Raw genomic sequence first — 67,152 nt, forward strand, 5'->3', positions numbered from 1 at the left:
ACGTTATGAAGACAATGTTGAAGCCAAATCTAAACCTTACAAAAAATAATTTTTTAATTATTTTTTGTCTAAAAAGAATTACTCAGGGCGAAGATTCATACATAGCAACGAAATTCTTAAAAGAGTTTACCTTTTAATGTGAAAAGCAGGTTTACAAACCTCTAAAAGTCTTATAAAAATAATCACATTTTAAAATTTTTCTATACCTCGATCGATACACTCCTTCACAAACGAGAAGCCAATAAAAAAATTTATAAATATTCAACACACAACCCACTACAAATTGATATTTCGTTTTCTTTTTAAAATATGTTAAGATAGTATCTTTTTTAAAATAAAAAAAGAGCGATAAATTCATGCATAAAAAGAATATCGTTAAATATACCAGTCCTTATCACGAGTAATCAGAAAACTTGCTCAACACATGAATGACAGTTTGTCATCTTATCATGGAACATTTTTTGGTGAAAAAAAAGAATTTTCGCTAGAGATCGTTTAAATATTGAGGCAACCATTTACGATTATAAGTATTGTGTGAAAAAAGGGGTAATATTATCTGAGATGTTTTAGAGGTCAAAATATTTTTAGACTACGAAACGAAACTCAAATTTAGAAAGGATTTGCCATTTTATATTGCTTATTACCGTTCTACAACTTGTTCTTAATATGCTTCTAAGTTTAAAACACAAATCGAAGAAAAACTCTTACTAATCATGTATAATCTTATAATAAAATGATTCCCGATAAAGACTTTAATAATCATAGATGAATATTTATGTAACTGAGAACAGAACAGCATAAGTCGTTTTTAAACAACCTGCTGCTGTCAATTGGAAACTCTCCTTGTGGCAGAAAATGCTTCCACATTTTGTTAAACCTTACACAGTGAAACGTCAAAAGAACTTTTTACTATGGCGCTTTCTTCGCATTTTTTTCCAAACAAATATCCTAAAATTCTCATTGTTTTAATTCGACAATCGACATTAAGCATGCACGTGCAACCTGATAGCATTCGTTGATATTGAATGACGTCTATGATGTTGAGAAATTTTTTTCATAGTCTCAAACAAAATAAAACTATTTAAAGCAGCTAAATTTTAAACATCACGTGATATAAGGAATGTAATCCAATATTTTAAAGAAACTACACATTGAAATGTAAAAAAAATATTTTTATAAAATCTATCATTTCATTCTTTACATTACAAAATTCATATCCCGCAAAATACATTTTTCTCAGTTTTTAATGTCTAGTTATTAAATAAATTTTGCATTCGATTTATAAAGCCTTAAAAGTTTTTTTCTCTACAATATTTTATAGATATTATGATGTCTGTTATATACCTCAAAGCATCAAAATTTTTAAAACTAAAAACATTTAATTTTCTGAAACAAGTATTAAATCCCTTATACCAAACAATATTGAAGATTGAAACCACCATGACTCTTTTTCTTTGGTAAGTTAAACACTTTTTCAAATAAATAAAATATCTAAAATTCATTAATTGGACTTTCTTACATATCATAAATACTAAGATGAATTTCAAGCATTTATAAAACAAGAAAACGTTAATTTGTGTGTGATGCACACGGATGGCTACGAAGCTTGTTAAATTTTATGCATCAAATTAAGAAATGTGATTTTGTCATCAACAATTTTAGATACAAACTTAATTTGCTTCTTCAGAGCATTTATAATTATAGATAACATCAACAAATGAGATTGCAGAGAACGTGGAATCGTTATTACTTTTCTGGTAGTTCGTAGTTTTAGAATTTTTTCGTTTTTTTTTTTTCTCAGAAGATTCAGATGATTTACGTTTTTTAAAAGAAATTATAAGTTTCTCGTGAAATGATTTTATGAAAAATCTAATAAATCGAAGGGTTAACGTGATTTCTTGATTTCGTCTGGAGATGTAGCAGCGAAATCAAATTTTAGACAGCCTTTTTTTCTCCAATTTCTGCCAAGCTTTGGGACAACTAGTCATGTACTGATTTATTAAAATGTATAATTTCATAAAACTTTTTAATAAAGTACTAAACATTTCTCGTTAATTCAAAAAGTGTCATTAATGAAAAAGTTCCAAGTAAAAAAAAAAAAGGCTTAAAAATTGACAATTTATTTTTGAAATAATTTAACACTTTTAAGTAAATTTTATTCACCTTTAAACATTTCAAAATTAAAATAAATAAATGTCACCATCTTATCAACAGTGTCATTGTATTAAGAGGACGTTATGAGGATACAGTTGAAACCCAATCTAACTCTTACAAAAAAAATTTCTAATTATTTTTTATTTAAAAATAATTACTCGGGGCGAAGATTCATATAAAGTAACGAAAATAAAGATTTTTAAAAGAAATTTTCCTTTAATGTAAAAAGCAGGTTTAAAAAACTTACAAATTCTTCAAAGACGTAAAAATAATAAAGTTTTATAAGCCTCGATCGATACATACGTTCACACACGGGAAGCCAACGAAACATTATGGATATCCAAAACTTACAAGCTACTCAACTACAAAGTAACAATTAGTTTTCATTTAAAAATATGTTAAGAAGTGATAAGATCGCAATTTTAAAAAGAAACGGAACAGTTAAAATCCAATCTATTTCTTAAAAAAATATTTATTTAAAACAAAAAAATAATTTAGAAGAAATATACATAATTATAAAGATATCTTAAGACGATGCATAAAAATACTCAAAGAGTTTACAACAATATATATTTGTTAAATTAGAACTCGAAATTTTATTAATTATAGAACATTCAGTGGTAGGTAGATTTTTGTTAACGATCGTTTTTATATTAAGGCAACCATTTAGCATTATTGGTATTGTGCGCAACCGAAAAAGAGCAATTATCTTAGATGCTCTAATTTTAGAAAGATTTCTTTGGTTCAAAGGATTTTTAACATGAACATAAACGTAAATTTACAAAAGCTTTGCCATTTTAAATTGCTTATGACGCGTTCTCATAACTACTAATATGCTAATTAAGTTTAAAACACACTACTCAAATATCATCATAAAATAGAAAATGTTGTCTGACAAAAGACTGATCATACAAGATTTTATATGAGACTGAGAACAGATTAGATGCGGTTGATTTCGAAAATCCTATTGCTGTCTGTGATTTCGAAGCTAAAGAAGTTTTCTTGCGGCAGAAAATGTTTTTGCTTCTTCAGTAAATCAAAAATTATTTTACAATAAATTTTTGTTATGGAGATTTTTAAACAGCATTTTTAAGTGAATACGTTTCTACAAATAAATGTTATATCTATATTGTGCGTTCGTGTGTAATTCTTGATTTCCATGCCAAATAAAAATGGAATTAAGAGTTGACGCCCATGACATAGGAAAGTTTTCTTTCTCTAAATCTCAAATATTTAATATTTGTAATTGTTAAACGTACAAACGGATATAGCTGGGATAAAATATTCTGAGATTTAAAAATAATTATTTAAATAAATACTGTGCCAATTATTTCTTTTTAAAAGCCACATTTGTTAATTAAAAATTCTAGGGCAAATGATATTTTAAATTTATCTTGTTTTTATTTTTATTGTAACTTTTTACTACAATTATTCATAAAACTTAAAATACTCTTGTTTCATTGTTCAGTAAGCTTTATGAAATACTTGAAACATCTCAATTCTATATTTCAAGAGATTAGGAATCTAAGTTAGTATTTAAAAAAGAGAACATTCAATTTCAAAAAAGATTTTTTACACGTTTTTTTGTATAAATTAATTTTCTTTTTATATTACGAAATTCTCGCCCTGCAAAAACCTTAGTGTGTGATGAACAGGAATAGCTACTGAAATTATAAAGTTTTAGACAGTAATTAAGTAACGTCGTTTTGAAACATAACTACGCATGTAAGATACTAGTTTAAATTGCTTCCAAAAACTGCTCATTTTTAGTAATTGTTAATTTAATCAAATTAGGTTGCACGGAACATAGTCATTATCTTATTTCTTACTCTTTAAAAACAAAAAAGAAAAAATTTCCTTGGAAGCTTAAATTTGCCTAATTTACCAATTTTTCTAGAAACTTATCAAAATAAATTACAGTTGAACTCGTTTATAACGAGCATAAAGGGACCGTAACATTGTACTCGTTAAATCCGAGTGCTCGTAATAAACGGGTCCTTACGGCAGGCGTGCAAACAGAAGAGGGGGGGGGGCTTTGGAGGTCAAATGATTGAGTTTACTTAAAATTTAATTACTACTTACTTACTTTATTTACATTAATTAATTTAATCAAATACTTTTCTTGCTTAATAAATTAATTCTTACTTACTAAATTTAATTAAATGCTTTTATCGGTCATGACCGATAAGGCACGAAATCGATACGCCTCCGCCTACTCTCACGCGACTTTTCCCATGCTTCAGATTAGAGCGATAAGGGCAATTAAGTTTCAGTTCGCGGTTTTTTTGATTTCGCGCGCATTTCTTATAATTTTGAAAAAAAGATAAGACTAGAAAGATGAGAAAAAAGATTGCAAGACAGAAAAATATTGCTCGCTAAAACCGGGTCTTTCTCGTTAAAAGCGACTTCTGTTCCATAGACTTAACATTGATCCAACCAAATATTCTCGTTTCCCTCGGTAAATCCGAGTTCTCGTTAAATCCGAGCTCGTTATAAGCGAGTTCGACTGTACGTTTGTTTCTTCACAAAATTTAATTAAAAAAGAACATTGAAAACCAAAGATTGGTTTTTAATCTGTACCGCAATTTCTTAGAATCATCTCCAGATTTGTTTTTCCTTTACACAAACGTTTTCCCGTTTTTTTCTGCTCTGAGACGACTAATCATGTACTGATTTTTTAAACGAATTCATAGTTCCAAAATGCAGTTTAAAATTACTGAGAACTCGATGATCTTACTTAGAGATCTTACTCTGTCTTACTTAGAGAGTTAAGTCTAAACAGAAAAACCACCTGCAATTGGCTGAGACCAGTCAGAAACAAAAATATTCTCGTAGATACAATATAAAAAAATTTTAATGTTATGCATTTTTCTTGCCTTTAAAATCAACCATAACTATTAAAGTTATACGCAAAATTAATGTTAAATAACCATACAGCGTGTGCCTTTAGACACTTTGCAGTTGAATCTAGTTATTTATACTATTATATGCTAACTAAACAGTTAAATGTCGATAAAAAGTTTTCTATACAAAAAAGCATTAATATTAAAATAATTTTGATAATGGTAAAAAACATAACTATCCAGAGCAATGATGTAAGATCACGGCTTTGATTTGCATTGTAATAAACTCGAGAACCAGTTTAACAATCAAATAAACTAATTTCTCAAAATACTTTTACAAACTTGTTTTATTTAATTTGTTCCTTTTTACATAAAAAAATCTAGTCATTTTAGATTGCAAACATGCTTCCACTCTTTATAATATATAACATATAATGCACACCCCAAAACTTTTTTTTTAATTTGTTGAAATTAGAAAGCTGCGATGGCGGATTTTCAGGCATGCATTCATACACATTCCGAGGACTATGCACGCATACATGCATACGGCTTAGAAAATTAATAACTATATTTTTGTTCTTAAAGTTTTAAAATGTGAACAAAAATCTTACTTTGATCAGTAATCTATCCTACTTAATAGTACAATTCAAGTAAATAGTTTCAGCACTTCAAAAAGAAACCAATAGGGCAAAAAAAATCAAACATAAGAATACAAATCTACAGACTTCGATTTTTTTTTTTTTTTTTTTTTAAATCAGAATTTCAGACATAAAATTTCTATTCTGATCAGCAAAATTTTTTCTGAATAAAGAAAATGTTTAATGTCTATTCTCTTGACATTTTTGCACTTTATTTTCAAGAAAATTCTCATATTTTGATTTTAAAAAATTAGCATTTATTATGAATTAGTGAAATGTCGATGCGCGTCTAACAACTATTAAAAACCAGTAACTCCTGAATTTTAACATGCCGGGACGCAAAAAAACCTGTTAAAAAAATAGTTATTTTTTCAACTAAATAAATATTTTCTTCTGTTAGCTACTACTTGATTTTTGAAAAAAACAAAAAAAACATTTGCTTAATGTGAAATCAGTCCTGTTTTAAATAAGAAATTCTCGTAATTCGCGTAACGTATATGTCACGCTAGGTTAACATAGATTATAACATAAATAAAATAAACGCTCAGGATTTATGGATTTTATGGTTAAATGAAATGTACCTAACATCGGTTATACTACGCTAAACTTACACAGAAATGTGAAAACAAGTTGATGAATTTAAATCGTGCAGTAAACTATGTATATCATAGAAATATCGAGAAAAGTTAATAAAAACAAAACAGAACTAAAATAGGAAATTTCATGGTTCAGAAACACCACCTTGGAAACACCTTATTTTTCTGACAGATTAAAAATTGTGAATACTAGTTCTTGTAGAAACTACTAAGTATAAAAAATAAATACAAAAAAATTCCACATACTAGCAAACTTGAAAAGGTCATTTACCTCTTTTTTCCAATAAAAAAATCCACAGAATTAACAGAAGCAATGGACAAGAAATTAATTACATATAGTTATCTAATATCATCGGGCTGACAAATAGAGGGTTTTTAGTTTTCCGTCCAGTGAAGTCAAGTGTGAATTAGTTATTTAAAAAAAAACATAAAGTGTGGGTTGATACGGATATCTATTTGTTCCTGGGACCTGAACTGTGTTAAAGATTTCAAAAGATATGGTGTTGACACATTAACAAGTTGGTGTGTTGAATGTATAGTTTGAGAACAAACAGCACGAAATCTGAGAGTAGTTACTGAGTTAATCATAAGCTTTATTAATTAGTCAATGCAACAAAATGAAACGGTATTAAGAACTAAGAATTGGACAAAAATGAAAGAGGGCAAGGTTACTTTTCTCTTGTATCTGAGCCCATACAAATGGAGCTCATAAAAGTTTGCTATAGAAAATAACAAACTTGATTTCAACTATCAATGACGTTCGGATAGAGTTTTAATAATGAAATAATATTTCTTTAAGACTTATGATTGAATTTCGAAATGAATGCATAATAAAATGACCAGGGAATTTCGGAGAAGAAAATTATTTACTTAAACTTTTAAGATCCAAGTTTACACAAGTTGTCATTCTTGTCGGAATTAATATTTTCAGAGCGAATTCTAAATACGAAGAAATAAAGGGAAAAAAAATAACATACGAAGGGGAAAAAAATCGGGCTCAAACTTGAGCAGAGTTAGTAAAATATCATTTTAACTTTGAGATACATCCAAAGTCTATCGACGTAAACGGATATTCTTTAAATATTGTAAGATCAGTATGATTCTTTGTTGTGATTGCTGAATACCTACAAAAATATATGAAACAAAAAAAAGCGTTTTTTTTTTTTTTTTTTTTTTTTTTTGAGAGAGAGAAGGCAATCGTCTTTCGCATCTAAAGATATTAATAATGAGGCTTTTATCATTGACCTTAGGTAATCTACTTTAGAATTCTTAGATAACTTTAAATCCTAACAATTCAAAGGGCTCCATGCTTACGGCTAGAAAAAATTTTAAAAAAAGAAAAAACTTTCCGTTTTTTAAGACCAGGGAAACGCTCTAACAAATTCAAGCAAATTAAGAGTTTGAACTTTGTGATTTAAGAATTTAAAATATTTAAGAGTTCTCAGAAGTTCCTTGCAGTATAAAATTAAAACTATAATTTTCTGAAAATACTGCTTTGCAAATACAATTTGAAAATTAAATCACATCTTAAAAATATACCTAGTTGAGTTTAAAAAAAAAAAACAATTTAAATATTAACATTTCGGTAAAAAAAAAGACTAAAAATAACTGGTTGCTCATCATGATCCTATTTTCTTATCAATAAAATACATTCTAGAAACAAATTCAGTTTCAAGCATAAATAATTAATGCAGTTGTTTATGATAAATGGAGTCCTAATTATTACAAGTTTATTGCAATTCATCATTGATTCGTCGTTTTATTAACGCAGAAAATGTTGATTAGCTATTAATTACGTTATGACAACATTTTATACTTAAAAGCATTGTCAGAAAACTGCAAAAATCAGTGACTTCTGTTTAAGGGAAAAGTTCTTCACAATAAGAAACATTACTTATTAACTATGAACTTTTCTTTTGTCATTATAAAAGATTATTTAAAATAAAATAGACTTTTTATCACAGAAGTTTGATAGTACAGAAATTCGAAACCCTTTTTCGAAGAGAGGAAATTTTAATTTTATTTTATTTTATTTAAATAAATAATGAAAAAGTTTTTAAATTGGTTAATATTTTCCAATATTATATTATTTTAATAATATAATATTGGAATTTCTAATATTATTTTAATAATAATTGTTCAATAAACAGCATAAGAAACTTCAAGTGTGCATAACCTGCTTTACAAATAACCGATTTCAGTGCAAGTTATCTAGTTTGGATACCTAAACATATCACACTAACTAGAAAGCTCTGTTAACCGTGTAATCAACTTTTGCTCAGCACGTTTGGAAATTGATACATTTTTTTTCATAGATATAGGTAATATCATCCATCACATCTCAAGTAATTACAAGACGAAAAATGTCGCCATACTTAGCCCGTGTATGACGAAATATCTCGTCCTATCCAGTGAACAGATAAAGCGAATTAAACTACATTTCGAGAGCAGTTTTACAAATAAATTTAATTTCCTAGTATTTGAGAGGGGTAGAAATTAAATTAAACAAATTTATTTTAGTTTTAAAAATTCTGTTAAATGTTCTATAAGTTGTAAACAATTAACGGTGTATATAAAATGTTTCGAACAAGATTTTTTTTTTTTTTTTGATAACAGATACTAATACGAAATTCTTTAATGCAAACAAAGCAAAAAATAAAGAACAACTAATATTTTTTTAAAATTATTATAATTCAATGAAAAAAAATCCAATTTTAGTATTAATAAATATCTTATGTGAGTTAGGTATGCACGCTTTAAAAAATAAATAACAAATGAATTATTATAAAGAGGTTTTAAAGCGCTACCTCTTTTAGAGCTTAATTAACAAATAATAACGTCATGTTTGGTAGCAGAATTAGTGCAGCACGATTTTATTTATTTTTACTTGCAGACATACAGTATCTAATAGGGCTCTGCAGATAAATCTTTTTCATGATGTTTCAAATCAATACAGCATTTCAATTGTCGTAGCCTCATGAGACAGTTTCAAAGATTTAAAATGTACGTTTCTAAAATTTCCTCAAAAACTTTTAATCACTCGTAAACACCATTTTCATTTCATGAAATCATAATAAAATAATAATTGGGATAAATTTCAATGCTGAACTTTTATGCAAAAGAGCAAAAGTGACTACACAGCTCATATGGCATTGCTCATATATGCTCATATACTATATTACTTACATTACTCATATGGCATTTTATGGCCAAACGCATATGACATTACTAATCCAAGAGCTAATAAAATCAAATAGCGTTATAACGAAAATTTTATTGAACCAGCAAGGGAGCTTTCAATCTTGAAGTTCCAATGCGTAGGGGAAAATGTACTCTCTTAAAGGGAAAAATTTAATAAATTTGTAAATGAAAAATAACACAAAAATCTCAACTCTCACTTACAGGTTGATCATATATAAAATTTTTCTACACATTTTTTTTAAAAAAATATGTAGAATTTTTGTGAATGTTCAGAACTATTTATTTTAGCGTAATTATAACCGGACTTAGGATCAAACCTTTTCTCATCAAATTCGTTTATCTATCAAAATTACATCGACGTTAAAGCAGAGAGAATCTATTAGCTTTTTATTGATCTAAATTTGGTTATTAAAATTTACACTTTTTATCCCACCTTTGAGATTTCGAGATTCCGTCCCACCCTTCTTATATTCCAATCTAAATGTTCAATATTTCAGAGTGGAGGCTTTAGCAGAGGTGCCAACTTTCCAAACTAGCTTTAAAAATCAGAGGAACACAATGTATACAGTAAGTGTTATAGCAATCTTGCTATAATTGCTATAAATGAGAACTCAAATTATAGCAATTTCATGGTGTCTATACAACTTCATTCGATATATGTATCTAATATTAATAAAATCATTCATGAGTTTACTATTAAATAAAAAGTAATTTTTATAAAGTACTAAATTAAAAATTATACAACGAGGAAACTTTATACTTCATTAATAGATGGTTCAATTAAATTAATTAATTGGAATCAATGTTAAGGCTTTTGGTTAAACAAAAACTAGCCTTTTTATCATCTTGCATTTAAGCCACTAAAAATGTTGGCTGACAGCATTTCAGATTTGAGTTTATGCTTTTCCGTAAGTTTCAGAACAGCTCGTTGAAAGGATGATATTTCTTTCCTTATTTTATTTCTTCCTTCCATTAGAACGTTGTTTTCTATTTATTGTTTCAAAAACTGTTTAAGGGGCAGTAAAAAATTAGATTAGTTGCTGACAAAATTTCCTAGCACTTGGTAGTTAAGTTGAAAAAAAACTTAAACAAATAGCGAGAATTTACAAAGGTCGTAATTTTTATTAGTTAACCGTGACAGTGAAAGCGTAATAATAACGGGTATGTCGTAATTGCTGACACCTCTGCTTTATTAGTAATACACTCTCTCGATACAAAAGTACAAGGAACTAAGTTGATCCCCTTATCTCCGCTTTGGAGCCTGTTTCGAATACTAGAAAGCATCGCGCTCCCTGTGGCACCACAGCCTCATAATATGCGCAACCACAAAAGGTTTTGATTGCTAAATGGTAAGAGTGTACTTTATATTTAAATAAATTTCTAACCTCAAAACTTTTATTTTCTTGTTTAACACTTAAAGAAAAATACGATTTTGAGCTGTGGCAGAATCGTTCCACAAGTTGCGCGATGTCATTGCAGAAGCTTATTGTGAAAATTTGCTACATTTTTATTCAGTTGAGAAATTCATTTCAGTAGTATTAATTTAAAAAACCACACTTTTAAAATTCTCCAGAAGAAAAATTTCCACAGGCTTAGCTATTTTCTTACATATATAAGTTGAATATAACCAAAAAGGATCAGTAAAATACTTATACAAATCATGAAAAGTGATAACACTATATAAGTTTTCTTTTTCTTTCAGTGTTTAACACGGCCCGGAAGTGTATAAAGTTTACTTCCCTCCAGTTGTAATTATAACAATTTACAATATTAATTAAGGTTAAATAATTAATTTCAATCGATATATTTTCAAATATGGCTGCACTAATTGTGATAGAAATAATGAAACTTCCGCCATCATGTACGTGGATCAATAAGTTTGCCATGCCGCTCTAATGGCGGTCCATCAAGGGTTGAAATGTAATCACTCTTTTTCTTTTAGCTTGTTTCACAATAAGCATAAATTCTTAGGGTTTCTAACACGTGGTTCGTAACCCCTTAACTCTTCCCAACTGCCAAACCAATTTCAACATCATAAACTCTAATTTAATTTGTTAAAATCCCATCAAGTAGGAAATGGATATTTAAAATTTTTAATAACATCATTAAAGGTGTAGTTAAAGATTGAGGAAACAGAAGTTACAAAATAAATGCAAAACTAAAATTGTAAGAATCAGTCGCAGATTCATTTACACATTTCATTACACCATATACATTTCGCAAAATGGTACAAAAATATGTTCATTTTATGATTGTGTATGATTGTATATATAAAGCGATGCGTATTGAAATAGGCCCACCACAGTTCATTACTGATTCAGTAGCAATTTCCCCAATAAGATTTTGTATATTAAATGTTGTGACATTGATTGGAAAGTTGGTTTAAAAAATACCGGAGCTGAAAACTTCTGTTAATTCGAAGGAGTCGAAAATTGCACAACATTAAAACGCTTTGCGACATGCCGAAAAGTATTAAAAATTAAAATTATGGGGGATATCAATATGAAGGAAGGTACAATAGATGGAAGGACTTAATTTCTCATGACTGCAAAATAATGAGCACTGTCACTGCATAGATTTCGATTCTTTGGATATTATAATAGCTTAAGTAAAACTGTTAAAGTCGAAACTTTAAAAACATGTTTTTAAGTCAGTGACAAATATTTCCCAGTTTCTATTTGTTTTTTTTTTGTCTCCAGCAATATTTGGTTTAGTATTTAATGGTTTTTAATTTACGATTTAAATTCAATCTTTCAGAATCGATCAAAAACAAGTTCTTAGATTAGAAATTCGGTACATAGAGTTTACTTATTAATATTTTTTTTTCTAATTGAATGTATTAATAAAAATGAAGTACCTCTGGAATTATTGCTTTTAATTAATTTTCCTGTCGCCGCGAATTGTTACCATAGAACATAATTCTGAACCCCATTTCTCCGAAAACAACCGTCTTGTATATGTTTCCAATCATTTTTTCATAGAACATTATTATAGGTAACTGCCGCATTTTTATTCTTTTTTTTTGTTGGTAAAAACTTTAAACTTCAAAAGAATACGATGTACCACAGTTGAAAAGCCTTGGAAAAATTTGTAATGGAAATGTCGAAATAAAATGTTGACGAAACATTTTATAAATAATTTTATTTTTGAGTGGCTGCAATACGCATCGCTTTATTTCGCTCGGAATTTAGTTTGGAGCTGAAGAGGTCACGGACTTTCTTTTTCTCCCTATAATCCCTGAAAAAAATCCATTCCCCCTTAAATGACGAGATGGAGCAACTTGATCGACTCAATTACTTTCAAAAAAAAATATTTAGACACTAAATACGATATAAATTACCCTAAGCGCGCACGCGTCAATGCCATTTTAAATTAAAGTTCATGGTTAGAGTAAATAAAACTCAAGAATAGATAAGGTTAAAGGATTGTGAGAGGTAATAAGAAAGAGGTGAATAAAATAGAATACTTGAAAATGCATAAACGATTAAAAAGTCATTTAACATTTAATTAAAAAAAAACTGAACTGTGCTTTATTAAAATGTAAAACCTCTTTACTGAGGGGTCTACTTTTTACTTCAAAAACTGTCAGACAAATACAAATTCACTACCTCTCATTCGTTTTCAATACATCTGTAGCGTATCTACCACTACAAAATTACAACTACAATTCACTAGTATATAAGACATGTTAACTCGACTCTATGCCGGGGTACCTTTGCATAGATGACGGTTGACATGGTCGATAACAACTCACGCCCCACACATCCCTTATTTTTCTTTCTAAGGAATACACACTAACTATTGAATGAATATAATATTTTATTCAAAAAAGAAACTATTGCAAAATACAATATGCTGCTCAATGCCAACTGGCCGGCAGGGTGGCCAAGAAGCTGACCTCAAGTAAGAAAGTTTCGGTTCTTTCCTTCCCTTCTTCGTATTATCTGTCCTTTCTATTGTGAAAGCAACGTTGGCCCACCTAATATGGCACCCCTGAGAGAGTGACCAACCCATCTGATACCCGAATGACGAAAGTCAATAATTCGGGTGGGTATTAGAAAAAAATTTGTTCAGTTGAATTTTCTCTCGAATCTTTTTCCAAAGTAGCCACACTTCTGTCATTGATCACTACCGTCTTCTACTATCGTTTCGTAAATGCAATTATATTCCGATTGTATTGAATCGATACCCACACAATTTCAGCTTTGAAGGTTCAGATCTTTGATGCAACTATGAAGACGTCTGAATTTGAGGGGATGCCAAACCATATTTCGAGGTCCTCGCTCGTCTTCTTTTTTTAAGAGTTCTTTGAATCATCATTTTTCTTCACATTTCTAACTTTCTTCACATATTTGTAATTGTTAAACTTGTAGAATATAATCTTTCAGTTGTAATAGATTAAATATCAAATAAATACGGATCTGCTCTCTACAATCCCATCTACTTCCAGAAGATCACTTCCCGTTCATAACAGAACCCTTCTTGATTAGCAAATAAAATGGGTTCATCTACAGCACACAAGTCAATCAGAACCAGATATTGTTAAGTTTCTCAATTCGTCAGTTCTTCTTTCTTCGTCGTTAATTCTTCTTTCGTTCTTCTTTCAACAAATTAATCCTTGTGTGTCTCTTTTATTTATCTGCCCCAGAAGTAATTTTCTTGCTGACCCCGTAAGACAGTGGCGAATTTCGATTGTAGCTATCACTAGTTTTCTTTCGCTTCCATAACTTCAGCAAAAATTTGAAGGATGATGTTTTGGATTTTTGAATATCTCCCTTTTATTAACATTTTCCTTTTTTCATGTTTTCGAAAGTAGTAGATGCTCCGACAAACTCTTGATAGTTCTTTTAAAAGAATGTCGGAATTTTTTTTCTCAAAGTTAATCCGTTCAATCCATTTACAGGCTAGTCTGCAAAGTTTAATCATAGAAATTTTTGTAAATTAAAGAGCTTGGAGCAAGACACACTTCCAGATACACTTTAGAAGTTTCAAGAATTTTCACTAGGAGACAACACAACAGCGTCCTATGGCCTGTATATTTATTACTAAAAGCGCTCTCCTGATCAATTTAAAAATGCATCTTATTAATTAACTCCTTTTAACTGAGCTATTTTAAACTGGTAATTGCTTTAAATTAATTCAACTCTACGGGAGCAAAAATTCTTGTTTTAAATACAAACAAATTTTATCCCTTGGAATCTCTCTAGAGCAGTCTTCTTAGTTAAGTTCGTCGACAACAGCTCATTGAGCAGCTCTAGTACGACGTAAATAAAGTGCTACTATTTTCCAGCTTTGCTTCGAACTTAAAACATACGCACATTCTTCAAACATCACGCCGAACAACTTACAGATAATTATCAAATACATTTCGCTCAACAATTTCTGCTTTGTGCAAACGTTCAAAATTGGTTTGTCTACTTTTACGATCAGGGTTCAATGCGCAAAATAAAAAAGATATCATTGGGAATAACTTTTGTTTTATTGATCAGATTTTCGAAAACTAAGTTCCAACCATAATGGTTCAAAGGGGTTGTCTTAAGTTAACCCTAGCAATTAAGTTACAGATATAAACACAAAAACGTATTTTCTGACTCTGGAGTAAATGCTGTTTTTTTAAATAACCGTCATTGAACAACCTTCCTAATTTTGGGTTTATGATTATTAATCTTCAACTTCGTATCCATGTAATTTTTTTGGACCAATCCAGAAGACGAGGAAACTTCTGGATCAGTACCCCCACAGGAATGATTTGTTATGGGAAAATGGAGGACTTTGTGACTGCAGATTTTACATGCATCAGTCACCATTTACTCCGCGGGGAGTCTTCGGCCAGCGGAGATCAAACCCACAAATCCTCTTGGACATGAGCCCAGTGACCTACCAACCAGGTTATCCCTGTCAAAGTAGATGCTACTTGGAAAATATCACAATAGTTAGGTTAGAAAGCGGTCCTAAGTTTGAGTAACTTCATTCAAAGTTAAGTTATGCCAAGCAATCCAAAATAGTGCATGCCATTAAATTGATGTCGTACTTTTTTTAATTTAATCAAGGGTCCAATTAAAGTAACATTTGTAATTAATTTCGATTAATTTAATTCAGCGAATCATTTATAAATAAAACAAAGTAATTTAATATTTCAATAAGCACCATTTTAATACTAAATATTTCTCTCAGTTACATTTCAGAGAAAGTGTGTCAGAATCTTATAGTTAACATTTGAGGTTAACAAGTTAAACATTCCCTTTTCAACCAATATGATTGGTGTTCAGTTTGTGAAAATCCAGTAATTAGAGCATAAGTTATTCCGGGTGATATCTTTCATTTTGTATCTTTCATTTCGCACTGTACAACATAAAAGCGGAAGCGGACTTTACTAACAGCTACAAGATGTGATAAAATATTGATAACGCATTTTGCTTGTTCAGAATAAATGGAGATGTATTGAAAACGAGAGGATAGTGCATATAATGAGGGGGCAAAAATAAATCACTTTTTGAACTTTCAAGGATAACTTTTTCATATCAAATTCAAAATTCTGCGATAATAAGAGAGTGTACCCCAAAGAAGGTTAAAACATATATTTAGAGTATGCAGTAAAATTTTAATAAAAATAATAGGACAAAAGTTCACGTGGAACAGTACAAATGTAAAGAACCACCAGTGACAGCTATACACTGATCTCAGTGCAAAGGATGATGTAAATATCTTCCAGGTTTCTCCCGGGCAAAGTTCCAAGCTAACTTGTATTTCCTTGATACAGAATAAGCTTTGAGCTTCAAGATAATATTTTAAGAGACATGAAAGCTACATAAAGAGAGATCGAGGCTGTAAAAGGAATGCTGCAGAACCTTTCATCGAAATTTTACAGTCATCTCGAGTTTTCTTGGTGACTTCCACTTTTTGAAGTAGTTCAAAAGACATTTAAAAATCACAAAAAGAAACTGACTAGAAGAATATACTCGTAGCCACCGTTGGGCAAACCTCTAATTATATACATTTTAATTGCTTCAAATTTAAAATACTTTTTCTCATTTGCTATCGTAGTTGACGCGAGCAGGTACCGATATCGAAATATTGGAATGGGTTAAGTGATATAATCTAACCCAATCTACGCGGTTTTCCTATCTTGGGGTCCATGATTTCTTCGCTGGTGGTCTTCCCTTATGGCATCTCTTTTGGGGGTGCATATTAATGAAATTAGAACTCTTTGGCAAGTGATATCTAAAAAATATTAAGAGCAGCAGAGGCACACGAGCTCTGACGACTAGTACGCAACAGTTTATATCCATAACACTGTCAATAACAAGAGTATGGATCTATATAAATATGTTTTAAGCCAATATCACCTTCGGAAAAATACATCTGCAAAAATTTTGAAATGGTTGACCAAGACGCGGTTGAACAGTTGAAAAAGTAGGCTGTAACCACAAACAATATCTCTCAGTTGATTTTTGTTGAAGTTTATAACTGCACCATTATTTGAAAGTAAAAAAATACAATATGGACGAAACATTAAAAGCACACCCACAAAAAAATTTAACAAGAGCTCCCATTAACACTTCATTTTTAGTATTTTTTGTGAGAACAGACGGAATTTAAAAATATTATTAAATATCTCTACATTTTTGTTCATTACTTTAAATTTTGAATACATATTATTTGACAGAATTTTATCGTGATATGAAATGTTATCCCCCGAAAAATCAAAGAGAGTGATGTCTTTTTACCCAGTAATGTAATAATAATAAAATAACATTAAAACAACGAATACTTACCCACATTGTTTTCCATTTATAATACGAATTATATTACAGCAACGAGAGTTTACAAAAAATATGCGCTAACAAATCGTAGATGAAACTATTTCCAACAAAACTTGACGCTATAGAACTTATTAGTTTTATGCTTCGTTGCTTTGGTTTTCTAACACTCAAAATAAAGTGAATGTTTAGAAATATGATCTTAATAGTTTAGTCAAGAAACCGGACAAAACTTTGAGTCCAAAACCTATGAAAGGTCGGGAAATTTAGCTTTGGCTATAGAATCCAGAATTTAAAAATAAAGTTTATTAGCAGCAGGGGATACACTGACAAAAAAGAAAAAAAGGACTATAAATTAATTTGTATATTATTAATGCAACTTAGAATTAGGTAAAATATGAGGCTGTTTAATTTGCAGGTCTAGAGCGGATTCTAGTTCTGATTTTTTTTCCATGTTGTACGCATTAATTGAAATAGAATAAAATAAACTGATTTTTTTTTTTTTTTTGGAAAGAGAACAGCTAGATTTGAGAAAGTAATATCAGAACATAATTATCTATTTGAAATGGAAAAGTTTCATGAGAAATGTTATTGTTGGATTGTTGGAAAATTATTATTGTTGGAAAATATCTGTATGCAATTTGGTATTTTGCTACATTTTTACTTGAAATTTTACAGTAAGTAATTTCACAAAAAAAACCCGAAGTATTTACGAGGGGAAAAAATAGCCTAACTCCCGGAACTCCTATAATTTCATCCCAAAAAACCCTATGGTTCCATGCGTGAAACCAGAAGGCCCGAGCAATTTTATCTAAACTAAGCGGATAGCTTCATTTCTATTGAGTAATTTTAAAAAAAATTTCAACTGTGATCAAAATATGTATTTTATGTTTAAACTTCCTGTTCGAAAAAAAAGAATTGTAAATACAATTTGTAGAAATTATATGAATCTTTACTACTTATCAGAATGTGAAACTGAGTTCTTCATTTCAAGTCAGATTAACTTTTTTTACCAACTAATTTTCAATCTTAATGAAATTTGATATTAAAAACCCAAAAGATTAAGTTATTGTAAGATTTTTTTTTAAGAATTTTATTTAAAAATCATCCAAGGTAAAAATGGTTAATTAAACGCTTGTAAAAAAAAATTTAAAGAGCGTTGGAAAAAATTTCTTACAAAGGGGGGGGGGGAGAGCCAAACAATTCTAAAAGCCCATGCTCGTTTTTTTTTCTCCTTCGCTAAAGTAGTTTTATTACTAATGAGTAGTCCTACTCATATTAGTTTTTGACATTAAAAAATTTCATAGTCAGATGTGGTATTAAAGAGTTTTTACATATTATCGAAATTTATTAACCTCTTAATTCAATAACTGAACTTTAATATGAAATTATTGAGGGACAAAAATTGGTTCAGTGGGGGAAAGGGGAATCGCAATAAGCAAACTTTGCTTGAGGTAGGTGAAACACAATAATCAAGAATGACATTAAGGGACTCATACTTTAGAGCTGTCTTCTGACTAAACTATTTTGACCATATTGCCTAGATATAGTTCTGAAACGGTACCAATCATCTCAAGATTGAGGCACCAAGAGTCGATCCTAAGAAGAATGAATTACATGATCCGCTCGTTAAATAAATGAACTCGTTAAATCCGAGATGCACGAAACTATCAAAAATAGAAGCTTTAATCGAGCCAAAGAATGATAGATTTCAAGGAAGTAGAAAATCAAAGATCATAATTTTACTCTCTTTTTTTTTAATTTAAATATGAAAGCAATGTATTCAAAATTTTACTATTATTATCACCATCACATGGATAAGTCACTGATGGCCAAAGCAGCGTTGAATACGAAACCATGTTATAAAAGTCAAAACCACGTCTTTCTCATCGTCATTTGCTATTATATCTTTAATTATCAACCCCTTCAGGGGGCGTGATCACATGCCGCTGACCATAGCCGGGGTCTGTTTAGAAGAAATTTGGATCCGTTAACGGACCCTTCACAAAATATCTTTACATAAAACGGACCCTTCACAAAATCATGATCAAATTATTCACTCAAAAGAGAGAAATGTCATCAAATTTATGAAATATTTAATGTTAAAAAAATGCACATAAAGATTGCGAAATAAATATTTTTGTCATACGATAGCCACATAGCGACCTCTCCTGGATTGTTCACATTCGTTTGATACCACGTGATGAAGGCGGAGCAAACTCCTGGTGAACAAACTATTCTGTTGGAAAGTACTGGCCGAGGGATCTCTCTTCCACCGGTTCCAAAGGGGTTAAGAATGGGTAAACAATAAATTCCTCCCTCAAAAGGGGCGAAAAACGGAATTTTTACGTTATATTGATGTTTGCTGTATGTACGATTTATTTTCTTAAGAAAGAAGAGAAACTTTTTAAAGAAAATTAATATAACCTTGAAAATGAAGCCGATTAACCAGTAATAATATATTAATCAGATTCGGCGGAATTGACATATAAATCACAATATAATTGTGATAAATAATGGACAACAAATTATGTAAAAATGTACTTATCTTTATCCAGCTCAATCTACAGAGTCCAATTGTGCAGCTCCAGTGCGATTTAAATAGACCAATCCAAACAGAGGCGTGCAGAGAGTCATCCCATTCTTTTCTACGAGACAAATACGACACAAATCAATTAACATAAATAAAAAGACAAAAACTATTCTTTAAGGTTTAAATGGGTTTTTCATTTGGTTTATTTAAAATTAGGGATTAAACAATACTTTACGACCTGAACATAAATAACTAAACCTTAAAAAAGTATTAATGAAAGATTTTCGTAGCTATCTATATATATATTTCTCTTACACGGCGATAAAAAAAAGCCTCATTACAACTCTCCGAATGGCAACGCTAGAAAACCAACCAATAATTGCCGCTAAAAATGTCACATGCCAAATCTGGATTGAGTGGCTCAACATATAGCGCTTCTAAAAACGGAAACTGAAATAACCAGAGTGTAAAATATTATGTGCTTATGCGCATCGTATTTTTTGCTAAATAATTTATTTATTATATATAAGTTTATAGATGGTAACGAGAAGAGTTTTGTGGTTGCTATGGTGACTAATTAGAAGGTAAATTGTTTTTTTGAGTGAGTGTGAGATTTGTTTTTTGGAACTGCGATGCTGTAATTTTATTGTTTAGTTAATAAATCTTCCTTTTATATTAAACGTGATAGTAGTTTCCTTAATTATTTGATTCGAAGTCCTTGGAGTTTTATTTGAGGTCAGTTTATTTTGTATTTTTGACAAGAGAGAGCATTCTCACCAAACGAGATTTCTTCCGAAATTCAATGTTTTGTATATGCAGGGTTTTTCCATTGCAATTTCTCTTATTTAAATTTTTAATACACTTAATTATAGCCAAAATTTTAACCTTTTTAAAGAGATATCAGTTTTAGAAATTTTATCTTAAGATTTTATACTATAGCACATTTCTAATAGGTTTAACGAATTGCATGTCATTTATTTGAATTCAAATTTATTTTAATGACTTAGTATTTACTAAAAAGATGTAATTTTTTTTTTTTAAAAAAGTTGTTATATGGATTTGAATGATTGTTTTGAATTCTTAGAATTTTGTGCATTTGCAAAGTACTCAAGTTAGTAGCGAGCGAAGCGAGCTTGGTTTGCGAAGCAAACCATATAAAATTGCGTAGCAATTTTCGGGGGTTGGCGAGCGTTAGCGAGCAGGGGGGCACAGCCCACTAGTTAACTAATATTTTCATTGAGCAAATTCAAAGAGCCAGATCACTTTTTGTCCGATCCCTTTGATTTCAATAAGACTAGGGCAGGGTGAGTAGACAAATCTTTCAACAAAAAATAAGCACCTTTTAAGTACTTTTTAAGCACTCAAAAATATTTTTAAACACTATATACAATAACAAAAATCAAAATAATTTTCAAAGAATTTATATGATCATGATAAAGTAAGTAGTTTTTGACAAAGAACTCTTTTTCTTGATTACATTAGCCACCCTAAAAAAATTGAGATATTTTTCGGTTCGATTTCAGACAGGGGGTTATAAAGCCTGAAATTGAGAATATCGTGCAGCAGAGTTGTACATGGGAGTGCAAGAATCTCACCAAAGTACATGTGGACACTCATGCTTTCGTCAAGCATGTAAAATGATTGGTGTTTTCATACGCTACGGACGACGGTACGCCGAAATACATTATGTTTGAATGAACTGTAAAAACGTTGAATAGAACAATGTAAAAACTACGCTTTTGCATAATATATGGCGAAAATCAACATGGTAAAGAAAAAATCCTCATTTTGAAAAGGGAAAATCTTTTTAAAAACACTCCCAATGAGGTGTTCACATACCAGCGATGGCTGGTCGATTTGAATCCCGGCTCGCAACGAACTAAGAGATGACGTAAAATATCGTCAGTGGCAGACGGATCATAGTTTAGAGTCTCCTCGCCATCAGTATAATAGTGGGAGATTTTCGCGGTTTTCCTGTTCATGTAACGTAAATGCAGGTTAGTTCCATCAAAAATATTCCTCCGCGAAGGCAAATTTCTCCTAATTCTTGATAAAGGAGTTCCCTCGTTTTCTGGATTCGATTCAAAATTACAACTCTGCGGAGTTGAACATTGGTAGTCATAAACACAAAGACAATTACATAATATAAAAATCGCAGAATTTTCTATCGAACAAGCAATTTACAAGACAAATATTTATTGACAAACAATTTACAGGATTTTACAAGGTGCGATTGTGATTTTTCGAGAAAAAGGTTTTATGGGAGTTTATTGTGCACTTATATAACATGAAAAAAAAAATTCTTCGATATTTAAAAACTAAATTTAGGTGAAGAAAAGTTACTAACAAAAATTTGATATGACTGGTTGATCTATCTAAATCTTTGCTATTACATAGAGACATTTCTTAATAGTAGACTTAATAATTATTTTTGCCTTTGAATTATTTAAATGGTCAATAGTATTTATTAATATAGCTTATGTAAAACGTAGGATATTTTATTATATTTCAGTAAAAAATCTTTTAATACTATGATGATTTATTAAATGACAAACGTTTTATTTATCAGAGTTTAATTTTTAATCAAACTGACTATATAACATAATTTAAGTGCCATGATATCTAACTTAATAAAATATTTTCGATACTCGGTGAGAAATTTTATGTAATCCAATGTTGAACAGAATTGCAGATTTGATGTTATTTATCATGATTTTGAGCTTTGTGATTTGAACCCCATAACTTGAATCCCCGTACACCCATAATTTGAATTTCAAATCACGAAAAGATAAATTCCTAGATCAAGCAACAAACAAGGGACAAGTTTACTTGATTAAAAAGTTCACTCGCTTCAAAAATAAATAAGAACTGGAAATAACAGTTGACGTGTTTCTTGAAAATGCGCGCCTATAAAGCACTTGAAACAAGTCGACTTTTAATTTGTATCTTTTTTTGTATATTATTAATTAATGCCCCGACCAACAGAATTTCTAAACATTTTCTCTCATTATCTTGAACTATTTTAGGGGCAGTTGTTCTGCTACGGAATTTTATTTTAAGATTTTTTTTTTATACACAATACCGTTTTGAATTATTAAAACTATCATACGTTTGAATTTAATTTGAAAATACCCTACATCTTTAATCCTTTCTTTTAATTTTTCTCCTGCATATCTCTTATTGTTTTTTTTAAACAAACCAATAAGAAATGGTAGCTCATAAGCAATTTTATATTTTCTTTCAAGTTAATTTTGAATTCTCGAATTTACGATTCAATTTAGAGTTTTTTTTTTCAGCAACATGGACCGTTACTGCCATAAATATACACACAAAAACCTTAAAACTTAGACGAAACGAAATTTATTTTGATAGTTAAACTAACGCCGAATAAGACGTTGGGTTTCGGGGATGATCAAAACAATTATGGCTCGATTGTGTGGAATCAAAGTTTAGGGTAAAAGACTTGCACTCCAGGACAAAGAATAAGTTGTCCTGGCGGAATCTGCAACTGAAGGCTTTGGCCAACCTAAGGCTATCGGTTCAAAAGCACAAATAGGCATAATTTGCTTGCAGAGTAGCTTGCAAAAAAATCTAAATGAGTTTGCACAGACACATTTTGAACACTACTACAAAATCTCGTTTTTTCTAATGAAGTTAATTGACTAAAAATTACAAAATCAAGTTGCATGTTTTTGTTTAGATTGATGTATGGTAAAGGCCATTTTGATTTTCTTATGTTAATTTAATCAGTTCAGAGGTAGATGAAAAGTTGCAATAAAGCAATCTTTTTTTGAAAATATTATCGATCTCGATTTTCTTGAAACTTTGAATAGCTCTTTTAAAATGGCGATTTTCTTAAAAGAGTAGTAGAAGGTAATAATAAAGTTTTCGTTTCGTAAGCAACTCTAGATGCGTTAACGTATGCACCATTACGACCATCTATAAAATAATCTGTCACACAAAAACCTCTCAATAAATCTTATTTTAGCATTAAGAAAATTCCAAAGTTAGGAAAAGAGAAATTGTTTGAGGTGATTCTGAAAATAGCACACTTTTGGAATCTTTTTAGAATTTTCAATTTTTAGTATTTGCTCTTTAATAAAACAAGGCATATCGAGCATTTTCCTGATATAGCATTATTTTTTTGAATGGTGCTAAATTTGACAAAAAATATTTGCAACTTTTAAGCAAATTTTTTCACCATTATCTCTTTTAAAAGAGCAAATTTCATAAAGTTAGCTAAAAAGAATAACTTTGAACGTCAAAATAAAATTGCACGGATATAATTTTTTGTTCATTTAAAAAAACTAAGCAAACTGTTGTATTTCTTTCTGTGCACACACACGCATTTACCTCTCATTACTCAAATAATAAACAAAAGACAATCAATAATTTATCTTCATTTCTCGAAAAAAAGTATGCTTTGTAATTAGTCAGCTGCTGTACATCGAAAAATTTGATCAGCAGATTATTTTTAATTTCTTAACAAGATCTTAGCTAGCTGGCAATAATTCTAAGTTTCCTTTTAATTAAAACTTGACAATAATTTCAAAATGAATTTTACTTTTAAGGAAAACAAACTAAATTGCAAAAACAATTGATCTGCAAATTAATGGGAAAATGATAAACATGGTAATGATAAAATATCCAAGGAATAAGACGGTGTATTTTGTTTTTTTGGTTTATTAATGGAAATAGCAATTAAATGGAAACAAAGTCGAAATAAAAAAAAATTAAAGTTTTCAGTTACATTTTTATTAATATGGTAACTCCTTATAGTAAATAAAAATATTAAAACTATGCATGATTTATACATAAATGTATTTCTAAGATATATATGAATTCATTATTTTATATAAATACTATTAAAACCAGAGCCATTTTCCTATTTCTGAACTGTACAATGAAATTGCAACTTTAGGGTGCTCTATAAAAAAAAGCCTTACGTTGCCGAGGTAAAAAAAAATGTGTGCATTTGTTTGGTATATATACTCAAGAACTAAAAAAAATTAGCTGCGAATATTTGCGAATTTGGCTGATATATCGATTTTTATCGTTCGCGTCATTTTTATAATAAAGATTTTCTTATATCTACATGGCTGAACAATCTTGTCATTTTTTTAAAATTGCTGCTTAAATCAAACCTTATGACAATGGTGCCAGCACTACATATTTTGTAATTATATTTAGTCTCAAAATGTAAAGGAACAATTCTATCTACAATTTCGGATTTAAAAATTATTCATTTTTCGTCAAGGTCAGTGGAGTGTTTTCAATATTTTCACATTCATTGTGTTTCGACTATCATTTTTCATTCTAAACGGAGTGAATTTCAAGTTATACTAGTAAATTGAGGTAGGCATTTTTAAATTTTTTTTATTAAATATCAAAATAAAATGCTCTGTAATGAAATAGCAACTTATTCGCTGAAATATTTATTATTTTTTTTTTAAGATGGCATCAAAAATATATAAATGCCAAATTTTCGAATTTCTCATTGAAAGCAATGCTAATTGGACCCAACAACGATACGAAAATGCTGATAAGTCGGTTGCAGTGTTGTTTAATATTGAAAGTTTGAATGGCCAACAAAAATCAGAATTAAGAAAAATTTTTGCAACTATTAAAAATAAGTGGCAAAAATGCACTCGCAAGAAAGATTTATTTCTCCAGCAAAATAAAGATTGGCTTGACACGGAATTGAAATTGTATACATTCCAATGCAAAGGTAAATTATCTATAATTTGTAAAATTTTTATTACTTATATAAAATATGTGAGTAAATTATTGTTCTTATTTTTATTTTTTTTTTTTTTTTTTTTTTTTGTTGATAGAAACTGTTTCAAATTTAACATCAATTCCTGTAAAACGTGGTAGGCCGCAAAAAGATTATGCATCAAGTAATGAACGCACTAAAAGACGCTAACTTCGAAAATTGTGTGAAGAAGCAGAACCACAATTAATTTTCGATGCGAGCAAAAGACACCTTCGATCTAAAGGCAATGCAGAAACCGTAAAATGTATTGGAGAAATAAAATTAAATAACTCCAATTTGATACAAAAAACTCCCAATGTTAACGCTTACTCACCAGATGAAGCATTAGCTTTAATCGTTCAAACAGGATTAACGAGAAACGCATATCAAAATAGAGAATAGTGCGAAATAGTGCCTTGGAACGTGAAATAAATGTCTATCCACCCTATTACAAAGTACGAGAAGCTACGTCACATTGTTATCCATCGAAAGTCTCTATCTGCATAAGTGAAGTGAAAGCTGAAATTAATCTTCAAGACTCACTAGATCTGACAACACAACGCATCTTAAAAGTTCAATCAGATGTCTTTGCTTAAACTTCTGCAGACAAAATGCAAAACATAACTTTGATTTCTAAATGGGGTTGCGATGGCAGTAGTGGTCATTCCCTGAATAAGCAAATTTTTCAAGATTCGTCTAATTCAGATGCTAGTCTTTATATGAATTGCTTAGTGCCTCTACAACTTCACGGTACTTGCAACGGAGATCATAAAAAAAATTATATTGTGGCAAAATCCCAGACCTTCTGCCACAAGATATTGCAGAGCAGTAAAGCTTGAGTTCAAAAATGAAACGACTGATGCTATTCAACAAGAGAAGTTGATGATGGACATTAAAATTAAAAACCTGGTCCCTACAGTTGCGAACTTATATAATTCTCAATCTTTTGTTGTTAAGCATATTTTAGGTATGACAATGATTGACGGAAAAACGTGTAATGCGATTACTGATACAAAGTCTGCACAGACATGCAATATATGCAGAGCTACATCAAAAGAGATGAACGACTTGGCGAAACTAAAGACCAAGAAGATAAATACAGATTTTTATGAATACGATTTATCAACACTGCACGCTTATATTCGTTTTTTTAGTGGTTATATCATGTTTCTGTACGACTTGAAGTGAAGTGTTGGCAGAAAAGAAAAGATGTGAAAGAAAAAGTGGAAATCAGAGAAGAAAATATAAAGTTTCACAGAGAGATGGGTTTACCTGTAGGTATAATTATACAAGGAAAAGGTACCACGCACGACGGAAATCTGGCTCGTCGTTTTTTCAAAAACTCGAAAAAGTCTGCTGAAATTACAGGACTTAATGAAAATCTGATTTCAATGTGTAATACCATTTTGAAAGCATTATCAAGTAGGTATGCAGTTGATTCCTCTAAATTTTACAATTATTCATTGGAACTTGCAAATTTATATGTAAATGAGTATTCGTGGTATCCAATGCCAGCTAGCGTTCATAAGATATTGATTCACGGACATGATATTTTAAAATCAGCTTTATTACCTATAGGTATGATGAGTGAAGAAGCCCAAGAGGATAGGAATAAAGATTTTAGAAATTACCGTGAAAAGTTCACAAGAAAGATATCTAGAGTACACACGAATGAAGACATATTATAGTTCGTTCACCAGGAGTTGAGACTTGGCTCCACCTCCTCGGACGCAGAGTTCATTTCAGCGCGGGAGTTAAAAGAGAAACATCTCCGTTGTTGAAATTGAGACAACCCTTAATTTGCGCCAAACACAGAAAGTGAATTCTTTTTCAGTCACTTACTTTGCTTTATCATCTGCTAACATACCTTTTGTTACACTAGCTAATTATAGTTTAAATTTTAAAACTGTTGTTCTCCCAGCGAAATGTCTCATAAAGGACAAACTATTCACTCAAAAGAAAGAAATATCATAAAAAATAGTGTAAAATATCATCAAATTTATGAAATATTCATTGTTAAAAAAATGCACATAAAGTTTGAGAAATAAATATTTTTGCCAAACGATCGCCAAATAGCAACATTGTTCAGGATTGCTCACAACCTTCTCCCAAAAATAGCGAAATAGTATCGTCGCATACCACGTGATGAAGGCGGAGCCAAGTGCCAACTCCTGGTGAACGAGCTATACATATGTTTCTAATTTCGTCAGATCCAGTAATAAGTTCTCTTCGAAAATTGCCTAGTAGGAAAAGTGGTAGCATGCCTCAAGCCGTTATCGATTTATTGGAAGATCCTTCAGCAAGTTCATGTTTTATAGAAATGGAAAATTAATAGTGCCAAAGTAGTTTGTTTATATTAAATATAAATAAAAAACGTTATTTAATAAAAATAATACTTCGTGTATAAAAAAAATCATAAAAATAAACTTGAGATTATTATTTCTGTTATAAAATTTTCAAAATTTTTTATATCTAGCAAAATAGATTCATTATTTTTCTTAAATTCGATAATCGAATTTGTAATTAACAATCTTAAATATTTTGATTCAATTTATTTAGTTTAAATTTGTTTTGATAAATATTTGTGATTTTGCATCCATTACTTCATTTATTAAAATTATTAACCACAAATTTGTAATCAAAAATCACAAAAACTGCTATTAAATAATTTTTATTTATTTATTTGTAATATTTTCAATTATCATCCGCCATTTTGGATCCGCCATTTTGTTTTTTTGAAATTTTGACTTCATATTTAAAATCAATGACCAAAAAAACCTATAGGTGATCAATTTCTAGAACATTGAAGTTAATTTTCTAATTTTGGCCGCATTTTTCTGATTTTGTCCCACTGTGCGACGTTCTTAAGATGAAATGATTTGATCAAATCAACAAGTTTTGCGGAAAAGAAAACAGATCTCGTCAAAAAGAAATTTAAGGCTTCCCGAAATTGAGATACTAAGAGCTAACCATGATTAATATTTGTTTAAAATAGAAGGAAGAAAATTCTACCAGGGGACTATGCAATTGAATATAATACGAACAATTATTTCACTTAAAACTTACATTTGAACGGGTTACCACTCAATGAAAATGAAAACACCGTTGTGCTAGTTACTTAATCGCCAAATTCGACTTTACATACTAAAGGCTATGAATTTCGTTTTTAAATCATCGCCAAATTTGTTTTACTGTCAAACCTTTGTATCATCAAATTAAAAGGTTTTTTTATTCATTTGTACTTTTTGAATTTTATAAAATAATTACCAAAAGATCATTTTCTATGCGTCAGATAGAAAACAACATCGATTCAGAAGATAAGAGAAAGAAAAATAACTGCGTTTTGAATTTGTTACTTCAAATTTGAGTACAATAAAAACTATATTCTAAAATAAAGACAACAATGTTCGTCAAGTATATTATATGTTAGAGATTATAATATGTTATTATAGTTAATATCACGTGACTGCAACTACTACTATTTCCACTTAATTTTTGTAGTTTTATTTTAGTTTTCGCCGATGGCAACTTTCTGTGTTCCATGAAAAAATAAGTATATCGTATTTAGAATTCTTGTAAATAAAAGTCATTTTGTAAAGTTAAACATCTGAATTTATTTTGAACAAACAGTAAAAGAATCTTATTGTCTTATGTGACTCTATACATGGACACATAAAAAAGAGAATTTAACATGAATAAAATTAAATTTTAAAAATTACTTTTTTTTAGGTGGAAGTAGAGAGAAAGAAGAAAACGATTCTATCTTTGCCTTAATTAAGACGATAAATGTAGGGCTCAATATTCTGAAACACGGGAGGGGGCGATTTTTGGTATTAGCAGTTATTACAAATGAAATTACTTTCTTCATTTAATCAACTTTAAGAAAACTAAATACTTTTCGAATTATTATGCTTTCTTTTTTATTATTCTCTAAGTTTACGTAATAAAGTGGTTGAAATTTCGATTTGGGATAAAAATAGAGATAAATTGCAGCATACAATTTTTAAGAAAAAAAAGGAAAAAAAAACGATAGCTACTTGTGGTAGCCAAGGTCAGAGCACCATTTCAAATTTGAGAACTCTTGCCAAGCGAAAAGTGGTCGAATATATCAACAGGGTATCTGCTACATTTTAGATTTTTAAATCCGTGACTTTTCATGACTTTCCATGAATAAATCCAAAAAATTTTCATGACTTTCCATGAATAAATCCAAAATATTTTCATGACTTTCCATGAATAAATCAAAAACATTTTCATGACTTACCAAAAGTTACTATTTTCGCCACAAAACACAACAATAAATTTAAAAAAGCATTACAATAACATTATAACCAAAATTGCTATACTCTATCTGCATATTTATTGATTTTAAACTTAAAAAACCGAGTAAAGAAAGAGTTGAAGCAATAAAATAGCTAAAAAAAATACAAAAGCAAATAACGAAATACTGTCAGATATATGTAGTTATTTAAAGCTGTTTTACTTCCTCTTTAAAGTAAGTGTAATATGAAAAGCCTAAACTGGAATTTTAAATTGATAAAATAAAAAATAAATAATAAATAAAAAAATTCTGAAATCACAGCAGTTTAAAAGATAATTCGCTCTAGAAAGGATGTTCTTTCTTTAATTTCTCGAAAGAACGCCATAATTTTTAAGGAACAGGATAAAAAACACTTTATATTTTTATAGAATATGACTATGAGCTGGGATTTTGCTACAAATTTAGATTTGGAACATCGGAACTCTTGTGAAATTGGGAGGGGGTAAATTTCATTCTAAAAATTAGATTTTTCGGCAACCTAGACTTTCCACGATTTAAAAAAAAAATTTAAAATCATGACATTTCATGACAAATTTTGTTCAATACTGAAATCCATGACTTTCCATGATTTTTCATGACTTTCCAGGTGCTCAGATACCTTATATATATATTTTTTTGGTAATAAATTTTATATGGCAATAAAATTAAGGGGACATTTGCTTATGGTTTGGATTTTTTAACATTTATTATTTACACATTTGTCAATTTCGTTACAAAGTTCACGTTGAAATTCTAGTTAATAAGTATGATGTCAATATTTCGATTGACGATAAATGCTGCTTTTAGCGATTAGAAAAATGATTGAAACTATCATTCAGTAAAAAATTTCAGTTAAAGTTTGGGTGCTCTAGCATGTCAGTAAAAGGTCGAAATTTTCAAGATTCCAGCATTAAACAAACGAAAGCGATTTATTAAAAACGTAGTAAGCAATGTTCAGAGATAAATACTTGTCTATTTAGCGTTCACTTTCTTGAGGTATCCCGACTAAACTCATACAAATGATTAATATCTGGATAGAATGACTAACAAGTATTTCTGTTGAGCATAAGCATAAGATAGAATTTTTTAAATGTCATATCGGTCTTTCACATCTTTAATTTTAAGTTTAGTTTCAAAACCAACTCAATATAGTTACATATGAAAACAATTTTTTTATTAAAAAAATTATCCGCGTTTTAATCTTTACTTTAATTCTCATTAACAATTCTAATAAAATAAATAAGTAAGTAAACAATTTAAATGCTTTGAAAAATATAAATTCAAATGATAGAGATAAAATTTTTTAAAAAAAATTGAGAAATATTTTTCATACACTGAAGTGTATGAAATATTTGTAAATTTTTTTAAGAATAATAGTTCAACGGCGAAATAGAGTAGATACGAGGCAGTTCAAATAATACGTAAGCACCTAACAGTGGAAGGGGGTTTGTGATTTACTTATTTTCCCTGATAAGGGGGTAAGGATACGAGCAATGCTCACGTTTAATATTTATTACTTATTTTCAAAATTTTCTTAAAATTTAAAAAAAAAAGATTCATGGAAAAATTTCAACTTTTATTCTAAAGTTGAATGAAGGCAAAAAAATATTTTTATCAAAATATAAAGTGATAAAAGAGGCAGTTACCTACAATAACACTAAAATGATTACTCTGTACGCTTACAAAATTCAAAATAGTGAAATTTTGAGGTGCATTAAACTTAATTTTATATCGGTACATGATATTAATAAAATTAAGCGAGAGTTTCAATTAAAAAAGTTAAGGTACTAAACCAAAAATTAAATTATACTGAAATCTTATATTTTATTAAAAAAGTGGTAAAATTAAATTGATTACTCAAATTAGCCAATATTGTATTTTTATATTAAGCATTTGAAATACTTCAGTTTTTTGCTCACAGCTTTTAAGATTTGAGTTCGTTTTTTTTTCTTTAAGGAAAAAGGTTAGGTTTCAGAATAGTTCGTTGGCAAGAGTGGAAGGTGACATTTCCTGGCTATTTTGATTTTTTGATTTTTATTTATTGCTTAGAAGTAAAAAATTATCGTAGATTAGCTGCGTACAGCAAAATTTCATAGCAAAAATCTCATAATCAAAAAAACTTATTTTTATACAGATTATGGAATTTTTTAGATGAGAAATTTTATTACTGAGCCACAAGACTGTAATCTTGACTAGGAAGAGATATTTACAGATGAATCACAATAGTTATATAACTTTTGTTTTAAATATTGGGTGAAGATGTTTGATCATTTTTGCTTTCAAAAGGGGGTGGGGGAACAAAATTGCAATACATTTATAGAAAGAACACAAAAAAATAAGGCAATCTAGGACATTCTTCTGACAAAGTAAGTACAGTACGAAAAAAAGAACACCCTAAATAACTCTTGATTTAGTGATTGGATCTTTACATACCCAAGTCAAAATCTCTGATGGTTTTCCATTGATGGACCAACATAATCTTGATGGTAACCATCAATAATTCCATCATGAACCACTATATTTTTTGATGGACCAACATAATCTTGATGGTAACCATCAATAATTCCATCATGAACCACTATATTTTTTGATGGACCAACATAATCTTGATAGTAACCATCAATAATTCCATCATGAACCACTCTATTTTTTGATGGACCAACATAATCTTGATGGTAACCATCAATAATTCCATCATGAACTACTCTATTTTTTGATGGTAACCAACATGAGTAATCAATGTAGGAATTCGGATTGATTTATGATGGTCCAACATAAAAATAGCAACTTGTTTTGATGGTTTGTTCATGTTGAACAATCACGAATTTCCATGATAGCGTCTTAAAAATCAAATGATGGAACGATCATGAACAACCATCATCTCAATGTAAGAAATTCGGATGATGGTTCTGCATAAAAACCCAAAATGTTTTGATGGTATATTCCTGAAAACCAACAAGAATTCCCATTTAATCCTTATGAAAATGTATAGTTGGAACCATCATCAACCATAACGGATTGTTGGTCCATGAGAGTCTCTTGATGGTTAATCATCATAGTATTAGAGTCTCCATTATGGAATGATGGAAGCATATCAAAAAACACGTAATAGAAAATGATGGATGCTGTTGGACCATCATGAATCTCAGTGAAACCAGCATAAACCATCAAAATTTCTTGATAGGACCATCAAGATTTTTGACTTGGGTATGCTTTTGTAATATTTGAAGCTTTTGCCGTAAGAAAAATGTTTAGTTTAATAACTCAAGAAGAAATGTCGAACAAGCCAGCATATATTCATATTTTCATGCGAATCGGAAAACAAATTTAAACAATGCTAGAAAGTACGTCTAACTTAATAAACAATTGTTGTAGTTCATTTACGTCGCACTAGAGCTGCACAATGGGCTATTGGCGACGGTCTGGGAAACATCCCTGAGGATGATCCGAAAACATGCCATCACAATTTTGAACCTCTGCAGAGGGGATGGCACCCCCGCTTCGGTAGCCCGACGACCTGCACGCGAAGTCGAGCACTTTACGGTAGCACAGTTTAACGAGGACCAATATCGCACACCCTCGGTCCCTACGCAGGCTGATCCAAGTGGTCACCCACCCGCACACTGACCGCAGTCAGTGATGCTTGACTTCGGTGAACTTAATAAACAAAAGGTTTAGTTTGATTGAATAAATATGTTTATGGTTAAAGAGCCAGAAATGGCTTTACTGCTCACATCGATTTTTTTTATCACATATTCAATGTAAGCAATTCATACGGTGACAGAAACTATACCTGATTAAAAAGTAAGTAAGAGTATTGTAAAATAAAATAAAAGATTCTTAGGGGGGTCGTGAGTCACGCATTAGCCTGAGCATAAACTTCCAACAGACAAAGTGAAAAGAATTTGTATATTCTGAGTAGCATTACACTAATAACGTGTTTTAAAGTAATTTCCGAATTTCAAAAATGTTTAGTTTTATTTTCCTAATTTTCTACATTTTAAATAAACAACCTTTGTAACGTATTTTGATACCACATTTTCTGCATTTCTTACTGTCAAAGAAGACTTCTTTCTCTTTCCTTTTTTTTAAAATTTTGTATTTGAGCTAGCTAACCACTCATATATCGGTATCTGAATTAAATATTGAGTCTATTTGATTAAAGAAACAGCAATTCTAATTTAAAACAGTGCAAAAATTGAATCAGTGAACTGAGCTGAATTCAAACATCACGAGCTTAGGGTAAAAAAAAACCCGAAGTTCCAAAATGAGAAGAAAAAACTTAATTCCAAAAGTAAAAGTCAAATATTCTTAGTTTAATAAATTTCATAAACATTTTAAATTAGGACGAAGGAAAAATATTAAAACTCTAAACAAAGGCACATCGGAAAAAACTGAGAATTTACTTATATACTATATTTCGGAAGTATAATTAGTTTAAAATGCTTAATAAATTTTCTGCAATAATTTTCGTCATAAAATGCGTTTATTCTTTAAACTATTTGAAAACATTGAAAAAGCTAATTGTTTGAAATAAACAATAACTAAAAGATTCGAGACATCTGATTCCATGTTATCACGTATACTTAAACATTTTGTCCCTAAAGCATAAAATATATTAAACGAACGTAATTCATAACGAGTAGTGAAAGGAAAAAAATGATAAAAATAAAACTAATTCGATGAAAAACAAAAGTTTAAGATTACTTTAATTGCTCGAACTTATTAAAAGTATTGTTTTAAATTTTATAACCGTCGTTCAGCAGCCGATCCAATTTCGGGTTTACGACTACTAATGTTGAACTCCGCAGCCTGGTAATTTTGAACCAATTCAGAAGACAAGGAAACTCCTGGATCAGTACCCCACAGAGGAATTGATTTGTTATGGGAACATGGAGGACTTTGCAACTCGACAGATTTAAAGTGCATCAGTCACCATTTACTACACGGTGAGTCTTCGGTCGGCGGGGATCGAACCCACGAACCAAAGTAATATTATAATACTATAACCGTCGTTGAACAGCTGACCCAAATAAGTGGGTTTACGACTACTAATGATAAACTCCGTAGCCTTGTAATTTTGAACCCAATGCAGAAGACAAGGGAACTCTTGGATCGAGTATTGGGAGAATGTTACCATCGTGGAGGACTTCTTGATGGAGCTAAACCGCTTTTGCGTTACATGGAGAGGAAGACCACGAGAACCTCCCACGAGAACCGCCTCGAACGTTCTATCCCCTGAACCATCGCGGCTCAAAAACCAAAGTAAAAGAAATGATTACTCTCTATTTGACACACAAATAGAAAATTTAATTTCTAAATATTTAATGAATTAAAAAAAAAGAGTTTTATCCCTCTTCTGGTAAATTTATATAAATAAGTTCTACTTCTACATTTTTTTCACATTAATGTTAGTATTTGGCATTAAACAATTTATAGCACTCTAATTAATTTATTTTAATCTAAAATGAATATTTCTTCCTTTTTGAAAGCGAAACAATTTCTTTGAATAGGGTATAAAATGAGTTTGAAATCTATACAAAGAGTACTTACCCAAATTGCTCAGTTAACTAATCCAATAGCTGTAGATGAGGCGCCTTAATGAGTTGCATCGAGCACCTAAGCGAGTTTCCGTCTGACACACTATATACAGTTCCGTCAGGCCACACGGCGAGTTTCAGCAAAGGACTGTTAATTCCTTAAAAAGAAAACAATACTTATTTACAAAGGATATCAATCAGTGATTATTCAATGTGTGATTAAGCCAAATACAAAATACAACTTATTTGAAGGGAACAGCTTTTTTTCCAATTAAAATTATACACATAAATACGTAAGAAAATGATGGGCCGATTATGTGGAAACAGGTTTTAGTGCTATGGGGATAAAAGACTCCAGGTCAAAGAATAAATTGTCCTAGCGGAATCTTCAACTGAAGGCTTTGGCCCACCTTAGGCTGTCATACCAAATAAGATGTGCAAAAATACAAATAGACATTTTCTGCTTTCCTGTCAACTAGAAGCAGATGAAGAAAACACAAAATATCTCGCAATAAAAGAAATTAAAAGAACGTTTATGAAGACTAAGTTATATCGTAACGTTAAAATAACTTTAAATCAATTTACTAAAGTAAGATTTATAATTCATAAAAGTTTTACTACCCGTGAAAAAATTCAATCCCTAAAACATTAACACAAAAACCAAATTTTCATAAATAATTACCAGAATATATGATTAAAGATAAAACATGAAAATAAAAAGATTTTTATAAAAGGTTTTTCTGAGGAAAATTTTAGAAGTTTTATTATTTTTTTATAGTCGATTGTTAAGATAATCAAAATGTATATGGAACAAAATTGGAGTTTTAATGAATTACGTACTTCAATTTTGAAGTTCCATAATAAGGAAAAAAACTAAGTTCCAAAATGAAGAATCAAGTATTCTTAGTTCAATAAGTTTCAAAAACATCAAAAATGACGACGAATAAAAAATATTAAACTGTTAAAGCTAAATCGGAAAAATCTGAGAATTCACTTATAAACTCAAAGTATAATTAGTTTTAAAAATACCTCAATAAAATTTTTGAATTAATTAATAATTAGAAAAAAATTTAAAAAAAAATAAATTGTTTTAATAAACAATAACTAAAATATTCGAGATACATATTTCTATGCTGTTACGCCCTCCAAAAATTGTCGCTATTGTATAAAAAATATGTTTTAAGATTTTAAAAACAAATCAAAATTCAGAACAAGAAAAAGGAAAAAAAATGAAAGAAATAAAACTATAAGATTAAACTAGATGATTAAAAAAAAAAAGGTGTAAGATTACTTACACTCGAACTTAACAAGAGAATAAAAATATGCTGTCTCAAATTGGAATTCAGAAGAGAAAAAAAAAGGAAATGATCTTTAACTCCCTGTTATGCATAGCGTTTCTAAACATTTCACCGAAAATTAACAGAAGAAAATCATTTTTAAAAAGAATCTGTCGAAGTGCCCTAATTAGGAAAGATTAAGTATTTATATAAAAGCAACAAAAAACTTGTTCCCCAGTGTAATGAATAAAACTGTATATTAATGAAGAAAAAAAAATATTTATTACTTAATAAAATAGGGATGTTAATGAATAATGGATAAAAATCAATATTTGTCATGCGCAAAATATTTAAGTTGGAATGTTATCAAACAGAATGTAAGAACGTTGTGAAATATAAACAATAAGTTTCGTTTCTTATAAAACTTTGTTCTTAAAAACCTTTTAATAATATTAAAAAACACTTTTAAGAAAGTAGTTAATTGTGTGTATGTAAAATTATGTCAATGATTTAAAAAAAAATTGCGTATTCATAAAAAGCGTGAATGTAAACTTTAGCAATTATTTGGACATTAAAGAAGCATGATTTAGATTTTAAAAAAATAATGTGAAATTTAAAAAAGCTTTTACAAATAATTTTATTGCATCGTTGCAACATCGCAAATCGTTCACAATACGCAAACTCTTATGAACATAACGTATTAAAACTGTCCAGAAAATTTCAAAATTAACTTCACTTACAGAAGACACTCAACAAAGAATAAGCAAAGCTCGTTTCGGCTGTGTATAATGAAGATTTCACCCTCTATTTAATATTTCCAGATGATAATTTGTAATTCTGCCGGAATGAAACCTGGTTTAAAACTTAAGCAGTTCAAAAAAATAAGATTTTTTAATGCATTAAAATTTAAGATAACTACTTTTCCATGAAAATATCCTTAGTAAACTAAGTAAATGAACAGGTATACCCTAATTACTTAAGTAATTAAAAAAAAAAACAAATAAAAATAAATATGATAAAACAAAATATCATTAAAGTGCTACAAAATAAAAAATGAAACATTACTTACATTCAAATGCAAGATTTAAGTATCTTTACTCTTACATTAACACAGCTTCAGAAAAAAAAAATTCTTTTTTTTTTTGGGGGGGGGGGAATACGGAAAATCTTAAGAGATGCAAGAAAGAAGAAAGATGCAAATTAAGCTCTTCGCGGGTTTTCAATTGGCTGGAAGTCAGTGACGCCAGCAGTCGCCTGCCTCCCCCCTCCCCCCCTGCTCTCTCCTTGTTAACAATCGCTGTTGCGGAAGAGGATTAAAATGTTCATTTTAAAATTCGAGTTTTATAAATCTCGCCAAGTCTTATTTTAAACGGATGAAATCTTTGACCCTTGAAACAAAAAAAAATATTTTTAAAACTACATTTCAACTACTGTATTATTTACAAACTATATTACAAACTATATTATACTACTATATTATTTACAAACTGTAGTTAACAACTTTTTACTCGACATGCGCTTTGTTGAAATTTTATTTTCTTTAAATAATAAGAGTTTAATTACTTTATTAAATGCTAAACTTAAAAAAAGTAATATTATGCAAAAAAGTAATATTTATTGAAGCTAATGTTTTCTAGAAACCTTTCTCACATTACACGCTACACTTTTTAAAGAACTTAAAAATTCTATGCGAAATTGATTTTACAAATAAAAAAATATATATTCTATTATTTTTTTAACAATTGTAGTTACGCATTTGAATTGTTTCTTTACTTTAAATACATAGTTTATGTTAAGTTTGTTTTAAAAGAAAGGTTTTTAATTTTAGATATTGTATCACGATCGGGGTATATTCCACCAGCTATTCAATGTCAATTGCATTTTTAATTACATTTTAAAAAACTCCTGAAAAAAAATTTTTTTCCCCGATTGCTTATTAAAAAAAATGTTTTTACAACGATTTTACGTCAAATAACTAGGGGGTTGAAAGGTTAAAGAGAGACCCTTTTAAACTTTCATAATGTAGCATTTTCTTTCAGGGGTCTGTTTAGAAGAAATTTGGGTCCGTTAACGGACCCTTCACAAAATATCTTTCCATAAAAACGGACCCTTCACAAAATATTTTAACTTAAAAACGGACCCTTCACAAAAAGATTATTCTTTTAATCGGACCCTTCACAAACTTGTTTATCTTCATTATTATTTTGTCAATCGAATAAACCCTTTCCAGGGCAGAAAACAAGAAAGATGGATGTAAACGAATTAAGTTTCGTCAGACGATTCTTCCATTATTCGTCCGAAATGAATATTCTGCGTTCAGCAGTATAGGCTAAATATCAAATGTTGCATTTCTAATTTAGAAGCAGCAATTGTTGTTTATTTTTTAAAATTTAATTTTTTTAATTATAATTTTACAGTGTTGAGCATTATCATGTATGTCTTTACAATTTAAAAACTCCTTGAAAAAGTTTTTTTTTTGCAATAACGGACCCTATTTGCACAAATTCATAAAAGCGGACCCTGATTGAAAAAATGCGAGTCATTTTTTCACAATTTCACGAAAAACGGACCTTTCACAAAATGTCTGGACAGACCCCTGTCTTTATTTAGCGTTTCTAAAATTCGAACTTTTGAAAGATCAAGTTGTAACATATGCTTCACGGAGTATGACGATTTGTTTAACAGACTTTAATTTCTCCCAAATATCTTTCTGAAACTTCGGCACATTTTCAATGTCACGGAAAAACTGAGTTAATTTATAGAAGACACTGTCATGCAATAGAAAAATCAAAGTAAAGACAAAAAATTCAAAAAATGAGATTTTTATGAATTTTGCATTTTTATTTGATAAGTAAAACTAATTTATAAATTGCAAAGTATTGTTATCAGTTTTATGAATTTCGGTTTCAATTTTGTTAGCATTAGCAATAGATAGGAAATAGTTATAAAACCGATTTTATCGAAATGTATAGTGAAGAACTTACTTTTTTTTCATTGTTTGGCACAATAGGCCTGCAAACATTTTGGAAATTGAAAGCTTCATTTTTTGAAATTTATCCGACTCTACTAACTCTATTAAATACAGTAATAAGACATTTATCTACAAATGGCTAATAATATATATGTGTTAGTTTTTACCTTAAATCACTCTTAATGTCGAGTGAAAACCTTTCATATAGTTTTGTAAAAACTACCCTTAACTTTTTCTTTCTAGAATCCTTGTCAAAAATGAACATAGAAAAGTATACACAATTCAGGGATGAAAGAGCAAATAAAAAAAAGGTCGCAACAAAAATGACATTTTGTCTCAGTAAAACTGTTGATTGTCTTACGTTGTGTGAGTAAAATTACAGCTTTTATCTCAAAGGTGATTTCCAGAATAATTTACACAGGGTTTATATTTGATAGATAAAATAAAAAATCTTATTAAATATATCAATTCAATAATTTTCAGATGTGTATTACAAAGGAAGACTAGAAATGGAATTTTAAAGGATCAAAATAAACTTAGAGTCAAAGATTGACATGAGCTTAATACAACATAACACTCTTCTAAAATAAATAACGTCGGAAGAGTGTTTACAAATTAAACAAAAATATATTTCAATCTTTTAAATAAATGAATATGATTTCAACTGATATTTATCACAAACTATTTTTTTAAAAAAATAGAAAAATGTGAATATAAAAATTCACTATCAATATTTAAGAGGGGTGATTGGGGGGGGCTTCAAGAAGAAATACCCGAAATTTTAAAAGAAATAGACGTTTACGCAGGAGACATAGATAATCATTGAATGTCTTCTGCTAATAGACAATTGTAAACTCTAATCATAATTTTTATAAATGAGAAATTGATATATTTTAAATCTTATTTTGAGAAACTTTAATAATTAAAGCATAAATGAATTAAATTCATGAAAATATTTTAAGCAATTACAGTAGTTAAGTCATATTATTTCAATTAAAATAATAATAATAATATTGTAACTGTAAATTTCATAATATTGTAATTTTATTACAATATTATAAAATTCTTAAAAATATATGATATTCTAATTTTTTCGACACAGATTCCGACAATACTTGAGTGGTAATAATAAAAAATAATGATAGCTTCAAAAAAGGATCAAAAACTCTTTTAAACTATTATATTTTAATTATCTTAATCCATGAATATTGACCAAAAATTTTACAAACATATTTTGAATTATACGTTGGCAAAATGCCAAAATTTATTTTTAATCCATGAAAAGTCAATTATTAAAGTTAAATTGCGTGAATATGAATCGTGATGTGCGGTTTTTAAATTGTGAGTTTAAAAAACGAAATGTTCGATATTAAAATCGCGTAATTACAAATCATAATCTTTGATTTTAAAATAACCCAGGTTCGAATCGAAATTTTTCTTAAAAAATCAGGTGAATATATATAAATCATGAAGCGTTATTTTAAAACGAATCATGGTGTGTAATTTTTGAATATTTGATGAAAATTACATTGTGTTATAGTTTTAAATCTCGTTAATAGGAATCGCCATGAGTGTATTTTAAGTTTCGTAAATGCGAATCGCGACGTTTCATTTGATTAATTATCTTTCCTAAAATAATATTACAAAAATTTCAACTTTGTTAACATTCAACACTTAATTTGATATTCAACAAATATTCCTTCATAAAGTCATTTCTATGGCAAAAAACCTATCAAAGTCCTTAAATACAAAACTATTGATAAAAACAATAAATCGAAATAAAATAAATGCAGAAAAAGAATAGAAAAATGTTTTCATAAAATTCTATAATAAATGTATCAACAAAAAAGGAAATTTACTTAATAAATAGATCTCAAAAATAAGACAAACCCACGCTTTCAACAAGGAATTCATCAATATTTACTTTAAATCATATTTACTTTATGGAGGAACATCAATATTTACTTTAAATTCAGTAGAGGAAAGAGAATACTGATTTAGTTTTCTATGGTTGTTATATTGTTTCTCGGTTATTTGGAATTCGCCGTACTTAAGTCGCCAATTGAAAATTCGCCAATTAAAAAAGTTTGAACTAAATGTCACATAGAGTTTTTAAATCTAGGATCCAGAAGTGTAATAAAATAAATGGCGAAATGCTTTTTGCGGTTTTAAAAAATACCAACATAAATCTGAACTAGACACAAGGACGAAATATTTTACTACGCATTAAAATCGTATAGTTGAAAACGTAATGCGTTTTATTAAAAGGCATGATTTTAAACAGAGATCACTATTTTTGAAATCGTGTTATTTCCATTTTTAAAACTATTGCATAAAATATAACATTTACAATTTATTTAATTTTTTTTTTAATTTTTCTTTAATAGTTTTTTTAATTTATACCCTGCTTCATCAGAATTACAAAAAACTTTTACTCGTTAAAAGAGCTTTCTTTTTAATCATTTTGTTATTTAAGTGTTTGAGGGCATTATCTAAAGATGGACTAAACTGGACCGTGAACAAGAGAGAAGCCATTTAAATCAGATTTCCATATGAGGTGGACCGGGTTCGAATCCCAGAGATGACTGGTCGATACGAATTCCGCATCTGGCTTGCGCCGATCTGGCTTGCAAAATATCCTCAGTGGTAGACGGATCATCGGTTAGAGTCCCCTTACCGTCAGGCTAACCATGGCATATTTTCGTGATTTTTCTCTCTATGTAACGCAAATGAGGGTCAGTTAATTCAGTCAGTGAGGGCCATTAGTAATTTTTATACATTTGTTGGAACAAATGAGTCCCGTTAGTGGGTTAAATCAGATTCCTGATGCATCGCCAAAAATAAAAGGTAATTATATCGGCTTGCCGATATGTCCGTTAAGTCGATAATTCGCGATAATCGATTTAAATATATCTAAGAGTAGTGCTCGTTAAAATTGCCACATCATAACAAAAACAAAAGTTTTTTTTCTTCCTTTTTTTTTAAAAAAAATGGGAAAGCCAAACAGAAATAAAAATAAGAAATCGCTCTCGATTTTTTTTAAAAAAAATTTAACGCTGATAATTATACTTTTAAGTGTTTCCCATCACCGGATTTTTAGAAAAAATGTCGAAAAAGAACACGCTTTAAAATATGCTATCAAAATAAAATAAAAAATAAACACAATTAATCAAAAAAGCATAAGAGAAATAGAAAATTTTCCTAAATTCTTAAAACAAAACTTGCAATGTAGAAAATCAGTTTTCTATTTTACCGACAATCTAATTATTTGTATAACTTTAAAAGTAGAAGTGGAGAAGAAAAAATATATCAGAAACGCTGTTAAAATGCCGCGCTATATATATATATATATATATATATATATATATATATATATATATATATATATATATATATATATATATATATATATATATATATATATATATATATATATATATATATAACTAACTAACTCAGTGGCGCGACAGCCCATTACCAAGGCCGACTGTGCCCATCTCAGTTTTCTTGACCTTGGGCTCTGGGGTGCAGGAGCATATGTTCCGGTCAGGTGGTCGGCCGGACGCGGAACCCCCAGTGTTAGTAATAATCAAAATTATTTAATTTTAAGTAGCATTTGAATTTTTGTAATTAATTAACAACTGTACCTAAAGAAAAAATAATTAGATTAAACTACGCAGAACAGAACAAAATTTTAAGAATAACTGTATTAACGTTGGACTCTTCAGTGAATGTAATATACCAGGGGTGGCCAACATGCGGCTCACGTGCCAAATGCGGCTCTTTGAAGGATTATTTGTGGCTCTTGATAAATGTACCAGAGTTCCTTTTTCATTTTTGTGCTATTATATTTATAAAAAATTATTATCATTCCGAATGTGTTTCTAAATGTATTTTAAATTACTGAGAACAAATATGAATGCAACGTTGTTCAATTCAAGGTGAGTTTTCCATTTCTAATATATTATGACAAATAAAGAGCATCTGGAGAATTAGAATTAATAGAGAAGATCAAGCTCTACAATGAAAATATAAGTCGACGTCGATTACTGAATTTTGGAAATTTGTACCAGAATCGAAGTATCCTGAATTGAAAAAGGCCGCCTGTCAAATTATTTCAATATTCGGAACAACGTACTTATGTGAATCATTGTATTCCACTTTAAAATTCGTAAAATCCAAACACCGATCAGTATTAGCTAACCAGCATCTCAAAGAATTACTGAGAAGTGCCGCCACCAATTATTCACAAAATTTTTAAGAATTATCAAGAGAAGTAAAACAAATGTGTTTAATATTTAAATTCAATACACATATTTTGCACTTTTAATTTTTTTATATGTTTTCAATAAATAATTTAAGTAAAAAAAAATTAATACCTTTTTGCATACCTTTTAAATACGTATTTAATTGCGGCTCGCGAAAAATTTAAAATTTTGAAAAATGGTTCGACTATCAAGGAGCATCGCCACCCCTGTTATATACCATCCCTTTTATATTCTTTAATAATTCTGAAAACAGAAGCTGTGTTTACTCCCGATATAGAAGCCGCATGATCAGCCACATCAATGATTGGAACATCTAGTTTTGAATGCACTTCTGTTTTATAAATGCTCAATATTATTTCCTTCTCAGCTTTACTAATGCAAGATTTCTTCTGCCGTTTTTAGGAGGACTTAAAACCATCACTTTATTTTCCATATTGCTCATGAAACACCTGCTAAAAGACACCACGGCGAAACAAACAATCCTTTAAGACAGTGTTTCCCAAAGTGTGATACGCGCACCCCCATGGGTACGGTAGCAGTTTAGCGGGGGTACGCGAATATCTTGCAACAAACAAACATTTCAAAACGTTTATTTTAAAAAAAAGCTAGTCATGAAATTTTACGATTACGTATTTTTCTATTGCATATTTTTTGCAGAGTTAACAGTTAAAAATTAGTAGTGTCAACAGCCAGTTGTGATTTTTAACTTTTGTGCCATTTGTTTATAGTAAAATATACATTCACTTTTTTATTAATGGTACACAGCGTTACGAAAAACTTAGAAAGGGTACACAAAAGACATAAGTTTGGGACGAAATTTTTAAGAATAACAAATAAGAAAGAAAATAAATAGAATAAAAGTTTTTAAGAAATAAAAGTTTTTGCTTGACTGATAGGTGCTATTAGTCATTATTCCGGCGCCAAGCAGACAACGGTATTGCACAAAATAAATCAAGGCTTCTACCCACCTGCAGTATAACGATCCCATCTCTAAATTGTTTTCTTTCAGAATGATCCAGAAAGAAAGAATATTTTAATGAAAAAATTTAATAATAAAATTAAAAAAACAATAAGGGCGTGTTTTCTTCCACTTTCTTGTAACCCCTACACTCACACGCATTCAAAATGTTCTACCCTCGATGCAGGGTCTCATTCTAGGCGAAAGACGAACTTTTTAATTGTGGATATTTTCCTAAGATAAAAAAATTGTTCCAACCAACTAGTGATACTGGAAATTAAGTACTTTTAAGGGCCCTTAATTTTCAAAATAAAAACTAAGCAGTTTTTAAGGACCGTGGAAACCTTGTCCTGTTCCATTTTCCCCTTATTTTCCTCTCTCTTGGCTACCGTGGTTTTTTAGTTTTGTTTTTCCTATTTATTTTTTTTTCACTTCTCGTTGGCATTTTTATGTTTTATTTTTCAAATCACTTTTGTTTCTTCTCATTCTTGTCTAACAAGTCTTGAAAATGGGAGCCAGTTTCTGAGCGCCCCGAACACGTGACTGTAACTTCCGATTTGTATATTTTTCCGAATGAAGTTTTTAAGCAAGTACCGTTTCAGGATTGTTAGTGCCGTTACCGTAATAGTGTTACCGTTTCAGGATTATTACTTCTTGGGTTTATTTATTTAATAAGGAGTAAGTTCGTTTTATTTCGTTTATTCTAACGTAAATGGATGATGTTTTCCATATACATGTAGGCAACAAACTTTCTCGACCTCTTAACCTGCTCTACTTCCGGTTAGAAAGCACACAGCTTCTTACTACAATTACAAATTCATTCTGCGGGGCGATATTTTCAAACAAATAATTTTGTTTTTGATAAAAAGAAATAAATTGTATAATTTCTGAGCATAAATCAGCAGTATTTCATAAGACAATAAATTACACAATTCTGGTGTGTTTGAATTGAAAATTTGTTTCAGTTACTTCGAAATGTACTGTTTAAAAAGGTGACATGGTTGCTAGATTTAGAAAGAACTCACTTTTTGGCAGTTCTGATTTGACCACTCTTTACTTGATTTTGACCACTTTTTACTTTGTAATGGAAGAAATTTACCTTCGCGGAGGACATTTTTAACGGAACTAATACGCATTTGCGCTATATGCAGGAAAAACCACGAGAAACTAAACGGTTAGCCTTACGGCAAGTGGACTCTAATCCATGATCCGTGTATTACTGAGGATATTCTTACATCCGCACTGTGAGGAGGATTCATATCGGTCAGCTATCGCTGGAATTCGAACTCTGTTGGAAGGCGATCCCCTAAGTCATCACGCCTCAAGTTAATTTATTTTATCGCCGTCGTTGAACAGACCCAAATTTTGGTTTTACTCTGTAGCCTTGTATTTTTGAACCCAATCCAGAAGACAAGGAAACTCTTGGATCAAGTATTGGGAGAAAAATTGCCTTCGTGGAGGACTTTCTGATGGAACTATCTTGCACTTGCGTTACATGGTGAGAAAAACCACGATTAGTCAGACAGCAAGGGAAATCCAGCCCGTGATCTGTCTACTACTGAGAATGTTTAACTTCGGGATTAAGGTCGGTGCAAGCGGTATGCGGAATTCGTATCGACCAGCCATCGCAGGGATTCGAAGCAGATTCACCTCTTTGGAAGGCGAATGGTCCATCCCCTGAGTCACTGCGACTCTAGTTTGTTTATTATTTTAATTTTTTTTTATAACCGTCGTTAACAGCCCACCCAATTAAGGGTTTACAGCTACTAATATTCAACTCCGTAGCCTTGTAGTTTTGAACTCAATCCAAAAGACAAGGGAACTACTTTATCAAGTATTGTGTAAAATTTTGCCTTTGTGGAGGCCTTTCTGATGGAACTAACCCGCATTTGCGTTGCATGAGGAGGAAAACCACGATTAACCTGACTGAAAGGGGACTTCAACCCATGATTCGTCTGCAACTGAGGATATTAAACGTCAGCACTATAAATATTTTTTGCCACAATATTGTTCTATCCATATGCCAATTCCAAAATTTTTTAATAAAATTTAAAGATGAAAGATAGCAAATATGATACTAACGATAAATAGATCTTAGATAAATAATGTTTATTTCTGTAATAAACAAGTGACCCAAAAACTGCAATTTTGTAATTGAAATGAATGTCTTATTTATTAATATTAAGAAATTATTTATTTCTGGTTCTTTGTAAAGTATGTAAACTAGATACATCATATTACATTAATCAGGGCCGCGCTAAATGCGATAAAATCGTAAATTTGGCGAATAAAATTGTTATATGGCGAAAGTTGGGTGCGAATAATATAAGCCTGAAATATACTACCGTAAAATAATTCTCCCCGATAAAAAAAAATCATTATAAACAAATTGTTAAGATTTGCATTCGGCGAAGACTTTGGAAAATTGGCGAATACTTTTGATATTTGACGATTTTACTGGCGAAAAATTTGAAACTATTACAGCAGGTCCAGATTAATCCAAATTGTTTTATAGAAAACATTCAGTAAAAATTGATTTTAAAAGCAAATTATTTTTCAATAAATTTTAAAAGAACCGTAGTTTTAAAAAACAATTAGCTATTTCAGCAAATACTTAGCTAACTCAAAAAGCTATTAAATTTTTAAAAAATTAAAAAACATATTTCATGATTTTTGAAAAGTAGCCCAATTAATATAGCCCGAAAATTCCCGGATAAGAAAAACGTTAATTTACTATAATCGGGGAAAAGACAAAATCTACCGACAAAAGGCGAAACTGACAAATTTATCGGATGACCACTGACCACTAGATTTATTGGTAACCACTTTTTTCTTTCCACTATTTTTTTATTTATTTATTTTTCTTTGAGTTAAAAGAACCTTAATTACGATTTTGTTTCTAAATTGTTATAAAAAAATATTTTTCTTAGTTTATGAAGTGACATTAAAATTATATGATATTATTATTAAAAAAATATATATTATATATGTTATTATAGCATCCTTTAAGGAAAAATAGTAAAAAAAAAGGAAAAGGAATATATAATAGGTGTGACTTTAGAATTGTTTTTCTCATAATCAATTTTAAGCTTCTCTATCAAAATGAAATATAATTTATGCTGGAAAATTGAGCCTTTTAATTAAACATAAAAAATATTAAGGTTAGAAGTTCTGCAACTGCTGCTCTCAGTTTTATCTCAGTTCTTCCATAGTTCATTTCTTCTTTTTTTTTTATCTTCTGCATTTGATTTGCGTTTTTCAATTTCTATTTTTTTTTGTAGCTATTTTTATCCTTTCATCATTGCAACTTTTTTTTTGTTTCCTTTTTTCAATTTTATAGTTATGCTTTTTTCTTGGGGGGGAAGGGGATTTAAATTTTGGAGGTTTTATTTACTATTTTTGTCATTCCAGATTCCCGCTTCATATGCGAACCGTCGTTTGAACAGCCCAACCCAATTTTGAGTTTTCGACTGACAATGTTCAATTTCATAGACTTGTAATTTTGAACCCAATCCAGAAGATAAGGAGTTCAAGTATTGGGAGAAAATCGCTTTCATGGCGAACTTTTTGATGGGACAAACCATTATTGCGTTACATGGAAAGGAAACACAAAAACCACCCATGGTTAGCCTGATAGCAAGGGAACTCTAACCATGGATCCGTCTACCACTGATGATATTTTACGTCAGCGATGCGGCCGGTGCGAGCTGCGTGCGGATTTTGTATCGGCAGAGATTCGAACCCGATTCACCTCGTTGAAAGACAAACGCTCTATCCCATGAGCCACCACGGTTCATACCCGTTTCATTTTTTTTTAAATTTATTTTATTTTATAATCGTCGTTGCACAGCCGACCCAATTTTCGGGTTTAAGACTACTATTGTTCAACTCCGTAGCCTTGTAATTTTGAACCCAATCCAGAACACAAGGTAACTCCTGGATCAGTACCCCCCTGGCGTATTGATTTGTTATGAGTACTTTGAGGACTTTGTGTACCCGGCAGATCTGACGTGCATCAGTCATCATTTACTACACGGGGAGCCTTCGGTCGGCGGGGATTGAACCCACGACCTCTGGGATATGGGCGCATTGCCCTACTAACCAAGCTATACTGGCCCCCTCCGGTTTCATTGTAATTTTGTACGGGTGAGCAAAAGACTGCACCTGGCTGATTTTTCAGCAATGAAACAAAATGATACATCAGCCGACTTTTTGATGAATTAACCAAATGAATTAAAGGAAAATAGTGAACGGTAATGAAATGAAAACTGACGTTAATCAAAAAATATTTGTTTATCGGAAAGAAAAATAACAAAAAACTTTTAACACTCACAAACGCCGATTTCAGTTTTCAAATGTGACTATGAATTTTTTTTTACGAGGAACGATTAGTTGATGTTCAACTAAATATTTTATATGAAAAATAAAACAAATGTTTCTTCATTTCTTCGAATTGTAGGGTTTTCACTCGACTTTCCCTTTGACTGTAAAACTCGCCAATTCAACTTAATCTCGAAAATTCTTCAGTTCATATGTTTATTTTACTTTAAAGAAAATTATAAAGATTTTATAATCAAGATTATTATAAAGATTCGATTATAAAGATTCGATAATAAAGATTATTATAATGATTCTTAAATGATGTTAAAATAATTGAATTTTGCATTAACGCTTTTATATAAATAATTTAAAATATACCTTCCTCAAATATTTCGAAGTTTACAAAAGTAAATTACATCCGAAAAAGGTTTTATGGATTAAAAAGTTCAATTGTTTTTAAATCTAACTAATTAATAAAACTACAGTTTTGTATTCTGCATGTAACGTCATTAAATTACCCTTGGGTTAAATCAAATTATAATATTTGCCGAGTAATAATTGCATTTTTAGGGTAATTATATAACAAAATCGATAACTTCTAACTTGAGAAACATTAACACAAAGATAATTTTTATAACATCGTTAAATTATTATTTTTTTTTGTTGAATCAAATCACATTTTATGATATTTGCAAAGTAATAATGAATTAAATTTTCATGTAAATAGAACTTATAATTGTTTGCATTTTTTTGAAGAAAAAAATTCGTTCTATTTTCTTATTAGTTTTACAGTCTACTTTAAGTTGTAAACTCAAAATTGACGTCGAACGACGGCTGTAAAATAAAATATAGAATTCCAAAACATATCCTTATTAAACTTAAGTAAATATTCAGGTATACGCCTTATTACACACGTAATTAAAAACCCAAATAAAATAAATCTTTAATTGAAAAATCATTATCAAAGCCAGTAAATAAGATAAAAACGTTACAAATGAGAAAAAAAAAAAGATTACTAACTAACTACGAATAAACTGCTAAACTATTGCTACAAAACTACGGATCTTTACTCCTATAGATTATTTTTGCAGAAACTGGAAACATTTTCAGAACACGGGACATCCAAAAGATTTAAGAGAGAAAATGCAAATTAAGTTCTTTGTAAGTTTTCGATTCGCTGAGAGTTTGTGACGCAATATAGCCGTCACTAATTAGAAAATGAGACCACCTCCTTCCCCCCTAACTACTACCTTGTTTACAATCGTAGTTGCAAAGAAGATTAAAATGTTCATTTTGAAATTCGAACTTTAATACATCTCGCAAAATCTAGCTTGAAAGGGAAGATATCTTACACCTCTAAAACAAAATTTTCTTTTAAAATAACATTTCAACTTTTACAAAATTTACAAACTGTTGTTAAGAGCTTTCACTCAGCGCGTGTTTTGCTAAAGTTATTTTAAAATAAAAATGGAGTTTATTAAATGTTTAACTTATTTTTTTTCGTTCTATGAAATTGATTACAACTTTTAAAAACAGACGAGTGTTTTATGTGCATAAAATGTAACATTTTAGACTTATGTTTTAAAAAAATTTATGAAGAAACCTATCTAACAACACTCGCTACTTTTTTAAATGAACTTACAAGTTGTACGCACAACTTTTTTTTCCAAGTGTTAAAAAAAAAAAAAAAAAAAATTCTTTTTTGTTTGTCAAATGTAGTTAAGCGTAGATCGCATTTGTAGTTGCTTTTCTCCTTTCTTAACATAGTTATATTAAATTTAGTTTTTTCCCCAACAGATTTCAAATCAGAATGGTTACAAAACAAAAAGTCTTGCGAGATAGATTAAATATTTTCAAAGGAAAATTTCTAATGTTAGATATTATTGTATCATCCGACTCAATTTTTGTGTATATTAATACTCAACTCCGTAGCTTTGTAATTTTGCATCCAATCCAGAAGACAAGGGAACTCCTGGATCAAGTATTAGGAAACATTTGCCTTCGGGGAGGACTTTTGATGAAACTAACCCGCATTTGCGTTACATGGAGGGGATCACCACGAGGACCTCCCATAGTTAGCCTGACTAACTCATGATCCGTCTAACCACTGAGGATATTTCACGTTAGCACTGTGGTTGGTGCAAGCCGAATACGGAATTCGTATCTACTAACCATCACTGGGATTCGAACCCAGTTCGCCTCATTGGAAGGCGAACGCTGTAATCCCTGAGCCATCGCGATCGGATAAATAGGACGATATATTATATAAATATAGAATATTTATTACATCAGGTATTATATTAGAATATTATAATAATTTGACCAAAATATTAGATTCACTGTAGTGTTTTAATAACTACATGTTTTGTAGGAGTTTATAGGCAATACTTTAATATTTAAACATATATGTTATGGGTTTTTATTCAGGAGATTTTATTTATACTTCCTATTTGTATTTATTTCCAACGCATTGCATTACAATGTTAAACCATTGATACAGGAGCGGAAATAAGTGCAAACCGGTTTCAATCATATAAAAACAAAGCTGTAGTATAGTATCATCTGATAGTTAAGATTTTACATAGAATTTTACAGTACGTCGAATAATATGGAGCGGGACTGTATGAGCAGTTAACTGTACACATTGTTTAGCTAAATAAAATTGAAAAATGATATGAAAAGAATGTACGGAGGGCAAAAAAAGTGAACATCCTGAATAACTTTTGATCCAATAATCGAATTTCCGCGTAATATTAGTCACTTATGATTTCTGATATTATTATTAAATATGCAAATTGATTCGTGCAGACGATATTCTTTGTTACGAAACCAGACACAAATAACATACTTTCTCCAAATAAACATGTGATGCGATGGATAAAATTAAAAAAGTTGAACAAAATCGGTCGAATAGTTCCTGGGAAAACTAATTTTAAAAATACAACTTTTTTTAAAAAATTAGTTTTTCAGGATCTACTCGACATCGCTAAAATTTTTGTATTTTGCCATGTAAAATTATATTCTTAAAAATGATGTAAAAGTTGTATACTTAACTCTTCAAAATAGTTTTTAATTATTATGAAATATAATAAAAAAATAATACATTGTTACTAAAATTAAATAAGTCATTCTTAGTTTATTTTTAAACGGCTACTCTCAAGATAGATTATTTCATAAATATTTTTTATAGGCTTTCTTCATGAAAACTGCTATTATAAACAACTTTGGATACAGTATAGCGAGTGAATAAAGTAAATGTGAGGAATGAAAAAAAAAACCAATCACTGGATCAGTGAATAGGTCTATGAACAATGAGTAACCAATAAATAGCAGTGCATTTGCTTATAGGTTGTTTAAGGTATTAAATAGTATTTTTGTGATAAGTCAAATCAGTGAATGAGTTAATAAATATTAAAAAAAAATTTAACTTTTAAATTAAGCCACGGTAGTCAAAATTTTGTCATTATTATAAATTATTTTTAACGAAATTGTGACATTGAATGCAAAGTACCTTTAAATTTAGCGTGTACAATTATAAATGTGATTTAGAACATTTCATGTGCCAGACAGGGCCGTCTTTAAACTATTTGAGGCCCTGGGCACATTAGGATCATGGGGCCCCTATGACCTTGAGAAAACACTATTTAGTTACAATAGATAAAGAAAGACAAACAAGGTTCTAAATTTATTTTTATTTAGTTACTAGCTATAAAAAAATAGGAAATATAAAAAATAATCTACAAAAGTAACTCGCTTAACTTAAAATCCTTAGATTAATTCTATGTTGATTGCAAAGGTACCCTTCTAGATTTAAGATGAGCAAAATCGTTAATCACTTCTTCAAAATCTATGGTATTGAGAATATCACATTCTATGGACATCAGCGACAAACTATTTAATCTCTCTTGAAGCATTGTACTTCTTAATTCATTTTTTATTCGTTTCAATTTGGAGAAGGAGCGTTCTCCGCTGCAGTTAGTTACCATCATGCTTAAAAATATTCTCAATGCAATTTCTACGTTAGGAAATGTGTCTTCAATTTTGTTTTGCTTTAATAGATTATATACTTCCTGTACACTGTTAGATGCTTCATTTTCACTCTGAACATTTATTAAGTATTCTTTTAAATGTTGACATTCTATTTCTAACTCTTTTTCATTTACATCTTCGTGATAGATTTGAGAAAATTCTTTGCATCCTTGTCGTATCTCTTCGGAATTCAGAGTTTTTAAGTGAAAAAATAAACTAAAACGTTGACTGACGATCTCATATGAACTTTGTCGCTGTTTTAGATGAACACTCAAGGTATCGATTATTGGGAGAAAGGTTTCTACGTTGAATCGCTCTTTTCCATTCAATTGGACTGATGGCGCAGAGCCATCAAAAAAACTCTGCCGTGAGCTTCTACGTCTTGTTCTTTGAGATAGATCCTTGTAGTCAGATTCTGGGTTATTTTCTTTGGCAGATGATTCAAAGTTATCAAATTTATCCCTGAGGTTAGTAATAAAATCATAAAGTGAAGTCAACAAATTGGTTGCAACGTCCAGTGTTATTGTTTCTTTTTGAAGATAATTACTTGTTTTGTCTATTCTTTCCAATATAGTGCTCCAGATTTCCGTCAGTATAATAAATTCTAGATTTCCCATTTTTCTAGACAGACTAAGGGCTCCGTCTCTTGTTTCTCGTGCCTGTTCAGTATCGTTTGCGATGGTGATTAAAGCTTCTAATATTCTTTTATAACCCCCATGCAAAGCACTTACTGCATCAGCTCGGGCTGACCATCTGGTTTGTGAAAGACTCTTAACAACTTTTTTTGAACCTAAATGTTCTGTTAACATATTCCATCTGTGGGTAGAGCCCGAAAAAAAGTTGTACACTTTCTGAACTATTTCAAAAAACTGTGATGCCTCCGGTACACACCCAGCAGCATGGACACCTACCAAGTTTAGTGAATGTCCTGCACATGGTATAAAGGTGGCAAATTCACATTTTTCCTTGATTCTTGTTTGTAGACCACTATACTTTCCCGACATATTTGAAGCATTGTCGTAGCTTTGTCCTCTTCAATCTTTTATGGGAATATCATGTATCTCTAAAAAATTTAAGATGGTCTCTGCTAAATACTTAGATTTATGTTCTTTAATAGGTATAAATTTCAAAAACCTTTCAACAGGAACACAGTCTTTTACGTATCGAATGATGAAAGTTAGCTGGTCAATATGAGACAGATCGGGCGTACTGTCAACGCTTATGGAAAAATATTTTGCTGATTTAACTTCATTTATAATTTTTTTTAGAACCTGTTTTCCCATTACTTCAATAAACTCATTACAGATATTTGCTGATAAATAAGAAATGTTACCCTTTCCAGGATTCCCAAATTTTTTTAAGTGATCTGCAAGAAATGGATCAAATTCACTCAATAATTCCACACAACCCAAATAATTTCCATTGTTTGAAGATCCTAGGATTTCATTGTCGCCGCGAAATGGAAGCCCTCTCGATGCCAAAAATTTTACAACAGCTACAATCCGTTTAAGTACGTTTCTCCAGTAATCCACTTCCTTTTGATGTTGAGATAATAAGTCTATATCTACTCTACCAACCGCTTTACTTCGTGCCAGATAAGTCATCATAGATTGCTTATGCGCTGGGCTATTTTCATGTGTTAAAATTATGTGATTAATATGCTTCCAATCATTACATCCATTCCGAGAGCAAAGATTAACATCAGTTGGGTTAAATAAGCAGCATGAAAAACAAAATACAGAGCATTTGGAAGGCGAATACAGCAACCATTTTCTTTCGACGCTTTCATTGTTCTTTAATTTGCGAATAAATAATGCTTTGTTGAAATATCTCGTTACTAATTTATTACCATCTTTGTATGTTCTGGATGCCTCGGAAAAGTCAGAATCTTTATTTTGAAAATATACTGGTCCCTTACGAATTAAAATTTCGCGATTTATTTCAACAAACTTTTCGTGAAAATAATTGGCGGGATCGTGCGATATTAATTCTTCTGTGTTGGAAAACTGCTGTTCAATTGACACAGTTGGAGTTGTCGGTTTTAGTGAAGTCACTGAAGTCGTTGCACTTTCGTCGTAGGAATAGTCGCTTTCTGATTCAATCTCTTTTTCAAAATTGGAACATGAAGGTTTAGAAATTCCCGCAATTTGTAATTGAGCTGAGTCATCATGTGGAACATTTATGAGTTGATTGCTACTTACAGAAGTTTCTCCAGTAGTAGTAGTAAAATATGATGTTAATTTTGGTAACTTTTCAATTACTTCTTTCTGATGTAGAGCTTTTTTCCTTTTTTCAGATCCACTAGGATATGACCGTTTCGACATTTTATATTATAATTCACTATTTAATTAATTTTATAACGAAAATATTCGCTAACACAAAACAGACAAAACGACGATTTAATCAAACAATACTATTTTTTTTATCAGAGCTCGAGCACAGTCAGTAACAAACTAACAACTACAAACAAAACAAACGCCACAACATCACAGACAAATACTTGAAGGGAATTCCCGTTCGTCAAGTCAAACGACGATCGGGAATTCCCCTTTTTTGTCTTTGGTATTACGAATGACGTTCGAATAGGTTTCTTTAAGACATAAACCACACCGCATCAAATAATTCTTTTTTTAATTTAATAATTTTTTTTAAAATTGTATTCTTATACTTACATATAGGTATTTAAATTAACCTAAACATACTAATATCGGAAAAACTCATTTTTGAGAGAGAGTGGAGTATTATACCCTGTTTATTTATTAGTTTGATCTTTCTTTTTGACAGATGTCAAATCTGAAATCGATATAACTTTGCAACGACGAACAATATCTTCTTATTTTAATAATATTAAAAATTGATAACAATCATAAGAATAGACACACAACATAAAAGTACCTGTTAAGGACTCAAGCATTTTCCGAAAGTCTTAAGTGGTTTTTATTGCTTCGAGGTAAAATTTAAATAGAAAAACTGAAAACAATGGTTTCTTACCTACCCAATGTTTTTATGTCTAGTGCAATAAAATTGATTGACGAATGAATTTATTTATTTTGAATAGTTTAAAACATACATACAGCCACATATTTAGCCAACACATTTTTTACACCAATAGATATTTTCTGTTTCCCATCACTGACCCATCTGTCAAAAAGTTCAAGCTATGTTGTACAAGGTATAGCTATCCGCATGCGGCAAACTAAAGCTAATATAATAAGCGTAGGTATTGTAGTAAGTCATTATCATCAGATTTTTCAAAATTAATGTTTTTCGGTAATAATGTATCGGTTATCATTTGGTAATCTGGCAGGAACTAGGGGGCCCCATTCGATCGCGGGGCCCTGGGCACGTGCCCATAGTGCCCAGTGGGGAAGAGGGGCCTGGTGCCAGAACAATGTTGAGTATAAAAATGCTATGGAATTTAAACAAATGAAATGAAACTTTATTAAATCGCCGAGTTTACAAAACGGTGTTTTAAAAACACAGCATTTAAAATTAGCAAATGCTAATTAAAAAAACATTTTGCAATGCGGGTCAAAATGTGATGATTTTTTCTAATTTAAATGAGTTATACTGTAAGAAAATTATTCGAAAAAAAAATTATTCGATCTAATTTATCGGTCTCTGGAAACTGAGAACACTTTTACGAGTCTGATTAACATTAGAAATTATAATTATTTGTAAAAGTTGTTTTTAAATTAATAAATTAACTTTATGCAATTTTAAAAAAACAATTGAATTGCTTACAATCAAAACTATTGATATAAACATTTACGATTATTAACTTAAACAGTTATAAAATAAAATGATTAGATATATAAACAATTATAAAAATGTATGATAATTGTAACAGACTTACTTGGTACTTCACCAGCTGTGAAACTTACTTAGTACACCATCAATTTTTTTTAAAAACGCAAAACAATACCAGCCAATAGAATTTTTTCAAAAAAAACCTAAATTATTTCTGAGATTTAAAACACGTATGAAATTGTTGATCATTATCATATTTTTATGAAATTATCCCGATTATAGTGAGAAATCACTTAATTATCACGTGAAATACTGAGATTTAATATCTTTAAACTAAAAACTATCGAAGCTTTCAAAAATTACCTCTACTACTTGCGTCTCTCCCTTTGCTTAACGAGAGAGAATATTAATTTGTTCTTCTAGGGTTGCTGTAATCTAAAATCATTTCTGTCAAATTATAGTCATATCGAAGTTTTCGGAGAAAATTCGCCAATTCAAAATTCGCCAATTCAAAAAGTTTGAACTAGATGTTACATAGAATTTTTACATCTACAAACTCTTGAAATATATATTAAAATTAGTTGTGAAATGCTTTACCATTTGAAAAAATACTGACATAAATCAGAACTAGATAGAAAGATTAACAGATGATAGGTCATGATTTTTCATAATACTGTTCTTTATTTCTAAGTTTTAAAACCTTCTTATTGAATGAAATATAATCTGTTCAAATTTCTTTTGACGTTTTTTTAGTCCTAGTTCTTTTAATTTACTCCCAGCTTCATCAAAATTACAAAAACTTGTTCTCGTTAGTCGATTTTTTTTAAAATTTTTTTTATAAATTTTGATATTTTAGAGGGGGTTATATCGGCTAGACAGAGTTATATCGGTTACAGGGCGTTATATCGGCTAAACTTGAGTATGAACCCGAGAGAACTTATTTAAATAAGATTTCCATTTGAAAGACTTAAGATATACAATACATCAATAAAGAGTAGTGGTGGCTCAGGGGATATAGCCCTCACCTCCCAATGAGGTGAACCGGGTTCGAATATCAGTGGTGACTGAAACGAATTCTGCATCCGACTCGTACCGATCACAGTGCTGACGAAAAATATTCTCAGTGGTAGATGAATCATAGGTTAGAGTCCCCTTGCCATCGGGATAACCGTGGGATGTTTCCGTGGTTTTCTTCTCCGTGTAACTAAAAGCGTGTTAGAAATTTCTCCTAATGCTTATTCCAGAAGTTCTTCTATCGTCTGGATTTGGTTCAAACTTACGAGGCTACGGAGTTGAACATTAGTAGTCGTAAACTCAAAAATGGGGTACGCAGTTCAACGACAGTTATAAATAAAATACATCAATGAAGAGACGTTTTGGATCAGGGAATATAGCGCTCGCCTCTCAATGAGGTAACCCGGGTTCCAATCCGCAACCGGCTTGCACCGATCACAATTCTGACGTAAAACATTCTGAGTGTCTAACGGAATATGGCTTAGTATCCCCTCACTGTCGTGTTAACCACTGGAGGTTTTTACTCTGCGCTTAAAGCAGATGCGGGTTTATTCCATCAAACAGTCCTCCACGAAGGTTAGTTTGCCCCAGTGCTTGGTCCCGGAGTTCCCCCGTCTTCTGGGTGGAATTCAAAATTACGAGGCAACTGGTTCGATCGCTCTCCTGACCAAAGTATCAGGATCCTATTTCCAAGATGGCGGTTATTCAGAGAAAGTACGCTATTGTGTCTGATTACGTTACTTAAAATTTCGACTACACTGATTAAGTATCATATTTGAGGTCACACCCTAGAACCATTGAGTCCTAGAACGCGAAGTTCTAGTCATTAGATCGAAAGTTATTCAGGTTCTTTTTTTTCGGCTCACTGTACACTATGTAATTAGCATTGTGTGAAAATATATGAATTTAGGTGATTTAGTGCAACATTGATTTCCAAAATATTTAACCATTTCAGGGGGTCGGAAAAAAGAAATATTACAGTAATATGCACATTTAAGTACCTATATCAATACATCAGATACCTATAAGCACAATACCAGTAGTACCGATGACTTTAGTTAATAAAACTAATGGGCAACTTAAATAGAGACAACTTGAAATACGTAAATTAATTTTTGGTCGCAGTGTTACATTTTTAAAAAATGTGTATTTTGACGACAGGTAAAAAATCTTTTTTGAAGGTACTTTAATGTAAGATAAATGAACACATTAAATAATTTTTAAAATATTTTTCTTCTAATTAAAATACGTTGGAATTAAAAAATTTCTTACAAAAAAAACAACACTTAAAATGCTAAATGATTTCTTTTATAATAACGTGGATATTTCAGTAAGGATCTTAATTTTAACGTAAATTCAATAATGTATAAATGCTTTAATTTGGAAACTTTTTTCAAGATAAGGGAAATTTTCCAAAGAAGCATTGCAAAGCACAACGCGTGAAGATTTCCGAATAAAAGAAAATTATTTTTTTAATATAGGATCCTTTAATAAATCGAAGAAAACATTAAATAAAAAATATAATGTAAAATAAACAAAAGAAAAAAAAGAAAAAGTTTAAAATTCAACCACTGCCGGGATCTGAACCTCTACTCCCTCGCTACATGCGTAAGTCACTAGCACATGGTCTTAGCCGTTGGACCACGCTTATACGGGAATCGTGCTACTACATAGCTTCAAGTACCCTCTCGCGGCTAGCTAAACAAAAGCTTTAAGGAGCCATAGCGATCCCCCTAATTGATCTATAAATATATGCTTCGGAGGGGTATTTCGGCTTGTAGAAGCCCACCTTCGGTCCGAGTTTCAAAATTATAACTTAATATTAAAGAGAGTTAGTCGGTCTTGAAATTTGAAACTTTTCCCCGCCATTTTATATTATTTTATTTTTTATTCCATTATGCGTTGTTTCGCAAAGAAAGACAATTGATTTTATACATAGAACACCTTTCGTATGCTAAACTGTCGAGAAAATATTGTAAAACGATATTAAAAAAATAATATAATTTAAATAAACTAATTTTCCGGGATTTTTCCAGTTTTTAAGCGTTATTTGAAGATTTCCGAATAAAAGAAAATTATTTTTTTAATATAGGATCCTTTAATATATCGCAGAAAACATTAAATAAATAATATAATGTAAAATAAACAAAAAAAAAAAAAGAAAAAGTTTAAAATTCAACCACTGCCGGGATCCGAACCCCTACCCCCTCGCTACATGCGTAAGTCGCTAGCACATGGTTTTAGCCGTTGGACCACGCTTATACGGGAATCGTTCCACTACATAGCTTCAAGTACCCTCTCGCGGCTAGCTAAACAAAAGATTTAAGGAGCCATAGCGATCCCCCTAATTGATCTATAAATATATGCTTCGGAGGGGTGTTTCGGCTTGTAGAGGCCCACCTTCGGTCCGAGTTTCAAAATTATAACTATTTTCTTTTATTCGGAAATCTTCAAATAACGCTTAAAAACTGGAAAAATCCCGAAAATTTAGTTTATTTAAATTATATTACTTTTTTAATCTCGTTTGACAATATTTTCTCGACAGTTTAGCATACGAAAGGTGTTCTATGTATAAAATCAATTGTCTTTCTTTGCGAAACAACGCATAATGGAATAAAAAATAAAATAAAATAAAATGGCGGGAAAAAGTTTCAAATTTCAAGACCGACTAACTCTCTTTAATATTAAGTTATAATTTTGAAACTCGGACCGAAGGTGGGCCTCTACAAGCCGAAATACCCCTAAGAAGCATATATTTATAGATCATTTAGGGGGATCGCTATGGCTCCTTAAATCTTTTGTTTAGCTAGCCGCGAGAGGGTACTTCAAGCTATGCAGTAGCATGATTCCCGTATAAGCGTGGTCCAACGGCAAAGATCATGTGCTAGTGACTTACGCATGTAGCGAGGGGGAAAGGGTTCGGTCCCGACTGAGGTTAAATTTTAAATTTTTTTCTTTTTTTTTCTTTTGTTTCTTTTACATTATATTATTTATTAAATGTTTTCTTCGATATATTAAAGGATCCTATATTAAATAAATAATTTTCTTTTATTCGGAAATCTTCAAATAACGCTTAAAAACTGGAAAAATCCCGGAAAATTAGTTTATTGAAATTATATTATTTTTTTAATCTCGTTTTACAATATTTTTTCGACAGTTTATCATACGAAAGGTGTTCTATGTACAAAATCATTTGTATTTCTTTGCGAAACAATGCATAATGGAACAAAAATTAAAATAAAATGAAATGGTGGGAAAAAGTTTCAAATTTCAAGACCGACTAACTCTCTTTAATATTAAGTTATAATTTTGAAACTCGGACCGAAGGTGGGCCTCTGCAAGCCGAAATACCCCTGAGAAGCATATATTTATAGATCAATTAGGGGGATCGCTATGGCTCCTTAAATCTTTTGTTTAGCTTGCCGCGAGAGGTTACTTGAGGCTATGTAGTAGCACGATTCCCGTGTAAGCGTAGTCCAACGGCTAAGACCACGTGCTAATGACTTACGCATGTAGCTAGGGGGTAAGGGTTCGGTTCAAGGCAGTGGTTGAATTTTAAATATTTCTCTTTTTTTTCTTTTGTTTATTTTACATTATATTATTTATTTAATGTTTTCTTCGATATATTAAAGAATCCTATATTAAAAATTAATTTTCTTTTATTCGGAAATCTTTAAATAAAGCTTAAAAACTGGAAAAATCCCGGAAAATTAGTTTATTTAAATTATATTATTTTTTTAATCTCGTTTGACAATATTTTCTCGACAGTTTATCATACGAAAGGTGTTCCATGTATAAAATCAATTGTCTTCCTTTGCGAAAGAACGCATAATGGAATAAAAAATAAAATAAAATAAAATGGCGTAAAAAAGTCTCAAATTTCAAGATCGACTAACTCTCTTTAATATTAAGTTATAATTTTGAAACTCGGACCGAAGGTGGGCCTATACAAGCCGAAATAACCCTCCAAAGCATATATTTATAGATCAATTAGGGGGATCGCTTTGGCTCCTTAAATCTTTTGTTTAGCTAGCCGCGAGAGGGCACTTGAAGCTATGTAGTAGCACGGTTCCCGTATAAGCGTGGTCCAACGGCTAAGACCATGTGCTAGTGACTTACGCATGTGGCGAGGGGGTAAGGGTTCGGACCCCGGCAGTGGTTGAATTTTAAACTTTTTTCTTTTTTTTCTTTTGTTTATTTTACATTATATTATTTATTTAATGTTTTCTTCGATATAATAAAGGATCCTATATTAAATAAATAATTTTCTTTTATTCGGAAATCTTCAAATAACGCTTAAAAACTTTAAAAATCCCAGAAAAATAGTTTATTTAAATTATATTATTTTCTTAATCTCGTTTTACAATATTTTTTCGACAGTTTAGCATACGAAAGGTGTTCTATGTACAAAATAAATTGTCCTTCTTTGCGGAAGAACGCATAATGGAATAAAAAATAAAATAAAATAAAATGGCGGGAAAAAGTTTCAAATTTCAAGACCGACTAACTCTCTTTAATATTAAGTTATAATTTTGAAACTCGGACCGAAGGTGGGCCTCTACAAGCCGAAATAACCCTCCAAAGCATATATTTATAGATCAATTAGGGGGATCGCTATAACTCCTTAAAACTTTTGTTTAGCTAGCCGCGAGAGGGTACTTGAAGCTATGTGGTAGCACGATTCCCATATAAGCGTGGTCCAACGGCTAAGACCATGTGCTAGTGACTTACGCATGTAGCGAGGGGGAAAGGGTTCGAACCCCGACTGTGGTCAAATTTTAAACTTTTTTTCTTTTTTTTTCTTTTGTTTATTTTACATTATATTATTTATTTAATGTTTTCTGCGATATATTAAAAGATCCTATATTAAATAAATAATTTTCTTTTATTCGGAAATCTTCAAATAGCGCTTAAAAACTGGAAAAATCCAGGAAAACTAGTTTATTTAAATTATATTATTTTTTTAATCTCGTTTTACAATATTTTTTCGACAGTTTAGCATACGAAAGGTGTTCTATGTACAAAATAAATTGTCTTTCTTTGCGGAAGAACGCATAATGGAATAAAAAATAAAATAAAATAAAATGGCGGGAAAAAGTTTCAAATTTCAAGATCGACTAACTCTCCTTAATATTAAGTTATAATTTTGAAACTCGGACCGAAGGTGGGCCTCTACAAGCCGAAATACCCCTCCGAAGCATATATTTATAGATCAATTAAGGGGATCGCTATGGCTCCTTAAATCTTTTGTTTAGCTAGCCGCGAGAGGGTACTTGAAGCTATGTAGTAGCACGATTCCCGTATAAGCGTGGTCCAACGGCTAAGACCATGTGCTAGTGACTTACGCATGTAGCGAGGGGGTAAGGGTTCGAACCCCGACTGTGATCAAATTTTAAACTTTTTTCTTTTTTTTTCTTTTGTTTATTTTACATTATATTATTTATTTAATGTTTTCTTCGATATATTAAAGGATCCTATATTAAATAAATAATTTTCTTCTATTCGGAAATCTTCAAATAACGCTTAAAAACTGGAAAAATCCCGGAAAATTAGTTTATTTAAATTATATTATTTTTTTAATCTCGTTTTACAATATTTTTTCGACAGTTTAGCATACGAAAGGTGTTCTATGTACAAAATAAATTGTCTTTCTTTGCGGAAGAACGCATAATGGAATAAAAAATAAAATAAAATAAAATGGCGGGAAAAAGTTTCAAATTTCAAGACCGACTAACTCTCTTTAATATTAAGTTATAATTTTGAAACTCGGACCGAAGGTGGGCCTCTACAAGCCGAAATACCCCTCCATAGCATATATTTATAGATCAATTAGGGGGATCGCTATGGCTCCTTAAATCTTTTGTTTAGCTAGCCGCGAGAGGGTACTTGAAGCTATGTAGTAGCACGATTCCCGAATAAGCGTGGTCCAACGGCTAAGACCATGTGCAAGTGACTTACGCATGTAGCGAGGGGGTAAGGGTTCGGATCCCGGCAGTGGTTGAATTTTAAATATTTCTGTTTTTTTTCTTTTGTTTATTTTACATTATATTATTTATTTAATGCTTTATTCGATATATTAAAGGAACCTATATTAAAAAAATAATTTTCTTTTATTCGGAAATCTTCAAATAACGCTTAAAAACTGGAAAAATCCCGGAAAACTAGTTTATTTAAATTGTATTATTTTTTAATCTCGTTTGACAATATTTTCTCGACAGTTTAGCATACGAAAGGTGTTCTATGTATAAAATCAATTGTCTTTCTTTGCGAAACAACGCATAATGGAATAAAAAATAAAATAAAATAAAATGGCGGGAAATAGTTTCAAATTTCAAGACCGACAGACTCTCTTTAATATTAAGTTATAATTTTGAAACTCAGACCAAGGGTGGGCCTCTACAAGCCGAAATACCCCTCCAAAGCATATATTTATAGATCAATTAAGGGGATCGCTATGGCTCCTTAAATCTTTTGTTTAGCTAGCCGCGAGAGGGTACTTGAAGCTATGTAGTAGCACGATTCCCGTATAAGCGTGGTCCAACGGCTAAGACCATGTGCTAGTGACTTACGCATGTAGCGAGGGGGTAAGGGTTCGAACCCCGACTGTGGTCAAATTTTAAACTTTTTTCTTTTTTTTTCTTTTGTTTATTTTACATTATATTATTTATTTAATGTTTTCTTCGATATATTAAAGGATCCTATATTAAATAAATAATTTTCTTTTATTCGGAAATCTTCAAATAACGCTTAAAAACTGGAAAAATCCCGGAAAATTAGTTTATTTAAATTATATTATTTTTTTAATCTCGTTTTACAATATTTTTTCGACAGTTTAGCATACGAAAGGTGTTCTATGTACAAAATAAATTGTCTTTCTTTGCGGAAGAACGCATAATGGAATAAAAAATAAAATAAAATAAAATGGCGGGAAAAAGTTTCAAATTTCAAGACCGACTAACTCTCTTTAATATTAAGTTATAATTTTGAAACTCGGACCGAAGGTGGGCCTCTACAAGCCGAAATACCCCTCCATAGCATATATTTATAGATCAATTAGGGGGATCGCTATGGCTCCTTAAATCTTTTGTTTAGCTAGCCGCGAGAGGGTACTTGAAGCTATGTAGTAGCACGATTCCCGAATAAGCGTGGTCCAACGGCTAAGACCATGTGCAAGTGACTTACGCATGTAGCGAGGGGGTAAGGGTTCGGATCCCGGCAGTGGTTGAATTTTAAATATTTCTGTTTTTTTTCTTTTGTTTATTTTGCATTATATTATTTATTTAATGCTTTATTCGATATATTAAAGGAACCTATATTAAAAAAATAATTTTCTTTTATTCGGAAATCTTCAAATAACGCTTAAAAACTGGAAAAATCCCGGAAAACTAGTTTATTTAAATTGTATTATTTTTTAATCTCGTTTGACAATATTTTCTCGACAGTTTAGCATACGAAAGGTGTTCTATGTATAAAATCAATTGTCTTTCTTTGCGAAACAACGCATAATGGAATAAAAAATAAAATAAAATAAAATGGCGGGAAATAGTTTCAAATTTCAAGACCGACAGACTCTCTTTAATATTAAGTTATAATTTTGAAACTTAGACCAAGGGTGGGCCTCTACAAGCCGAAATACCCCTCCAAAGCATATATTTATAGATCAATTAGGGGGATCGCTATGGCTCCTTAAATCTTTTGTTTAGCTAGCCGCGAGAGGGTACTTGAAGCTATGCAGCAGCACTATTCCCGTATAAGCCTGGTCCAACGGCTAAGACCATGTGCTACTGACTTACGCATGTAGCGAGGGGGAAAGGGTTCGAACCCCGGCTGTGGTTAAATTTTAAACTTTTTTCTTTTTTTTCATTTGTTTATTTTACATTATATTATTTATTTAATGTTTTCTTCGATATAATAAAGGATCCTATATTAAAAAAATAATAATTTTCTTTTATTCGTGTAATTTCAAATAACGCTTAAAAACTGGAAAATCCAGGGAAATTAGTTTATTTTAATCATATCATTTTCTTATTTATTTTATAATATTTTTCTTAATATACTTTTCGACAATTTAGCGTGAATGATGTGTTCTGTATATAGAAATAACTATTTTTCCTTTATGAAATTGCGTATAATAGGTAATAAACTGATAAATTTTGATTACTTTTTATTTATTTATTTATCTCATTTAATGGTATTTTTTTGACTTTTTTCTCAATATTTTTAAGTGAATAAAGTGTTTTATATATGAAAAAAATTATTTTTCTTTGTTAAAGAGTGAATAATGGCTGAAAAAGGGACAAATGTCGTATCAGGAGGCACGCACACATCACACCCCGTTACTCCGTATAATATTATCCTATAAATTTCATACTCTTCGTGAAATTAGAGTGTAATGTAGCAAACTATTGTACCAAGGGAATTTTTATAGACCATTTAGTTGGCCCACAATGGGCTGAAATATGTTTTGTTGACTAACCGGGAGGAGGTGCTTTAAGCTAAATATACGCGGGGCAGGTATGTGAAGCGTGGCGCAGTTGGTAGCGCTGTGGGCAAGGTAAGTTTCATTTGGTAAAATTTTTACTGTAGTATAAGCATGCATCCCCCATCGTGAGATTACTGGTTTAGGGGGCAAATCTGACTAGGAGAATTTTTATTCTCCTAGTCATAATGTTCTAGAGTGTTTTGAAACATTCTAGAGCATAAATGTATGTTCTAGCAAATGTTTTGAAACATTCTTTGATACAATATGAATTGCAAAATTATAAGACAAATCTTGCATTTCATGTAATAAAAATACCCAAAAAAATAGTAAAAATTCGAAAAAAATAACAATCACCTTAAAAAATGCTTTATAATGCAAAATACGCCCCTAAATTTAAAAACAAATGCCGTATGAATCTAAAAGAATGCTCTAAAGGATAAAAAGTGTCCAAAAATGCAAATGTCATCAAAATCCGGGCCTTACTTATAACATATAATAACATTTCATTTTTATTGTAAGCAGAGCGTGATGACAAGGATGCAAAACTGAAAAATACTGGCACAAAATAACTTAAAAGTTAATATTTTGGGTATTTCCCTTACGGTATTTACCTTGGGTATTTCCCATTCTGTTGCGGACTTCCACAACCTGTCGCAAGTGTCAAGGATATGTACAGTCACGGAAAAAAATATCCGGAAAGTAACAAAGAATAATTTATTTTTTAATACTAATATTTCGCAGGCTCACAACAAATACTCTTACA

General features: G+C 30.4%; 1 long non-coding RNA gene across 1 annotated transcript; it reads right to left on the reverse strand.

Annotated features, from left to right (window-relative positions):
- Positions 1 to 17,684: 17,684 nt before the first annotated feature.
- LOC147816235 (uncharacterized) lies at positions 17,685 to 57,278 on the reverse strand. The gene is made up of 3 exons (XR_015431894.1): positions 57,000 to 57,278; positions 35,334 to 35,478; positions 17,685 to 19,840 (listed from the first exon to the last, which is right to left on the reverse strand). It is a non-coding gene; the product is annotated as an uncharacterized LOC147816235 (long non-coding RNA).
- Positions 57,279 to 67,152: the final 9,874 nt, after the last annotated feature.

This window comes from Parasteatoda tepidariorum, chromosome 2, assembly GCF_982258835.1.
Source record: "Parasteatoda tepidariorum strain Cologne lab strain chromosome 2, Ptep-v5.0, whole genome shotgun sequence".
NCBI classification, from domain to species: Eukaryota; Metazoa; Arthropoda; class Arachnida; order Araneae; family Theridiidae; genus Parasteatoda; species Parasteatoda tepidariorum.